The 72089-nt window shown below is 35.0% G+C and overlaps 1 protein-coding gene across 2 annotated transcripts; it reads left to right on the plus strand.

Moving 5' to 3' along the window:
- Positions 1-25210: 25210 nt before the first annotated feature.
- Positions 25211-54326, plus strand: LOC145256556 (uncharacterized). 2 transcript variants are annotated; one of them, XM_080115583.1, is made up of 4 exons: positions 25211-25712; positions 46845-47262; positions 47479-47604; positions 54230-54326. In XM_080115583.1, exons 1-4 carry the CDS (start codon positions 25212-25214, stop codon positions 54262-54264), a joined length of 1080 nt encoding a protein of 359 aa, XP_079971709.1. In that variant the 5' UTR covers position 25211; the 3' UTR covers positions 54265-54326. The 2 variants fall into 2 exon arrangements, with proteins under 2 accessions (XP_079971709.1, XP_079971710.1); XM_080115584.1 differs by lacking the exon at positions 54230-54326 and adding an exon at positions 49957-50111.
- The last annotated feature ends 17763 nt before the right edge of the window (positions 54327-72089 follow it).

Raw genomic sequence — 72089 nt, forward strand, 5'->3', positions numbered from 1 at the left:
ACACTGGTTAAAAATCAGTACCCCGAAGAAAATGGGGTTAACACCAACGCATAGGTGAAATATAGTCCGTTCAACTCGGATCACCGGAAAAGGGAAACCAACTCAAAGTTTGGATATACCTTGGCCGAATGTTCTTCTTGGAGATGAATATCCCTCCAATGGAGAATCTTATGCTAAAAATCACTCGTCAGGAATAATGTTAACAGAAGAAGAAAAAAAGAGAACGGTGACAAAGAAGAAAAGACATTTGTGTTAACGATGCTCGTCGGGATCGGACAATTATCAGGAAGCTAAGTATTTATCAATTTTCAGTCACTCCAATCCGCCCAACCCGCTCCCATGTCTCTATTCTAAAATATCATTCATGTTATGTATAAATTGACTTTTTGCCATGTGCAATGAAAGAAGAAATACGTGACTGTCTGATTCTGAATAATAACTGCGACTAAATTTTTCTTTTCATCCAAAAAGAAAAGGAGGGGGAAAGAGACAATACATCCACATGAACAAACTTTATTATCGCCCCCGCATCTCGACCCATAATGTTGTCTGCGCCCCCATTTGCATTATTGTTGTTTTATTTATTTATTTTTTGTATTCACCTGCATCACACTCATGTAAATAAATGAATGTATTTCTAGTATGTTCATACTCGATTGTGTCATCGCCGTTCTTATTGCCTTATTCTAATAATTAACCGTGAATGTCGTTAAGGTTTTTCATGACGATAATGCTGGTTCAAACCGTGGCAAGTGCCATTTGGTTGTAATATCGTCATAACCGACACGCTGCATTTTTTTAAATTTTATTTTACAACTTGCGTTTGGAAGGAGAATTTCACTTTGAAATTCCTAACCCCGGGCTATCGACACACGGGATTCCTATCCGAGATCAGTCACACGCCAAACCCCTGGGTTAGACCCAAAACCGTTACAATACATACATACATACATATATATATATATATATATATATATATATATTCATATATACATTCATATATATATATATATATATATATATATATATATATATATTCATATATACATTCATATATATACATATATATGCACATATATATACATATATATATATATATCTACATATATACATACATATATATACATACATATATCTACATATATACATACATATATATACATATATATATACATATATACATACGTATATATACATACAAATATATATGTGTACATATATACATATATATACATGTATATGCATATATATACATATATATATACATATGTATATACATATATATATCCATATATATACATGTATATACATATTTATATACACATATATATGCATATATATATACATATATGCACATATATAAATGCATATATATACATATACACATACATATATATATATATATATATATATATATATATATATATATATATATATATAAGGAACATACACAAAATTTTTTCAAACATCTTTACATTTGCAAAAACACTAACAGATTCATCAAAGTAAGCGTCTTGACAACAGTGAGGAACATTGGTAACATTCGTATCAAGAAAGCTGTGTTCATTTCTAACTTACGTCCATAACTCAATAACAGTGTGGAACTTGACTCATCTTTTATAATATACTATACACCATATCGGACTTTAAAATACAGTAGCACTATTATCTTTGCTCCAATGTTTGACCATACGAAGTTTGAGTCTTCAAACTACGGCACACGGACCAGACCGGCCTGCTAAAGCACTGCCCGCGAAATACGTAAAAATATTCATTAAAAATTGAAAACATGGAAATGTGTTAAAATAGTGTAGTGATTTCTTTTTTGTTGTTCAGAAAATGGTTAAAAGAATGAGGTTTTGAAGAACCAGAACATTTAATGAGTAAAAATTATAAAAAACGTCCAGATCATTTTTTTATTTTGGTTCGAGTAGCTTAAAAAAAGTCAGCAATATCGACTGTTCAAAAACTTTGGATAACCTCGATCTAGATCGTATGTAATGATAATAACAGCGAGCATAACACTTCTCTCCGCAGAAATATTGTAATAATAAATCAAAGTCTATAAATAAGTAATCAGAACTACAACTATATATAAAAAATAATAATATTATAAAATATATATTTCAAAACTCCGTGGATTAAGGAATATCCACTTGCCAAGTGTTTCCTTTTCAGATTAAATATGTTTTTAACTCTTTTTCAAAGTGTTTTAACATGTTTTATTAACTGTTTGCTCTTATGGTGCTCGGTAAAAATGGCACCGGTAGAAATGGCACCGGTAAAATTGGCACCGCTAAAAATGGCACAAGTGAATAACTAGGTAAAAATGGCACCAAAAGGTGCTACTGAAGCTATGGGGTCCCAAATTCTAACCTCATTTTGGGTTTTGTAAAAGTTCCTATTTTCTTGCCGTCAACGAGGGCAGAGTTAGACACAAGGTCGATTTTTAATATCCAGCCCCCCCCCCAAAAAAAGGGGGCAGTTTTCATCGGAACAAAAGATTACAATTACCTCTGTTTAGAAGCATTGTTTATCTAAAGGTTCTTATTTAATTGCACCCCTCTAGGGCAAAGTTAGACACAAGGTTGGTTTTAAATCTGGGGAATATCCAGCTCCCCAAAAAGGGGCATTTTCGATCGGAACAAAAAATTACAATTACCTCAGTCTAGAAGCATTGTTTATTTAAAGGTTCTTATTTAATTGCACCCCGCGAGGGCAAAGTTAGACACAATGTCGGTTTTTAATCTGGTGACTATCTAGCTCCCCAAAATGGGGTACTTAGGACTAATGAATCGCAACTTATCAAGGATAAAACACACTCGAGGATAAGGGTTAATGTGGAAGTTTTCAATTACACTAAACAAAATGCATCTTTTCTGGACAAGTTGTAGTTGTATTTTTGGGTTCTTTTTCATAATGAATCGCTAGTTATCAAGGATAAAACACACACGGGGATAAGTTTTTTTCCCCTAAAACAAAACAAAATAAAAATGATCCAGAAAAGTTGCACTTTGTTTAGTGTAATTAAAAGCTCCCTGGTTGACACTTATCCTCGACTGGCTTTTATCTTTGATAAAAGAAAAAACTAATTTTGGTGCACTCTAAATTTATTTTATCATTGAATGTATTTTATCGTTGATAAGTTGGGCTTTATTTTTTCTTATTTATCCAAAACTGCTATTATTGAATAAATATTGAACTCTGGAATGTTTCTGTTGAACTCGAGAATCTGCACAGAATTTCTGTCGGAGGTTGCATCGACTGATACGTTAACAAAGTGTAGTATCACTTCTGATGCTACACTCCACCTATTATCTCCCCGTTCAATGAAGAATTAATAAATCCTTTCAGACTGAGACAATTTTTATTTTTGTTCTGATCCAGAGTTCCTATAGTAGGAGAGCTGGATATTGCCCACATAAAAAAACGACCTTGTGTCTAACTTTGCCCTCTTGGGGAAGCAAGTAAATAGGAATACTCAAGATGAGAATAGTAGTCCAAAGCTGGAATGGGAACAGTAACACAAAATTCTCAAAGCTAAACTGTATCAATGTTGTTAATTAGCAAAATAGTTTTATTGCCTTATTAACAAATTCAATAGACACATAAACTAAAGTGAAAGATAACACGTGTTGTCGCGTATACGTGCGAAAAGGTTTTATGACCAATTCATCTCACAGTTTCATGCTCACAGTTGAGTATGAAACCGTTCTGGGAACATTTCTGGGGTCAATCGGTCACTGAGTATATTTCTGACATAAAATTATAAACTGATTCCAATATAAATAACAGTAAAATAGGTACTTATACATGTTTGACACCCCGAGAGTACAAACAACGTTGAAATGATAACTATTTAGAAAGACATTCTTAACATGGAGGTGGGGTGAACTATTTTTCACTTTCACCTAACAATTTAATGAAATAAAAGTAACATTATTTTTTTTTAAGTTCATATTTCTTTCGGTATCAAACATCCATAAGTACAATACGTTCGTTTGTTTACAAAATAAAAAAAAGTTTATTTCCGCACCAAGGGGGAGAGGTCATTGAATATTTAGGCTGTGAGCTATAAGACTCAACGCACAAGGAGTACTTAATTTTAAAGTATAAAAATGTATCGAACTATAATTTTAAAGTTTTAATATTTCTTTTTAATGAGTGATTCATAATTGAAAAAAAAATATGCTAAAAACATTTATAGATTGTTTTTAGTATATTTTTTTTGTTTTTGTTTTTTACATTAAGGTTGTATAAAATGTATCAAAATATAATTTTAATTCATCAATGTAGTAATTTAAAAAACATGAAATATTTATGAAGAAATTTCTTTATATTTGAGTTTCATAAAGGGGTCGATAACTCGTCTCCATTGCCGACATGTTGCAATGCAGGAGTTCCATAAAAAAGAAACAACACTAAGTGTACATAAATTACAAGGAACGAATAACATAATGTTGATTTCTGATTTCAATATCAGAAGCCGTCATCAAATGGACTGTTCCTCGCTATAATTGTTTATGCCTAAGTTATTTTGTTTGTATTTTTGAAAAATATATTAACTGCTTATTTTTATTTTATTTTTACTTTTAGCATATCTTGCGTTTGGTAGCATTTATTTGTTGTATATTTTACTTTTTCATTTTGTTGTCTATAGTAATAAATGTTCGATAATTCTTATTTTTAAGGCATTTATTAGTATAGACATCGAATCGAATATATGGTAAAGAAACAAATAAATAGAAGTAACTAATTAAAATAAAAGGAACTTGTTTGTACCTATTTACTATGCCTCCCCACGGGACAGAGTTAGACACCAGGGTCGTTTTTTAACGTGGAGAAAAGGTACAAAAATAAAAATTGTCTCAGTCGTGAAGGATTTCTCCTCCACCGAAAGAGAACAATAAATGGAAGTGCAGCATCTGAAGAACAGATGGTATTTATTTGCTCCCCCACCGAGCAAATTAGGCACAAGGCCAATTTTTAATGTGAGGAGTGAAGGGAGGGGGAAGGGAAAAGGGGACCAGCTCCCGAGAGGTGGGAAATGGGAGCTGGTTAAAGGTCAGGCATGTGGGGTTGCCCCCATATCTGGTCTTTGCTAGTCATAGCTAGTCATAGCTTGCAGCATCTGAAGAACAGATACTACACTTTGAGATATTAAATCTTTTATTCATATCTTGACCAAAAGGAACTTGTTTGTAAATAAGGGAGATTTTTTTTATTTATTTCTGCCCAGTGTTCAACTTATAATAGGGGAGAAGAGGTGAATGAATTACCACACAGATGAAAAAAGTTATTTCTGACACCTGTGACGTAATCGCACTTTGAGAAATCTCAAAAACGAGATTCGCATTTAGGATCTATTTAAATTTGACAACCTTCTCATTATTTTCTGTAACACCGGTGACGTCGCAGTACATGACCTAACTTTTGGAAAACTCAAAACGAGGGTAAAATTTGAGACCAGATCGGTCGTCTAGCACCCTTTTTAATTCGACAAATTTCGCACGTTTTCCCATTTTAATATACTGTATGCATGTTCTCGTTTTGTCATTTTTCTCATTAATCCATTACGTGCCATTTTTACCGGTGCCATTTTTACCTATTTATTCACTTGTGCCATTTTTACCGGTGCCATTTTTACCGGTGCCATTTTTACCGGTGCCATTTTTACCTAAATATATATATTAGCATTGCCTGGTGGTAGAATGCACCCCACCCCCCGCGTTAAAATGTAAAATACGCTTGTTGTTGTTGTTGTTGTTGTTGTTGTTGGCGGCGGCGGCGGCGGCGGCGGCGGCCAACCCCCAACCTCCTCATGTTAAAAATGGCTTTCGGAGTAGATACCATATTTTGTGCCTGGAGGTGGGGGTTGTTAAAAAAGTTGCTGGAATGTTCAGGGTATGGTTCAGGGTGAAGTTCAGGGCAATGTATTTTAGTTGGCAAGATTGGAGTTATGGTGACAAAAATCTATTGAACCATGTGTCCCTTAAAGGGAACTAAATTCCTGTCGTCACCTGTATGTTACCAAATATAAATATAAACGCGATTGAAGAAAATGACCGTTTTACTTAAGCTGTAAAAGTAAACCTTATAAACAGAACGGTTTATTTAAATAACAAACAATGGTGAATCTGCTTCTTAAACTTTAATTGGTTAAATTCAATCACGTTATTATTGAAAATGTAATCATGTGAAAAGCTGAAATAATAATGTTATTATTCTGAAGCCATTATTTACATGGGAAGGCTGTCTTACAAAGTAAGAAAAAATATCGTAAAACATAAATCTAACCTGTAAAAACTATTTAATAATTGCACGTTGGTATCAAAACGAGATACTATTGCGGTATCTTTATTAATAAAATAAAAGGTTAATTTAAAGTAATTGTTAAACCACATCTAAACATGTGAAATAATAGCATAATTTAATTTTAGCCATTTATAGTTTGTGAAGCATTTATAATATAAACAGAATTGTAAACTAAAAAACCAAATCGACAATGCGTAAACAAAATGAGACGAAATGTTTTTCTAAAGCATCCCTAATGTTTAGTGAAATCGAATTACTGTCTCCTTATCGTTTACAACTAAAATAAAATGTGATAAATAATTATTTGTCACTGTAACGTTATCTCTTCTTCTTCTCTATATAAATAAAATGAACTCATTTTTCCCGTGTGAGTTTGACCTTAATAGGATTAAAAATTGCGACATTACATTCAAATGTAATGTCCCCACACTTCAGCACAGGACCTGAGGTGTGCTATAGGCCTACTACCCTTACAGTTCCTTGTTATTCGTACATTTCTATATTTTTTCCGGTGTGAGTTCACTGCCATAATCGGTTAGAATCAATGGAAGTTGTAAAATATTTTCTCTCTATTCGATTCATACTCCACCCACGAACACCGCTGCGGATACATCCACAGGAGAATATACGAGGAACACTGATTTGAGTTCTTAGTTGCTTAAAAAATATGGAATGGCATTTTTCCGTCGGGTGAAACGCGACTTTACATTCCAGTTCTTCTGTGGGTTACCGTCGGCCTGTCATACACTACAAAGATCCACTTGCAGAAGTCTGGATTAAAACCGGCGGCCTCCAGCACAGATCCTAGAAACCGAGGGTCCACCATATCGAAAGCCTTGGACTGATCCAAACTGATCAGCCTGGCCTCGGCATCGTCTTCTGTCCCCTCTATTATCGTGCAGATCAAATGAAGATTGTCCTAAATCGATCCCCCCTTCACAACATAGCTCTGGTCTGGTTCGATCAAGTCAGTGATAACAACCTGCAAACGATTCACAAGAATCTTGCCCAAAATCTTTAACTCTGTGTTTAGCAGAGTCAAGGGCCTAAAGTCGTCAAAATTTTCCACTCCACCATGCCGTTGACCTTTCCTCAGCAATGTGATCACTCCCTTGGTCACCTGCCCAGGGATGGAACCCTGGACAAACCAATGGTTGAACATATCCTTCAGAATAGGGACCAACATGGGCAACAGTCTCAAGTAGAATTCGTTGAGTAGACCATCAAGCCCCAGGGACTTGTTGCAGCCGACTTGCTTCAACGCAGTAATGATCTCATGTTCCGTGACAAGACCATCACAGCTAGCCGATCAAGCTGTCATGAGGCGGAACGAGTCGGCCAAATAGCTGGCAAACTCTTTGACCCTGAGTCTGGGTGGTTGGGTGAAGCCCTCCGATAGATGCTCCCGATACCCCTCGCAGATCTCACGCATCAAAACAAGGGCGTGCCCTTCCAGGTTGTTTACTTTTCGAATGTACCCGTACGAGCCGTGTCTTAGAGCAGCTTACACTCAACAGCGTCAACGTTAACAGCCTCGTTGGAGACTTTCATTAACCTAGCCCTAACTATCTGGCCCTCATACCGCTCACTAACCAAGCGGTTGAGGTGTGGTTTAGCTAGCGCTATCTCTAGGTGGTCCTCCCTCCACCGCCTGGGTTAGCCTATTCTCTATATGCTTCTTGGCCTCAACCTTATCTAGCATGAGGCGTTGGCTGTACTGGGCCGAGAAGCGTCTGATCTTAGCTTGGAGACTAACCCACCACTTACTCCTAGTAACCGCTCCACTAATGCCCGCTGTAACCTTCAACCTGTAGTCCTCCAGCTCCAACAAGGTGCTGTTGAACTTCCAGTATCTGGCCAGTTTAGGCCTAGAGCTCAAGTTCAAATGGGTCATACAAGTTTATGGTCCGAGTGTCCTAAAAAGTGGAACATGGGGCAAGATATGAAGTCTACATCGCCTCTTCTGACAAACATCCGATCCAAGTAAGTACTTGAATGGGAAGACACATTCGGATGCCACATCCACATATCCCGCCCCGAGTGATCCATGTAGAATCTGTCAACTAGATCGCACAAAGCCATCAGGTCTGACAGACTGCTGTCACACCACACCGACCCATTAGTCCCCCCGACCTTATCTATCTTGGGATCAAGGATGGCATTCCAATCATCCATTAAGACTACCCTCTCCGGATCATCTATAAAGCCCTCCACCCGTCAAAAGAAGGAAGCCCTCTTCACAGCGGAATTAGGTGCATAAACTAGGACTATCTAAAACACACTGCTATTAACGGCAACATCGCCAACAATCGCCCGCCTGTCCTCGTCCGCATGAATAACATTCACTAACGTTGATAGGGTGCAATTTACTAGCAAGGAGATTCCACGACTGTAGGTATTGCCATATTCTGAATAAACATCGTAGTTGTTCACCAGCACCTGACAATCCCCGTCACAAATAAAGTGGGTCTCTTGGATAGCAGCAATATCTACTTTGAGGGACACCAGATCTTTCAGCATGCGCGCAGCCTTGCTTCGACATCAGAGGCCCCTCACATTAAAAGTAGCCAAGTTTAAAGACATGGTCACCTACCTTACTCAGTGTCGCACACAGGCCTGAAGTCCTCGGGGGTGAGGATGTGGTAGGCCTGACCAAGACTGCCGGTGAGGAGTTCTGTTGAGGGATGTCCGTCTTTCGTCACACCTCCCACGTCCAGGGGAAAAGTTAACTTTAATGCCCTGTAAAAGGAAGGGTGGGCGTAGATTGGGGTTCTTCCCTCATATTTGTAGAACAGCTGGTTGAGCGAAGGATGTTCCGTATCCACCAGCTGCTGGCCTGGAATTGCATCCTTCGTGGCTTCTAGCATAGCCCATAGGGCTTCAGTCCTAGAGTCCTTGATGACCCTGACAAATGTGGTCAACAAGAGAACGTCTTTAAATTTGGTGGGGTCGGTGACGTTGTCGCCACCAACATACACAAAGTTCCTTAGTTGATTGTAACGGACCTTCTGCTAGCCTTTCAGTTCTGGTGTTGCCTGCAGAGGGCCCGTCTCACATATCCTTCCTCCTGGAAGGAAGGGTAGTCTTTTTGTCTTATCCGTGCAGATTGGTGGGGTGGGTTTTTTCTTGACTGGAGGAGGAGTGGATGCAGGCGGAGTAGGGAGGGGGTGTCGAGTGTTGGGGTGTCTGGTGACGGGGGAGGTGGGTTTTGGGGTCGTTGCTCGACCTTTCTGGGGATGGATTGCGTGGTAGTGTTCTTGGGGGTTTGGCGAGGGAGGCGGAAGGTTGCTTTGGCTGTTTGGGGGAGTGTGATTAGAGGGGTTCAGCCTCTGCTGGATTGTTATTGTCTTTGCGGGAGGGGGTGTCTCCCTTGGTTCTCCTGCTTTTCCTCCTCTTGGTCTTGCTGACTGCTGCTGTCGCTGTTGTGTCTGTGGCTGTCTCTAATCCCTCTGACGCAATCTCTTAGAGTCCTGGAGCTTCCTCTTGTTTGAGGAAGAGGGCGCCTGAGTGTCCATCGGGGTGATTTAGGGGTTTTTTTGTGACCGTTGCCCAGCCTGCTTCTGCTACCAGGCTGGAATTGCCTGCAGTTGGGGCTGCGGCTTGTACCTCTGCTGGGGTTTTGACTGGTGTTTTGGTGGGGACTTTCCCTGGGGATTGGCTTGTTGCCTTTTAGAACAGTCTTTGGCCATGTGTCCCCTTAGCTGGCAGTGCAAGCAGTGAGGTTTTCTCCCATCCACGATCAGCGTCATAGTCTGCTCTCCAAACTTGAGCATGGCTGGAAGGTTGTCGAAACTGGCCTTGTCCAGGACCATCCGCACTCTGTAGTCCCCGGTCAACACGTTGCATCGACCGCGGGCTGGGATGACTGCCTCCACCTCACCGTACTGGCTCAGTATGGCCCCAACTTGTTTTCCCGTCATATAGCACGGACATTCAGTACTGAGACAGTGGTGTTCCTCCCGCCGAGGTATACTGGGTGGAGCCAAACATTCCTGCTTCTGTGTTTGGTCCTGGCTAGTCTTTTTGCATCCTCTTGGCTGGGGAGCAGAATGTCCCACATGGCGAAACTCCTCCTGCATATGTAGCTTGCTGGAATGTTCAGGTCAATGAGGATTGACACCCGTTATGCTCCTGGTCTTGAGGTCGGAAGTGATCAGGGAGAGAACTCTCTTCTCCAATTTTTCGATTTATCCCAGAAGGGGTATGATGTTTGTTCCCTTCATGATATCCTTATAAGTGGAGTTGAAGAGCTCCCTATAATCATCAGGTGTCATCTACTCTAGCTCCTGTGGGCCCCATGCCGCTGTCTCATCCTGTTTGGTGTTAGATAGACCGGGGAGGGGATCATCTGCCGCTGCCTTCTCTTTCTGTTGCTGAATCTGTTGCTGCTGTTGTAGCTGCTGCTTTGTTCTTTTGCTTTGAACTAACTCTGGCCAGTCCTCCCATGGTGTCGTAAACTGGTTTTGGCCCGTCTTCTGGCCCCTTTCCTTCCTTTTGCCTGGAGGTTGCATCATGAGATTTCTCCCATCGGGCTTTATTGTCAGTGGGTTGGTTTTCGGGGCTTTCGGTGGTGTCGGAGTGTTTTGGGGAGCTTTGGTTGGTGGAGGTGCCTTATATTCCGCCCGAGAACCTTTAGCGATTCCAAAGTGTCCCTGAAAAGTGCTCTGGTTCTACGGGCAACCCCGTCTTCATCATCTTCCCCTTCAGGCGTCGGGGAGCGGCCCTCATGGGGAGTAGGTGCTGGGTGACCGGATGGGGACTGGGAGACCAGGGGTGCCACAAGCTGTGGACCATTATTGTCGCCTTTGGTCTTCTCATCTCCAACTTCTCTCTGTTTTTCTGCCGGGAGGCTGTCCTCGCAGGGAGCAGGAGTGGTGGGGTCTTCTCCGGCCAACGAGGGTTGAGGTGGAGGGGGGTTCGTTGGGAGTGGTCCCCCGGAAACGTGCCTCTTTCCCTCATCAGCCGCCTTTCTAGTCCCTTTCCTCTTGGAGTGGTACTCTTGGGGAGCCTGAGCGGGAGTGCTTTCTCCGACCAACGAGGATTGAGGTGGAAAGGGTGTCGCAGGATGTGTTACACCCAAATCGCACCTCATTCCTTCGTCAGCCGCTTCTGTCTGGGGAGTGATCCTCTTGGGGAGCCGGGGGGCTGGATTGGTTGCCCTCCTGTAGTTGGACCTGCCTGGGTCGCTGCGGGCTGCAGCCCTACACTGGCCTTCTCCTCCTCTTCATTCTTCGTGCGAGGTACTCCCTCTGATGGGGAGTACTCGAGGGGGGGGGGGGGGCGATGTGGCGCATCTGGGGCGGTATACCCCTTTTTCCCGGCATCGTGGAAAAAACTGCACCAGCCGCTGATGTGGACCAAAGTGTAGCGGGGGAGAAAAGAAAATGCAGGGAAATGGGGTGGAGGGGAGTGGGTGAGATCAGAGCAGAGATTTTCATCTAAATTTTTCACTTGCATCCAAAGAGAAGTGCCGTTCGATTCCAAAACGACGAGGTTTTAAGGTACTCAATTTTCTGAGTAATTTTTTATCGTTTAACCATTTCTTATAGTTGACGTTAAATACATCTTCATATTGTCTGTAGAATACATAAAAGGTTTTATCACAAGTTTCTATAAACTAACTTTTTGTTTCACAGTGCCCACTTCTTAAAACGTTAATTCGTGTAACTTTTGAATAACACTTTTTCACCACAAGCTGTAATGCTTTTTTATGAAGGTTGACAGTCTTTTTAAATCTTGCTTGTCTCAAAAGAGTTTATTAGACACCGATCTTATTTTCCTTGCAACCATAGTTTCTGTGGGCTTAAGTGTATTTGAGTTAGGCGTTATTCTGTACATCTGCAGAAATTGTTGTAGCGCCTGAATATATGCGAAAAGAAGACATTTGAAATTGTCTGCGATTAAATTTGCTAATTTGAAATCGTACAGTATTTATTTACTCTCGCTGCAAACGTCAAATAATTTTGCTAATCTTTATTTATGGAAAAGACCCAAATAGGTCACTTAACTATCTAAGAACTCCAGGTCCATTGTTTTCTTGAGATGATAAAATCAACAGACCTATTGTGTTCGGTTGTACCCAATTTCATGAGTAATAAGCATATCATTTTTTATCGTTTGATAATTCCTTATAGTCGACGTTACATACGTCTTCATATCGTCTGTAGAATACTTCAAAGGTTTTATCATTTTCTGGTACATACTCAAAAATTTCTATAGTACTATAAATAGTACCCTGAGAAAAATTAGTATCATTCTTAACAGTTTTGGCACCATTTAACGATTTGAAGACTAACTCTTCCATTTTGTTCTGTCATCTCTCACTTTTCATTAATGTTTGTAGAATTTTTTGTTATTTCATTTGTTATTTTTGTTGTTCCATTAGTTGTTTTGTTTTTTTCTGTTTTTGTTCTATCTGTTTTTTGTTGTTGGTTGTATATCTGAACTCTTAACATTTGCTGATTATTCCTTGGGAGTCCTCCATTGTTGGTTACAGAACTTTTCTTTTCTTTTTTATAAAATCCAGACAACAAAAAATAACGAATTTTCAAGTGGAAATGAAGGAAAATGTAGTAGGCAAAAAAAATAATATTAATAATCAGGAACACAGATAGGAAATAGTCAGTATCACCCACCTCTAGAAGAGAGGGAATTTCTTGGCTGTAATAGTCGTAAAGAAAAAAGGAGCAGAAAAAAAAACAAACAAAAAAAAACTCGCTTCTCACAGACACGTGGTTCGTCACAAAGAACAATCCAATCAGCAGAACCACCTACACACAATCTGCCGGACACCCTTCATTGCTTTCCAGCGTCCTACCTTTATAGCGGCTAGGAATTGCCCATTTGCATAATCACATGAGAGTAGACCCGATTCTTCGAGAATTGCATGAGGTCAACCCATGGACGCCATCTTGGAACTCTCTCTTCCACTCAGGCCGAAACACAACACAGATGTATCCGAGGTAAGCTCTCTATTTCCCCTCATTTCGGTTATTGCTAATTCTGCTACACTCCTCCCTGATCTCATGATCACAAATAGGGCAGGGGGGGGAGGGAAGTCGTCTTTGTCGGGTGGTTCTTCGAAGAACCAGAGACAGCACTTCCTCCTTGCCATCTTCCTCATTACCACCGTTATTGCCACCAGTCTGTTCCATAGGCGGTGTTTCACAATCAGGGCAGAGGGGCAGTATCCATCTTTGTCAGGTACTCCTTTGTAAAGGCAAGAGAGGTGGTCCCTCTTCCGCCTCTTCAGTATGTGCATTATATGGCTCAAAATCCTCGTCGTCGTCCTGCATCATTTCAGAAAACATTGTACTGTCTGAGTCTTCCTCCGATGTAACAACATAATGGCGAGGGCACAGATCTTTCACACACTGTCCACCAAAATCGATTGAGGGCTGATTACCTTGGTCACCTCAAACTTGCCGAACCTCGTGGTACCTCGATTTTGCAGTCTTGCAGTTTTTTTTTGCAGTTTTGACCCACACACGGTCTCCAACCTGGTAAGAGCTGTTCTTGGGACCTGGGGATGCAGTTGCGAGATTGGTCTCCTTTACTCGAACTTTGTATCGATAAATCCTGTTGGCAGGTGCAGTGAAGGGAGATGTGTCGTCTCTTGGTGTGATGTTATACCAATAGACAGCCTCCTGTACGGGATAGTGCATTCTAGCCGCTATTCGTTTCACTATACGGTGACATTGCTCTGCTATGCCATTCCCGGCTCGAGTGTATCACAACGGAATCGCAAGTGAACTCCCCATTTATGTGCAAATGCTTGGAACGTGTTGCTGCAGAAAGCCAATGTCATTGCCTAAAAGGATTTCATGCGGCGAGCCATGCTCAAGGAACACTGCCTCCAACTAATGAATCACACTTGCCAAGTCCTCCCTCACCAATTTCCTCCAAATGAAGAAACGCGATGGACCACAGTCTGTTAGAGTTAAAAAATGGAAGGTGCCATAATACGTGATATCCATTCCAATTCTCTGCCAATTCTCATTCACTTTCAGCTTTCCCTTTTCCCACTTGACTGGCGCTGGGTCAATGGACTGACATTCCTCACATTTCCGTATGACCATTTTAACGGTTGCTTTTATCATGGTTGGGCAACTTTTCCTGACAAAGTAGGTAGTGCGTCGCACCCCCGGATGTCCACTACCTTTGTTAATAGCCATGATTTGACTCTCATCCAGCTCATCTGTGTGAACCACGCCTATCACCGGGTCAAGTCCGTTTATCTTTTTCATTGCCTCAAACCACTGCTGTGGTACTCGTGTCAATCGGTCAGCAATGTTTCGTGCCAATGGAACCAGTGTCCACTGTCAGCCTGTACTCTTTCACGAGCTCCTTGAGAGTGCTTAGTCACCTCCTAATAAGCATCCCACGTGCTGCTTTGGTGCGTACTCGCGCCTTTCCAGTTAGCGTGTTTCCAATGGTATACACAGACAGAATCTGTCTTTATGTGTAGCACCTTGCTCTACCACTGAAGAGCCAAATTGATGCCTTTCAATACGGCGTTCAGTTCGGTTAAGTTGATATGTTGAGAGTCATCTTCAGGTCACAGCCAATATGCATCTTCCAACACAGTTCCACGCGTCTCCAAGGCTGCACCTATTGCTAGACAGCTAGCATCAACACATACATTCAGCTCTTTGCCGTCCACACACCAATTTCCCCGGGCCGGATCATTCTGCTGCACAGATTCTAAGGTCTTGAACATCATACGATGCGGTACGGCGTCCCTCGCTTCATCATCCCAGCTCTTTGTTACTGAACTTACTCTCCTTCTTCTGAGTATTCTACAAGCCACATGAAGCCAACCGCACACCGGAAAATGCCCGACAAGTCGACCACACAGGGAAAACATTGTTTGTCGTGTAACAATGCTGGTAGCCTCTAGAATTGCATTTCCTCGCTTCCACCGCAGTTCACTGCATTCCATCCTGACCGCCAATCCCAACACCTGTGCACCGTTGTTCCACCGCTCTGGGTTCTTGCACTCCAACCCAAACCGCGCTAGGTGTTCTCTTACACAGGTCGCGGGCACCACATCTTCATTGACAAAAATGTCATCAATGTAAGCAGATGCTGCACGGCTTACAACTTCTTCCTGGGATAATACTTCGCTGACAATTGCTCTCATTATCAGGAGAGCCACATTCAAACCGAACTCCAGACAGGTCAGACAGTATTTTTTCCCGTTGATTTCCACAGTCTGGTATGGCCATAGTGTCTCATGGACCCGGACTTGTAGGAATGCTCTTCTGAGGTCCAGTAGAGATACGTTAGCACCTTTTTGTCTCCATTCGCGCAGCTTAGCCGCACAAACATTTGCGTTGGCCGTAAACGCGATTTATCTCCCCATCACCGGGCACACTTTGATTTTGTTCTGCTGTATCACAGCCATCAGGGGAATTAGGTCTTTGGGGTGTCCCAATTTATCATCTGGGTATGGCACGAGCCAACCATTATCTATCCAGGTGCGGAGCTCTTGTGTGTATTCTTCACGGATTTCTGCCAGCACTGGGTATTCTGACACTCGATTGTGTAGCTTCTTAGGGGGGTGGTCCTTAGACCACTTCCGCGATGCGGTCCACGTTAGGTTTTGATGATCAAAGGTGGCGGTGAAATTCAGTTCATTAATAGAAATGGCTGTGCATTTAATATTTTTCCTGCCGTCCAGCCGCACTGGTCCTGTAGGCTCAACACCGACACCTCCCAGAGCTTTTATGGCGTCCATCCCTAGAAGTAAGTTAAACCCCAGCAGTTTGCCACGCACCACCAACACATCGATTCTGGCAGACATACCTTCATCATTGGATACACATTGGATACGACAGTCCTTTGCAAGGTGGCCTTTAACATTGCATTTAAAACAGGTCACACCAACAGGAATATTCTTGACCCTGTTGTTGTTGGGTGAGCGTGTGTCCGCAACCAAATCCTGATTTTGTTCCCCAGTTGTCATCAAAATTCTTGCTCTCGACATTAGCGCAGCCATGGTCAGGGCTTTGATGTTCGGCACCTGTTGAAGAACAATTGAGATGACGTCAGGGAACCCAGTGACGAAAGTCAATTTTGTGAATCTCTCTAGGCCATCTCCTGTGAACCCAGCCTATACTGGCCACATTTTTGTTGTTACTGGGTTATTTTACTAAAATAACTAGCACAAATATTATTTCTAAATGTCTGCTTAAAAGGGATAATACTTGCCTCCAAGACCCCTGTATGTCTCTGCTTTGCATGAAAACGTTACAAACCCTTATACCCCAAAAACCTCTCCTAATCCCTGCATATCTATATTTTATATTAATACTGTATTCTTGTAAGTATATCATCTCTTCTGTTCCAAGTGGACGAAAACCGGTATTTTTAAATCCTTTTTTGTCAAATATACTATTATTAACCAATACGGTTTTGTTATAGTTAAAACGAAAAAAAAAAATTTCCAAATTAAAACTGCACTATTATCTAAACTCGGAAAACGCTGCTTTTACTCTGCAGTATCCATTATTTTTTAACTAGTCTAAACTTGATATGTAACCCAAACTGTATTACTCTTAACCAGTTTTTAAATGAGTTCTTCAAACCTAAATTAATACAAAATAACCCAACATCACAAATTGATGAAAGTTCCATTATCGTATTTTACTAAAAAGGTAAAGCTAGAACACTCGAACATTCTTACTCAACGTACATGATGCCAAAAATATCCACACAACAATATGGGAGGGGAGACTATTTTCAAATATCGTCCTAAACTGGGAATAGAGCAACGGACTTATAAGTAGATATTAATAAGTCCTTCTTACCTTTTCTTTTTTTTTTTTTTAATGGAGAGTAGATAATGTACTGTGGATGTGTTATCGGTATCTCCAGTAACTCTCGCTTCTTCTTATTTGTCCTTCAGTCCTCATTTCCAATGAGTGATTTTTCTGACAAAGGGTGAAGAAAAAGCTGCTTTCCAGGTCGGTAGTACTTCGTGAACTGAGATGTCGGAAATTTTTCTGTTTCTATGTCTATACTTGTGGTCATGTTACTAGTAAGGGTGCTGGGGGTAAACGTTACATCTGGGCTGATGTTATCTGGTATCAATTGAAATGGATGGCTCTCGTCTTGGGGTGGCTCCATGTTTTGACAAGCTTCTGGGTTTGACCTTTACTCCTGATCTGAAATGGAATACGTACATTAAGTCTGTTGCCCAGGTCGCAGGGAAAATGGTAGGATCCTTCTACCACTCCAGAAGATATCTCACTACTGATGCAATTCTCTATCTGTATAAAAGCCAAGTACGTCCAAGGATGGAGTACTGCTGCCATATGGGCAGGAGCTGCTAAAAACAGCCTATCCTGCCTTGACAGAGTACAAAATAGACTTTGTGGCTTAGTGGGGGATACCCTTTTCTTTTCCCTGCAACCTCTCTCCCGCAGAAGAGAGGTTGCAAGCCTATCTTTGTTTTATCATTATTTCCATGGCAAGTGCTCATCTGAGCTCCAATCTCTGGTCCCCCTTCGCCAATCTTTCACGAAAAACACCCATTTAGCTGAAGCCACTGTCAGTAAGTTTCCCCACTCTTTATCTGTGCCTAAATCAAAGCGTAGATTCCATGACCAAAGCTTCTTTCTTAGAACTGCACGCCTGTGGAACTCTCTTATCCTCGAGTGGCTTCCAGGCCTTGATAAGTAGTAACCTCCATGTAAAGAAAAATTTTTTTAAAAACTCTCATGCACCTTGCTCCTTCGGTCTGCAACTTCACCTGCACCTGGCTCCCTACCAACTGTCCGTTCCTTACCACTGACCCTACGTTCTCAGTGTCGTTCGTTCCTTAACACTGAACCCCGCGTTCTCAGTGTCCACCGTCCGTTCCAGATCGCCTTGACGGTCAGCCGATCGTCCAGACCCAGCGAGCAACCCTAAACCACGCTACATCTAACGTACCTGTTCCAGCCCTCCAGACCTTAACGTGCAATCTTTCGGACAACCATAGGCACCGCCAAAACTGTCAGGTAAGTACTTTTTGACGGACCGTCTTTTTAAAAATATACCAAAAATCATGTAATTATCCAATCAATACGAAATTTTCAGCGATTATTAAGAGAAGAATGAACTTAATAACAGTGTACTTATTTTTCATAAACAATATTTATATATATATATTTTTTTTTTGCTTACATTTTTGCTTGTTTTGAGGGGGTTCCAAATATGCTTAAAATAATCATCTGAAACTGAACAAAATATATTGTGTTGTTGTAAGGGACGAGATTATAGATTAAAAAAAAGAACAAAACTTGTTTGCATACCTTATTTTGATGTGTGCATATCAGAACTTCGATTGTGTTTAATTATCCCGCTTTTGAGTTTTGAAGTGTGAAATTCGGTGAATATGTTAAGTAAAATAATTAATTTAAGTTAAGCAACAAAAAAAAAAAAATTTTTTTAATATTTATACGAAAAAAGCCATTTTAAAATCTTTGATAAATAAATTAACAATTTCTTTTTGGCGAGCCGAATAATGCATGACCATTATTAAACAGGGCATGCTTTGAAGAATCGATACAAAAAAAAAATTCAATAAATATTGTGCCCTTTGTGTTAAAAATATCATTATTTTTTCAATCAAGTTTGGAAACGTTTGCCGCCTTTCAACTACGGTGGACCAAACGCGCTAAAATAATTTTTTTATTCTGCTTTAAATTGCCCCCTCCCCATTTTGGAGAGCCTGGCCCCCACACACATACACATTAAAAACCAAACTCATACAAATGGTCACCCATCTGGTACTGGCCAGCCTCAGCGTTAATAATACATTGAAATTTTCGTCACTGAAAAATAAGTTTTTGTATTTGTTATTGTTGACTGAAAAATAAGTTTTTGTTGTTTGGTCTCCCATAGTTTGCTTTTTATCAAGTACAAATGTAAACAGTAATCAAATCGACTCGAAGTAACTGGTTGCCTATATGAATAAGTAGAATTATTTGAAATCCAGGTACTTATATAATATTTTTGCATATTCTCATAGAAAATCACCCTAAATCTTAGTTAGACAAGAAATAGACAAATTAATTCTTTCAAAAACCTTCTTTTTTTTTTTTAACTATTTATATACGTTTTTTGTACAAAACAAAAAACACCAATTGTTAAGTTTTGGGGAAAATTTAACATTTAAAATTTAATTAAAAATAGTAGAAAAAGTTTTACATTATTCTGTTTTCTTTATAATAAAATTCAGGGTTTTATCTTTCTGGAAAAAAAAAGTTACTCAGAAATAATCGATTTTAATAAATGTAATTTCGTTTTAAAAAACAACAACAACTTGATTTTTCGGCCATTTTTGGCGGTGCCTACTGAACCAGCATCCAAATCACACGATTTCACGCTTCATTTACAAGTAAAAGAGGTACCCTCGTCTTTAACCAAACAACCTGTTCTGTCATTCTTCTTTGCCTTTTTGCTGTTTACTTTTTGCCCGTGTCTACCTTGTTAGTTGTCGGGTCGATTGTCCACGGACGACCGGCCCCGCAACAAATACACGTGAAACTTATAAAGGAAATTTGGGTTTGTATTACTGTACACATTATGACCTTCACCTTCACCGAGGTGAACGATTTATATGACCTTCACCGAGGTGCGCAACTTGACACACAAAAATAAACCGCCTCTTAATCACCTGCTAACGCACGCGTCACTGTAACGTCCAATGACAACAACAACAACAACCTTCTCACTCGACCTGCCTTTATACCACTATCTCAATCCCTTCTCTTGTGCATGCGCCTGTAGATTCCTGACAACCTCGAGACTTCCGCTTATAAAAACCTAAGTTTTGTTGTCGCGCATGCCTATACAAGGCACAAACACGAGGGCGTTTGTTGTGTTGGTAAGTACTACACTCCCCCCTGATCTGATGATCACATAGAGTGCACTCCGGGGGTGGCCTTTTAGTTCGTTGGCTTCTGCGAAGGGTGGTATTTACACTCTCGGATTCAGGTTCTGGTTCTGGTTCTGGGTGTGGTTCTGGTTCTGGTTCTGATCCTGCCTGATCAGACGAACTACAACTACCACTCTCTTGCTCGGTGACCTCACTCATTAGCAGCTCATCATCTGATGATTCATCGCTCTCTGTATTTGTGGGATGTACTTCACTAGCCAGGCGAAGATCGCGCACATGGTGTGGGGTTTCATCAACAAGGACCGACTGCTGGCTGACCACCCCATATATTCGTCCTCGCTTGAACTTGGTGGTGCACCGGTTTCCAGGGGGTCTAACCCAAACTGGATCCCCTACCTTGTATTTGTTATGACTCTCCTCGTCGATTGGTTGGACAGTGTCAATGCCCTTTATCCTAACACGGTATTTGTGTATGGCATTGGCCGGTGCTGTTGTTAGTGTCTTCCCATCCTTTGGTGTGATGTTATACCAATACGTGGCCTCCGTAATAGTGCATTGCTTTCTGGCAGCAATTCTCTTGATGCTGCGATGGCTCCTCTCAGCAATGCCGTTCCTTGATGGCACATAAGGACATCGCGGTCGTAGTCGGACACCCCACTCATTCAACAACTGCCGAACTTGGTGGCTACAAAAAGCAGCATCGTTGTCCGTCAATATCTCTTCTGGCGCACCTCGCTCAGAAAAGATAGATGACAGTTGGCGGACAACATTCGCTGAGTCCTGCCTGGTCATTTGCCGCCACACCGCAAAACGAGTGGGTCCACAGTCGATAAGGGTTAGAAAGGGCTTACCACTGTAATGGGTAATATCCATCGCTAATCGTTGCCACACATGCTCAACTTCCAATCGCCCCTTCTGCCATTGCTCAGGTGCAGGATCGATAGACTGGCATGCCTCACAGTGCTTGATGATCTGCCTGACATCCGCCTTTGTCACTGCCGGGTCCACATGCCTCGCAAAATACAAAGTTCTTTTGATACCTGGATGTCCACTCTGCACATGAATTCTTTGTATTTGGCATGAGCTAATCGCGCCAACTGCGCAAGATCGAGCAGTGAACTCCACGCCTGTCTTCACAGCTTCATACCATTTGTGAGGCACACGGGTTAGTTGGTCTGCATGATTACAGTGTGATGCCACAAGCGTTACACTCACCGACAGGTCATATTCTGATACCAGACTCTTCAGGGTGTTTAGCTTCCGCCGGATTAACATCTCACTGGCTGCCTTAGTACGGACTCTTGTTCGTCCCGAGAGAGTGTCGGACACCCAGTGGTAGACGCAGAGAGAATCCGTGTACAAGTGTAACTTCTTCGACTGCCATTGCAGTGCCAGATTTAAACCCTTCACAACAGCATCCAGTTGCGCCAGGTTGATGCGTTGAGCATCATTCATGGGTCGCAGCCAGCATGCGTCTTCAATTATATTTCCACGTTGCTCCAATAACACTCCCAATGCCAAAGAACTAGGCTCAACCCACACATTCACAGTGTCCCCATCGACACACCATTCTCCACAGGCAGGATCCTCCTTGTTAACTCTCTCTAGGGTTTCTGTCGTCATCAGAGTTAGAAGAGCATCATCAGATACATCATCCCAACCTGTAGTTACTAAACTTGCCCTGCGTTTGATGACGCCCACAGCTGCTCGGAGCCAGCCACATGCTGGTAAGTGACCAATAAGTTTCCCACACAAGGAAAAAATAGTCCACAACGTAATAACATCAGGGATGGTTGGACTCTCACTACCACGCCTCCATCGTAAGGTACTGTCTTTCCCGCAAACGTCCAATCCTAATACCCGTGCTCCATCCCTCAGACGTTCGGGATCATTGCACTCCAACTCAAATTGAGCTAACTTTTCTCTGACGTGCAACGCAGATTGTACGTCTTCATTGATGTACACATCATCAATATAGGCCGATGTTGCGTCCTCAGTGGTCTTTTCCTGGGACAACACTGCATTTACGATGGTCTTCATGATTTGCGGTGCCACATTCAGCCCAAAACCAAGCCGAGTAAGGCAGTATCTCTGACCCCGGAACCACACTGTCTGGAACGGCCACAATGTCTCATCCACTCGCACCTGCAAATAAGCCTTCCGCAAGTCTACTATAGACACATTGGAGCTCTTCTGGCGCCATTCTCTCAGCTTGCTGGCACACACGTCAGCATCGGCAGTGTACGTCTCAATGTATCTATTGAGTTCACGATAGTCCAGCACCGGACAAACTTTTGATTTGTTATACTGGACTACCGCCATTAAGGAAATCAGACCCTTGGGTGGTCCCAGCTTGTTATGGTAGGGGATCAGCATCCATCCTGGATCCATGCCTCAAGTTCCTTCTCGTATTCATTACGGGCCTCGTCGGGTATCGAGTACTCTGCAATGCTATTCTTGAGTTCAGTTGGCGCCCTTCCTTCTGTCCACTTCCACGATGCAGTCCATGCTTTTTGGTGAGGGTCGTAGTCCACCTTAAAATCAGGCCGATCAATGTGAACTGCAGCACACACTGGGGTTTCCAAAAATCGCACAGTCCCATCTCTTCCGATAACCACTCCCCCCATTGGCTTAATAGCATCAACAGTACATCGAATCCCAGCAATTAATATTTGCGGCCACACCAGAGTCTGTGTGGACTTTGACAGTTCCAGCTCCACAGCAAGCTTGCGTATTGCCACCTATTGTGGTTACTTTGATGTTCTGCTTTGTCCAGTTTCGACACAACTTGGCACTCATGATGGTGTGTGAGCACCCGGAGTTGAGAAGAGCTGAACAAAGCACTTGGTCCACGTACACATTTATTGTCAGTTGCGCCTCAATTAAATCTTGTCCGGGGAACAGGGCGGCGCTGACGTCCTGCCCCCTGATGCATTTCCCGCACAATTTTGGGATAAATGTCCATAGCTACCACATTGGAAACAGCGCGGGCGCCCCCGCCCCTTGTTAATACAATTTCTTGCGATATGGCCTCGCTGGCCACAGCAGAAACATCTCCCATTGGTCGTGGGTCTCAAACTGGGACTCTTTTCAGCATTAGTCTTGGCTGCCTGCACCATCATTACAACCGGTTCCCTTAGGTCCTCCTCATCTCTGATAATGGCTCGAGCACGTTCTAACAAATGTTCCATGGGCGTTACAGATACACTGGTGGAAGCCCTCAACAGTTGCTTAACATGGGTGGGAAGGCCGGCCACAAACGCATACGCCAGTGTTCGCTCTGACACTCCATTGCCAAATAGAACTGCAAGTTTCTTCAGCTCCGCGAAGAAGACGTCCACGGTTTCTCCTGGCATGAGCTTCCTAGTGGCAAATGTTTCGTAGGCCGTACAGGGATCCATGGCAAATGCCTTGTATAAAGCATTTTTTATACAGGTAATATCAGCCTTCTCCACAGCACTCAGTTGTTGATATATACTTAGGGCGCCTCCAGCCAATCTCAGGGGAATCACGGTATGCACCCCCTTTACTTCACAGAGGTTGCAGGTTAGCTCAACCCTTTCGACCCAGTCGACAACAGAAGTGGATCCGTCGAATTCGGGTATCAGTTTTAAATCAAACTTTGCCCCAGCCATAGTTGTCCAGGAAAAGAGACAAAATGAAATCGCCGAAATAGCTTATGACCTTCACCTTCACCGAGGTGAACGATTTATATGACTTTCACCGAGGTGCGCAACTTGACACACAAAAATAAACCGCCTCCTTATCACCTGCTAACGCACACGTCACTGTAACGTCCAATGACAACAACAACAACAACAACCTTCTCACTCGAACTGCCTTTATACCACTATCTCAATCCCTTCTCTTGCGCATGCGCCTGTAGATTCCTGACAACCTCGAGACTTCCGCTTATAAAAACCCAAGTTTTGTTGTCGCGCATGCCTATACAAGGCACAAACACGAGGGCGTTTGTTGTGCTGGTAAGTACTACACACATAGATTCGAAAAAGTTGTCAAAAAACAAATATATAACAAATAAATGTTATCAAAGGCAAGATAAATTACTTTTCTACCAAACTGGATATAATTTTCGTGTTTTTATTCAATTTAACATGTTTATTCAGCTCGAAAAGCATACAGTGTTTACCGATGTATTGGAAAATTCAAAATGGCGGCCAATTCTCTCTTTAACACGGTAAGTTCGGAAAAAGGTGTAATAAATAATAAACTCGACAAAATACTGTTAGAAATTCGCTCAATATATGTTACCGTGACATAACTTGACATATATTCGGTGGTTTTTTAATAGTATTTTGTCTAGTTTATTATTTATAACACTTTTTCCCGAACTTACCGTGTTAAAGAGAGAGTTGGCCGCCATTTTGAATTTTCCAATACATCGGTAAACACTGTATGCTTTTCGAGCTGAATAAACATGTTAAATTGAATAAAAACACGAAAATTATATCCAGTTTGGTAGAAAAGTAATTTATCTTGCCTTTGATAACATTTATTTGTTATATATTTGTTTTTTGACAACTTTTTCGAATCTATGTGTACAGTAATACAAACCCGGAAATTTATTTGCGTTTGGTAGAAGATATTTGTTGTCTACTTTTTTACCCTCCCCCTTTTTCTTGTTTCAATGTTGCAGTTTATTATTTACTATTTTTAATTATTCATTAACAGCCAAGAAGTGGAAAAATATATGCAACAAATAACTTTTACTGAGTGCTTTAAAATTTCCGAAAATAAAATTTTAAAGCACTCAGTAAAAGTTATTTGTTGCATATATTTTTCCACTTCTTGGCTGCTAATGAATAATTAAAAATAGCAAATAATAAATTGCAACATAGAAGTAAAATGTATTGTTTAATGATTACTTTCTCTCATTGTCTAAAATATCTCCGTAAACATATATTTTGCGGGAATTCATGTTAAAAAATCATGAATTATCTCCCCTTAGTCCCTCCTCTATTTTTTTTTTTAAGGAAGGGAATTTTTTATGAAACACCCAAACTCTCTTTTCACTACGAAAATCAATATAGGCAAAATGAGTAGATTCGTTACTCAGTTCACCTGTGAGTATAGTATCTCTGATATGACCATGACACCAGACAATCACTTATGCGTCGCTGAAGAAGAAAGTTGTGTCTCTAAATACACTTTGACTGGCTCGTGTGTTGGACGTCTGAAGTTATCTAATTGTTATTTAGGTGGGATTTGCTGTCTGCAGACAGATCGTTCTGATAATCTTCGGGATGCAGCTGACGATGTTGGTTTCAACAATCCAGGAATGTTAGCAGTACCCACATCACGGTCTGACCTTTCGGGCAGGGTTCTTATTTTGGATGGAAGCAGCGGTGACCAATTTGGAATGATCAGAGACGAAATAGATACCGCGGAAAATACATATTGGTCACTTTGTGATCTTGGTATTGACAGGGGTTTGGTTCTCGCTCGACAGGGACATGTAGCTACAACAACGGCTAATAGTCGAGCGAAGGTAAAGCAAAATAATTTTACTTATTAAAAAATGTCAAAAAGTAAATGAAGTGTAGGTATTTCGATGCTTTTATAGATCGGTTTCCATGGTGGATGATTCGCTAAAAGTTTGCTGAAATCCGGGTAGATTTTTACTTTTTTTCCACCTTAACAATCATCTTTAAAATGACAGCTTTAAGAGGTTTTGGGTATGCTAAAAACGAATATTGCATTTAAATTTGGCACAAACAAGTAGTTTTCCGGACATTAAGCAATGTAGTTATTTGTTATCACTGGTAGTCATTTTGTACGCGTAAGCGCGCATATTTTTTTGCCGCTAACATTTGTCTCACGTGACTCAAATTAACCACTCGTTTATAACCATTAAAAAATGGCATCCTCTACCTATAATATATGTTTTGAGCCATGCTTACCCCCCCCCCGATTATTTATCGACGGTACAATTTTTGGTACTCCTTCGGCGTTGAGTTCCATGGCGGCAGCATATTTATTTAATAGCTGCTCCCTTACAAAAGCTAGCGCATGCGCGAATAACATTTTAAATTTATTTATTTACATACGTTGGCTTATCAACACTTTTAAAGACTATTAAAAAGAAAAGTAACTGAACCATTTTATTGATAATTTCTCACTTTTGCAAACAGGCATATTTGCCGTTTAGTTGTACAAATATCCTCGAACCATGTAATCAGTAAAAGGGACTCATTGGGTCGGCACCGGTATCGCGATTAACGTACACAAAAGTTTTTTCTACTGTAAAATTAAACCAAAATTTTATTTTTATTGTTCAAAAATAATATTATATTATAAAAGCAAGCACATTTAATCATTTTAAAACTTCATCTTTCATTATTTATTTTCGAGAATAACATTTACTGTAAAATTAAACCTCAATTTTTTTTCCTAGGTGGGGGCAAATTTAACTAAGATTTTCTTATTCGAAAATTGGTAAATGTGTATTTCAACGGCATAAATTATTTGACAGACAAAAATTTATAAAAATTATGGTGCTAATGCATGATCCGCGCTATTTTTTTAAATCGTATTTCCACGTTTAATTAAAGTTTTATTATATTTTTTATTCAGTTGTAAGGTTAAAGTACAGAATAGGTACAAAACACTCCTCATGTTAAGAATGTTTTTTGTTTTTTTTAAATAATAACGTTATTATTTCAGCACGGATCAATAAGTTTTTGGGGGGGTTTTTTGTTTTGTTTTTTACATAGGCATCACCACATTATCAAGGCCAAGAGGCCACTCAAGGATAAGGGTTAAAGAGTGTACAGTAGAAATTGGACAATATAGTAATCATTAGTAATGAAAATTTGGTAAATTTGATAACTTATATAGAACTTATTTATGTTAGACTTGAACACAACCATATTGTAGTCAGCAGGAAAACGGAACAGGCGTGCAGTTCTAAGAAAGAAGCTTTGTTCATGGAATCTACGTTTAGGCTTAGGCACAGATAAAGAGTGGGGGGAATTATTGATAGTGTTTACAGCTAGACGAGTGTTTCTTGTGAAAGTTTGGCGAGGGGGGACCATAGATTGAAGCTCAGTCGGACACTTTCCATGAAAATAACGATACATTAGAGACAAACTCGCAACATCTCTTCTGTGAGATAGAGGTTGCAAGGAAGAGAAAAGGACATCTCCTACGAGGCTATGAAGTCTATTTTGAACTCTATCAAGGCAGGACAAGTCCTTTCTAGCAGCTCCTGCCCAGATGTGGCAACAGTATTCCATCCTTGGACCTACCTGGCTCTTATATAGATAGAGAATAGCATCAGCAGTGAGATATCCACCGGATCGATAGAAAGATCCCACCATTTTTCCAGCGGCCTTGGCAACAGATTTGATGTACGTGTTCCATTTAAGATCAGGAGTAATGGTCAAGCCCAGAAGCTTGTCAAAACTTGAGGCCTCCTGAAGACGAGAGCCATTCATTTCAATTGATGCCAGATGTGGATCAGAATGTTGATGATGTAAAGAGAGAAGCTTGGTTTTAGATGTATTAAAAGTAACCAGCCACTCCTTACCCCATTGTACTACGTGCTCAAGATCAGAGGAGAGAGAAAGTGCATGAGTACCAAAATTATTTTATATAAAACACATTATTAGACCCTAAGGCTGAAATAAAAACCGAAAAAATTTAGTTTTTATTATTTTTTTCAACATTTTTTATTAGACTAAATTTACAACAATCGAGGCCGCCAACTTTTTGAAAATTTGGCCTTTGTACGGATTGCCAGATTGGCCTTTTTGAGGCCAAATTTGACGTGACACCATGGGCCATGCAAGAGCGTAAAAAAGGCAAAATTTGGCCTCAAAAAGGCCAATTTGGTAAGCCAAAATTTCAAAACAATATGGCGGCCTCCGTTGTTGTACAAATAAATAATAAAAAATGTTGAAAAAATAATAAAAATTAATTTTTTTCGTGATTTATTTTTGGCTGACCTGTACGAGAGTGCCCCCCTAAAAATGCGTTTTTTTGGGGGGAGGGGTCACTTTTTTTAAAAATTTTTCCAACGATTATCGTAGATTACAGACTTAACTAGTATATCATCATAAACAAAATGATATAAAAATAAGTTTAATGACTTTCTCGTTATAAGTATACTTATTTGCTCCCTGACTTACTGTACATCTCTTTACCGACCTGTCACGTGATTGGTCACGGTGAAATTTCTTTAAATTACCTTACAACAAAGGGCACAAGAGAAAGAGCAATGAAAAAAAAATAAAACTGTCCTCTACTGATCCCGAAATATATTTTGTTACGGGACAGTAGGTCGTCTTTTTGTTTTAATTTTTATTTATTTTTATTAATTTATCAAAGTTACATATACATGAGAAAATCTTACTGGTGACGTAACATACATTGTATGGGTTTCTAACAGTATTTTGTGTAATTTTTTAGTTTTAACTCATTTTCCAAACTTCACATATGTAGGGGGTCATCGTTCCATTATTTTTCTTGTTTGCAGCTATCGATAAACACTGTATGATTTTCGAAAAAACCACTGACTACTTTTCCGGATAAGTAGAAGTGTAATTTATCTTCGATAACATTATTACATTTTTTTAATTTTTCACTTTTTCGTACCTCTGTTGATTGTAATACAAACTCAGGAAAAGACCATTCTAACTTTTTAGGGCAATTGACAAAATTTTTATCATCAACCTTAAGTAAAATAATGAGGTAAGACATTAATAAAAGTGGAATTTTACACCACCATAGCAAATAATAAGAGTAAAAACTTATAATTTTAGCAGTATTCTCAAGAAGAAAAAAAAACATTTTTTACGCCCCCGTAAAACCAGTGAGATTTCAAAATATTCCGCAAAAACCAAACGGAAAAAATGGAACCGCCCCAGTCCAGCAATACCACCGCTCATATAAGTGTTTTTATGTTCCACTTTTGTTCATATAAGTGTCTTTATGTTACACTTCGTTCATATAGGTGTTAAGTGTTTTTATGTTACACTTTTATTCATATAAGTGTTTTTATGTTACACTTTTGTTCATATAAGTGTTTTTATGCTACACTTTTGTTCATATAAGTGTTTTTAAGTTACACTTTTGTTCATATAAGTGTTTTTATGTTACACTTTTGTTCATATAAGTGTTTTTATGTTACACTTTTGTTCATATAAGTGTTTTTATGTTCCACTTTTGTTCATATAAGTGTTATGTTACACTTTTGTTCATATAAGTGTCTTTATGTTACACCTTTGTTCATATAAGTGTTTTAATGTTACACTTTTGTTCATATAAGTGTTTTTATGTTACACTTTTGTTCATATAAGTGTTTTTATATTCCACTTTTGTTCATATAAGTGTTTTTATGTTACACTTTTGTTCATACAAGTGTTTTTATGTTACACTTTTGTTCACATAAATGTTTTTATGTTACACTTTTGTTCATATAAGTGTTTTTATGTTACACTTTTGTTCATATAAATGTTTTTATGTTACACTTTTGTTCATATAAGTGTTTTTATGTTACACTTTTGTTCATATAAGTGTCTTTATGTTACACTTTTGTTCATATAAGTGTCTTTATGTTACACTTTTGTTCATATAAGTGTTTTTATGTTACACTTTTGTTCATATAAGTGTTTTTATGTTCCACTTTTGTTCATATAAGTGTTATATTACACTTTTGTTCATATAAGTGTCTTTATGTTACACTTTTGTTCATATAAGTGTCTTTATATTACACTTTTGTTCATATAAGTGTTTTTATGTTCCACTTTTGTTCATATAAGTGTTTTAATGTTACACTTTTGTTCATATAAGTGTTTTTATGTTACACTTTTGTTCATATAAATGTTTTTATGTTACACTTTTGTTCATATAAATGTTTTTATGTTACACTTTTGTTCATATAAGTGTTTTTATGTTACACTTTTGTTCATATAAGTGTCTTTATGTTACACTTTTGTTCATATAAGTGTCTTTATGTTACACTTTTGTTCATATAAGTGTTTTTATGTTACACTTTTGTTCATATAAGTGTTTTTATGTTACACTTTTGTTCATATAAGTGTTTTTATGTTACACTTTTGTTCATACAAGTGTTATTGTATTTGTAGTTATGTTAGTTTTGTTCATATAAGTGTTTTAATGTTACACTTTTCTCCATATAAGTGTTTTTATGCTACACTTATGTTCATATAAGTGTTATTATGTTACACTTTTGTTCATATAAGTGTTTTTATGTTCCACTTTTGTTCATATAAGTGTTTTTATGTTACACTTTTTTCATATAAGTGTCTTTATGTTCCACTTTTGTTCATATAAGTGTCTTTATGTTACACTTTTGTTGATATAAGTGTCTTTATGTTACACTTTTGTTTATATAAGTGTTTTTATGTTACACTTTTGTTCATATAAGTGTTTTTATGTTACACTTTTGTTCATATAAGTGTTTTTATGTTACACTTTTGTTCATATAAGTGTTTTTATGTTACACTTTTGTTCATACAAGTGTTATTGTATTTGTAGTTATGTTAGTTTTGTTCATATAAGTGTTATTATGTTACACTTTTGTTCATATAAGTGTTTTTATGTTACACTTTTGTTCATATAAATGTTTTTATGTTCCACTTTTGTTCATATAAGTGTTTTTATGTTACACTTTTGTTCATATAAGTGTTTTTATGCTACACTTATGTTCATATAAGTGTTATTATGTTACACTTTTTTTCATATAAGTGTTTTTATGTTCCACTTTTGTTCATATAAGTGTTTTTATGTTACACTTTTGTTCATATAAGTGTCTTTATGTTCCACTTTTGTTCATATAAGTGTCTTTATGTTCCACTTTTGTTCATATAAGTGTCTTTATGTTACACTTTTGTTCATATAAGTGTTTTTATGTTACACTTTTGTTCATATAAGTGTTTTTATGTTATTTTATCTTACACTTTTGTTCATATAAGTGTTTTTATGTTACACTTTGTTCATATAAATGTTTTTATGTTAAACTTTTGTTCATATAAGTGTTTTTATGTTACACTTTTGTTCATATAAGTGTTTTTATGTTACACTTTTGTTCATATAAGTGTTTTTATGTTACACTTTTGTTCATATAAGTGTTTTTATGTTACACTTTTGTTCATATAAGTGTTTTTATGTTCCACTTTTGTTCATATAAGTGTTTTTATGTTCCACTTTTGTTCATATAAGTGTTTTTATGTTCCACTTTTGTTCATATAAGTGTTTTTATGTTACACTTTTGTTCATATAAGTGTTTTTATGTTCCACTTTTGTTCAGATAAGTGTTTTTATGTTCCACTTTTGTTCATAAAAGTGTTTTTATACTGCACTTTTGTTCATATAAGTGTTATTGTATTTGTAGTTATGTTAGTTATGTTCATATAAGTGTTTTTATGTTACACTTTTGTTCATATAAGTGTTTTTATGTTACACTTTTGTTCATATAAGTGTTTTTATGCTACACTTTTGTTCATATAAGTGTTATTATGTTACACTTTTGTTCATACAAGTGTTTTTATGTTACACTTTTATTCATATAAGTGTTTTTATGTTACACTTTTGTTCATATAAGTGTTTTTATGTTCCACTTTTGTCCATATAAGTGTTTTTATGTTCCACTTTTGTTCATATAAGTGTTTTTGTGTTACACTTTTGTTCATATAAGTGTTTTTATGTTACACTTTTGTTCATATAAGTGTTTTTAAGTTACACTTTTGTTCATATAAGTGTTTTTATGTTACACTTTTGTTCATATAAGTGTTTTTATGTTACACTTTTGTTCATATAAGTGTTTTTATGTTCCACTTTTGTTCATATACGTGTTATGTTACACATTTGTTCATATAAGTGTCTTTATGTTACACTTTTGTTCATATAAGTGTTTTAATCTTACACTTTTGTTCATATAAGTGTTTTTATGTTACACTTTTGTTTATATAAGTGTTTTTATTTTACACTTTTGTTCATATAAGTGTTTTTATGTTACACTTTTGTTCATACAAGTGTTATTGTATGTGTAGTTATGTTAGTTTTGTTCATATAAGTGTTTTTATGTTACACTTTTCTCCATATAAGTGTTTTTATTCTACACTTATGTTCATATAAGTGTTATTATGTTACACTTTTGTTCATATAAGTGTTTTTATGTTCCACTTTTGTTCATATAAGTGTTTTTATGTTACACTTTTGTTCATATAAGTGTCTTTATGTTCCACTTTTGTTCATATAAGTGTCTTTATGTTACACTTTTTTTGATATAAGTGTCTTTATGTTACACTTTTGTTTATATAAGTGTTTTTATGTTACACTTTTGTTCATATAAGTGTTTTTATGTTACACTTTTGTTCATATAAGTGTTTTTATGTTACACTTTTGTTCATATAAGTGTTTTTATGTTACACTTTTGTTCATACAAGTGTTATTGTATTTGTAGTTATGTTAGTTTTGTTCATATAAGTGTTTTTATGTTACACTTTTGTTCATATAAGTGTTTTTATGTTACACTTTTGTTCATATAAGTGTTTTTATGCTACACTTATGTTCATATAAGTGTTATTATGTTACACTTTTTTTCATATAAGTGTTTTTATGTTCCACTTTTGTTCATATAAGTGTTTTTATGTTACACTTTTGTTCATATAAGTGTTTTTATGTTACAGTTTTGTGCATATAAGTGTTTTTATGTTCCACTTTTGTTCATATAAGTGTTTTTATGTTACACTTTTGTTCATATAAATGTTTTTATCTTACACTTTTGTTCATATAAGTGTTTTTATGTTACACTTTGTTCATATAAATGTTTTTATGTTAAACTTTTGTTCATATAAGTGTTTTTATGTTACACTTTTGTTCATATAAGTGTTTTTATGTTACACTTTTGTTCATATAAGTGTTTTTATGTTACACTTTTGTTCATATAAGTGTTTTTATGTTCCACTTTTGTTCATATAAGTGTTTTTATGTTACACTTTTGAGCATATAAGTGTTTTTATGTTACACTTTTGTTCATATAAGTGTTTTTATGTTACACTTTTGTTCATATAAGTGTTTTTATGTTCCACTTTTGTTCATATAAGTGTTTTTATGTTCCACTTTTGTTCATATAAGTGTTTTTATGTTACACTTTTGTTCATATAAGTGTTTTTATGCTACACTTTTGTTCATATAAGTGTTTTTATGTTCCACTTTTGTTCAGATAAGTGTTTTTATGTTCCACTTTTGTTCATAAAAGTGTTTTTATACTGCACTTTTGTTCATATAAGTGTTATTGTATTTGTAGTTATGTTAGTTATGTTCATATAATTGTTTTTATGTTACACTTGTGTTCATATAAGTGTTTTTATGTTACACTTTTGTTCATATAAGTGTTTTTATGCTACACTTTTGTTCATATAAGTGTTATTATGTTACACTTTTGTTCATACAAGTGTTTTTATGTTACACTTTTATTCATATAAGTGTTTTTATGTTACACTTTTGTTCATATAAGTGTTTTTATGTTCCACTTTTGTCCATATAAGTGTTTTTATGTTACACTTTTGTTCATATAAGTGTTTTATGCTACACTTTTGTTCATATAAGTGTATTTATGTTACACTTTTGTTCATATAAGTGTTTTTATGTTCCACTTTTGTTCATATAAGTGTTTTCATGTTACACTTTTGATCATATAAGTGTTTTTCTGTTACACTTTTGTTCATATAAGTGTTTTTATGTTACACTTTTGTTCATATAAGTGTTTTTATGTTACACTTTGGTTCATATAAGTGTTTTTATGTGCCACTTTTGTTCATATAAGTGTTTTTCTGTTTCACCTTTGTTCATATAAGTGTTTTTATGTGCCACTTTTGTTCATATAAGTGTTTTTATGTTACACTTTTGTTCATATAAGTGTTTTTATGTTACACTTTTGTTCATATAAATGTTTTTATGTTCCACTTTTGTTCATATAAGTGTTTTTATGTTACACTTTTGTTCATATAAGTGTTTTTATGTTACACTTTTTTTCATATAAGTATTGTTATGTTACACTTTTGTCATATAAGTGTTTTTATGTTACACTTTTGTTCATATAAATGTTTTTATGTTACACTTTTGTTCATATAAGTGTTTTTATGTTACACTTTTGTTCATATAAGTGTTTTTATGATCCACTTTTGTTCATATAAGTGTTTTTATGTTACACTTTTGTTCATATAAGTGTCTTTATGTTACACTTTTGTTCATATAAGTGTTTTTATGTTCCACTTTTGTTCATATAAGTGTTTTTATGTTACACTTTTGTTCATATACATGTTTTTATGTTACACTTTTGTTCATATAAGTGTTTTTATGTTCCACTTTTGTTCAGATAAGTGTTTTTATGTTCCACTTTTGTTCATATAAGTGTCTTTATGTTACACTTTTGTTCATATAAGTGATTTTATGTTCCACTTTTGTTCATATAAGTGTTTTTATGTTACACTTTTGTCCATATAAATGTTTTTATGTTACACTTTTGTTCATATAAGTGTTTTTATGTTCCACTTTTGTTCAGATAAGTGTTTTTATGTTACACTTTTGTTCATATAAGTGTTTTTATGTTCCACTTTTGTTCATATAAGTGTTTTTATGTTACACTTTTGATCATATAAGTGTTTTTATGTTACACTTTTGTTCATCTAAGTGTCTTTATGTTACACTTTTGTTCATATAAGTGTTTTTATGTTACACTTTTGTTCATATAAGTGTTTTTATGTTACACTTTTGTTCATATAAGTGTTTTTATGCTACACTTTTGTTCATATAAGTGTTTTTATGCTACACTTTTGTTCATATAAGTGTTTTTATGTTACACTTTTGTTCATATAAGTGTTTTTATGTTAAACTTTTGTTCATAAGTGTTTTATGTTACACTTTTGTTCATATAAGTTTTTTTATGCCACATTTTTTTTCATATAAATGTTTTTATGTTACACTTTTGTTGATATAAGTGTCTTTATGTTACACTTTTATTCATATAAGTGTTTTTATGTTACACTTTTGTTCATATAAGTGTTTTTATGTTACACTTTTGTTCATATAAGTGTTTTTATGTTACACTTTTGTTCATATAAGTGTTTTTATGCTACACTTTTGTTCATATAAGTGTTTTTATGTTCCACTTTTGTTCAGATAAGTGTTTTTATGTTCCACTTTTGTTCATAAAAGTGTTTTTATACTGCACTTTTGTTCATATAAGTGTTATTGTATTTGTAGTTATGTTAGTTATGTTCATATAAGTGTTTTTATGTTACACTTTTGTTCATATAAGTGTTTTTATGTTCCACTTTTGTCCATATAAGTGTTTTTATGTTACACTTTTGTTCATATAAGTGTTTTATGCTACACTTTTGTTCATATAAGTGTATTTATGTTACACTTTTGTTCATATAAGTGTTTTTATGTTACACTTTGGTTCATATAAGTGTTTTTATGTGCCACTTTTGTTCATATAAGTGTTTTTCTGTTACACCTTTGTTCATATAAGTGTTTTTATGTTCCACTTTTGTTCATATAAGTGTTTTTATGTTACACTTTTGTTCATATAAGTGTTTTTATGTTACACTTTTGTTCATATAAATGTTTTTATGTTCCACTTTTGTTCATATAAGTGTTTTTATGTTATACTTTTGTTCATATAAGTGTTTTTATGTTACACTTTTTTTCATATAAGTATTGTTATGTTACACTTTTGTCATATAAGTGTTTTTATGTTACACTTTTGTTCATATAAATGTTTTTATGTTACACTTTTGTTCATATAAGTGTTTTTATGTTACACTTTTGTTCATATAAGTGTTTTTATGATCCACTTTTGTTCATATAAGTGTTTTTATGTTACACTTTTGTTCATATAAGTGTCTTTATGTTACACTTTTGTTCATGTAAGTGTTTTTATGTTCCACTTTTGTTCATATAAGTGTTTTTATGTTACACTTTTGTTCATATAAGTGTTTTTATGTTCCACTTTTGTTCAGATAAGTGTTTTTATGTTCCACTTTTGTTCATAAAAGTGTCTTTATGTTAAACTTTTGTTCATATAAGTGATTTTATGTTCCACTTTTGTTCATATAAGTGTTTTTATGTTACACTTTTGTTCATATAAATGTTTTTATGTTACACTTTTTTTCATATAAGTGTTTTTATGTTCCACTTTTGTTCAGATAAGTGTTTTTATGTTACACTTTTGTTCATATAAGTGTTTTTATGTTCCACTTTTGTTCATATAAGTGTTTTTATGTTACACTTTTGATCATATAAGTGTTTTTATGTTACACTTTTGTTCATCTAAGTGTCTTTATGTTACACTTTTGTTCATATAAGTGTTTTTATGTTACACTTTTGTTCATATAAGTGTTTTTATGTTACACCTTTTTTCATATAAGTGTTTTTATGCTACACTTTTGTTCATATAAGTGTTTTTATGCTACACTTTTGTTCATATAAGTGTTTTTATGTTACACTTTTGTTCATATAAGTGTTTTTATGTTAAACTTTTGTTCATAAATGTTTTTATGTTACACTTTTGTTCATATAAGTGTTTTTATGCCACATTTTTTTTCATATAAATGTTTTTATGTTACACTTTTGTTGATATAAGTGTTTTTATGTTACACTTTTGTTCATATAATTGTTTTTATGTTACACTTTTGTTCATATAAGTGTTTTTATGTTCCACTTTTGTTCATATAAGTGTTTTTATGTTCCACTTTTGTCCATATAAGTGTTTTTATGTTACACTTTTGTTCATATAACTGTTTTATGCTACACTTTTGTTCATATAAGTGTTTTTATGTTACACTTTTGTTCATATAAGTGTTTTGGTGTTACACTTTTGTTCATATAAGTGTTTTTATGTTACACTTTTGTTCATATAAGTGTTTTTATGTTCCACTTTTGTTCATATAAGTGTTTTTATGTTACACTTTTGAGCATATAAGTGTTTTTATGTTACACTTTTGTTCATATAAGTGTTTTTATGTTACACTTTTGTTCATATAAGTGTTTTTATGTTCCACTTTTGTTCATATAAGTGTTTTTATGTTCCACTTTTGTTCATGTTAGTGTTTTATGTTCCACTTTTGTTCATATAAGTGTTATGTTACACTTTTGTTCATATAAGTGTTTTTATATTACACTTTTGTTCATAGAAGTGTTTTAATGTTACACTTTTGTTCATATAAGTGTTTTTATGTTACACTTTTGTTCATATAAGTGTTTTTATGCTACACTTGTGTTCATATAAGTGTTTTTATGTTACACTTTTGTTCATATAAGTGTTTTTATGTTACACTTTTGTTCATATATGTGTTTTTATGTTACACTTTCGTTCATATAAGTGTTTTTATGTTACACTTTTGTTCATATAAATGTATTTATGTTCCACTTTTGTTCATATAAGTGTTTTTATGTTACACTTTTGTTCATATAAGTGTTTTTATGTTACACTTTTGTTCAAAGAAGTATTGTTATGTTACACTTTTGTTCATATAAGTGTTTTTATGTTACACTTTTGTTCATATAAATGTTTTTATGTTCCACTTTTGTTCATATAAGTGTTTTCATGTTACACTTTTGATCATATAAGTGTTTTTATGTTACACTTTTGTTCATATAAGTGTTTTTATGTTACACTTTTGTTCATATAAGTGTTTTTATGTTACAATTTGGTTCATATAAGTGTTTTTATGTGCCACTTTTGTTCATATAAGTGTTTTTATGTTACACCTTTGTTCATATAAGTGTTTTTATGTTATACTTTTGTTCATATAAGTGTTTTTATGTTACACTTTTGTTCATATAAGTGTTTTTATGTTACACTTTTGTGCATATAAATGTTTTTATGTTCCACTTTTGTTTATATAAGTGTTTTTATGTTACACTTTTGTTCATATAAGTGTTTTTATGTTACACTTTTGTTCATATAAGTGTTTTTATGTTACACTTTTGTTCATATAAGTGTTTTTATGCTACACTTTTGTTCATATAAGTGTTTTTATGTTACACTTTTGTTCATATAAGTGTTTTTATGTGCCACTTTTGTTCATATAAGTGTTTTTATGTTACACCTTTGTTCATATAAGTGTTTTTATGTTACACTTTTGTTCATATAAGTTTTTTTATGTTACACTTTTGTTCATATAAGTGTTTTTATGTTACACTTTTGTTCATATAAGTGTTTTTATGTTACACTTTTGTTCATATAAGTGTTTTTATGCTAAACTTTTTTCATATAAGTGTTTTTATGTTACACTTTTGTTCATATAAGTGATTTTATGCTACACTTTTGTTCATATAAGTGTTTTTATGTTACACCTTTGTTCATATAAGTGTTTTTATGTTACACTTTTGTTCATATAAGTTTTTTTATGTTACACTTTTGTTCATATAAGTGTTTTTATGTTACACTTTTGTTCATATAAATGTTTTTATGTTCCACTTTTGTTCATATAAGTGTTTTTATGTTACACTTTTGTTCATATAAGTAATTTTATGTTACACTTTAGTTCATATAAGTATTGTTATGTTACACTTTTGTCATATAAGTGTTGTTATGTTACACTTTTGTTCATATAAATATTTTTATGTTACACTTTTGTTCATATAAGTGTTTTTATGTTACACTTTTGTTCATATAAGTGTTTTTATGCTACACTTTTGTTCATATAAGTGTTTTTATGTTACACTTTTGTTCATATAAGTGTTTTTATGTTACACTTTTGTTCATATAAGTGTTTTTATGTTACACTTTTGTTCGTATAAGTGTTTTTATGTAACACTTTTGTTCATATAAATGTATTTATGTTCCACTTTGGTTCATATAAGTGTTTTTATGTTACACTTTTGTTCATATAAGTGTTTTTATGTTACACTTTTGTTCATAGAAGTATTGTTATGTTACACTTTTGTTCATATAAGTGTTTTTATGTTACACTTTTGTTCATATAAATGTTTTTATGTTCCACTTTTGTTCATATAAGTGTTTTCATGTTACACTTTTGATCATATAAGTGTTTTTATGTTACACTTTTGTTCATATAAGTGTTTTTATGTTACACTTTTGTTCATATAAGTGTTTTTATGTTACAATTTGGTTCATATAAGTGTTTTTATGTGCCACTTTTGTTCATATAAGTGTTTTTATGTTACACCTTTGTTCATATTAGTGTTTTTATGCCACATTTTTTTTCATATAAATGTTTTTATGTTACACCTTTGTTGATATAAGTGTCTTTATGTTCCACTTTTGTTCATCTAAGGTTCTTTATGTTACACTTTTGTTCATATAAGTGTTTTTATGTTACACTTTTGTTCATATAAGTGTTTTTATGTTACACTTTTGTTCATATAAGTGTTTTTATGCTACACTTTTGTTCCTATAAGTGTTTTTATGCTACACTTTTGTTCATATAAGTGTTTTTATGTTACACTTTTGTTCATATAAGTGTTGGTCTGTTACACTTTTGTTCATAAGTGTTTTTATGTTACACTTTTGTTCATATAAGTGTTTTTATGCTACACTTTTTTTCATATAAATGTTTTTATGTTACACTTTTGTTCATATAAGTGTTTTTATGCCACATTTTTTTTCATATAAATGTTTTTATGTTACACTTTTGTTGATATAAGTGTTTTTATGTTACACTTTTGTTCATATAATTGTTTTTATGTTACACTTTTGTTCATATAAGTGTTTTTATGTTCCACTTTTGTTCATATAAGTGTTTTTATGTTCCACTTTTGTCCATATAAGTGTTTTTATGTTACACTTTTGTTCATATAACTGTTTTATGCTACACTTTTGTTCATATAAGTGTTTTTATGTTACACTTTTGTTCATATAAGTGTTTTGGTGTTACACTTTTGTTCATATAAGTGTTTTTATGTTACACTTTTGTTCATATAAGTGTTTTTATGTTCCACTTTTGTTCATATAAGTGTTTTTATGTTACACTTTTGAGCATATAAGTGTTTTTATGTTACACTTTTGTTCATATAAGTGTTTTTATGTTACACTTTTGTTCATATAAGTGTTTTTATGTTCCACTTTTGTTCATATAAGTGTTTTTATGTTCCACTTTTGTTCATATTAGTGTTTTATGTTCCACTTTTGTTCATATAAGTGTTATGTTACACTTTTGTTCATATAAGTGTTTTTATATTACACTTTTGTTCATAGAAGTGTTTTAATGTTACACTTTTGTTCATATAAGTGTTTTTATGTTACACTTTTGTTCATATAAGTGTTTTTATGCTACACTTGTGTTCATATAAGTGTTTTTATGTTACACTTTTGTTCATATAAGTGTTTTTATGTTACACTTTTGTTCATATATGTGTTTTTATGTTACACTTTCGTTCATATAAGTGTTTTTATGTTACACTTTTGTTCATATAAATGTATTTATGTTCCACTTTTGTTCATATAAGTGTTTTTATGTTACACTTTTGTTCATATAAGTGTTTTTATGTTACACTTTTGTTCATAGAAGTATTGTTATGTTACACTTTTGTTCATATAAGTGTTTTTATGTTACACTTTTGTTCATATAAATGTTTTTATGTTCCACTTTTGTTCATATAAGTGTTTTCATGTTACACTTTTGATCATATAAGTGTTTTTATGTTACACTTTTGTTCATATAAGTGTTTTTATGTTACACTTTTGTTCATATAAGTGTTTTTATGTTACAATTTGGTTCATATAAGTGTTTTTATGTGCCACTTTTGTTCATATAAGTGTTTTTATGTTACACCTTTGTTCATATAAGTGTTTTTATGTTATACTTTTGTTCATATAAGTGTTTTTATGTTACACTTTTGTTCATATAAGTGTTTTTATGTTACACTTTTGTGCATATAAATGTTTTTATGTTCCACTTTTGTTTATATAAGTGTTTTTATGTTACACTTTTGTTCATATAAGTGTTTTTATGTTACACTTTTGTTCATATAAGTGTTTTTATGTTACACTTTTGTTCATATAAGTGTTTTTATGCTACACTTTTGTTCATATAAGTGTTTTTATGTTACACTTTTGTTCATATAAGTGTTTTTATGTGCCACTTTTGTTCATATAAGTGTTTTTATGTTACACCTTTGTTCATATAAGTGTTTTTATGTTACACTTTTGTTCATATAAGTTTTTTTATGTTACACTTTTGTTCATATAAGTGTTTTTATGTTACACTTTTGTTCATATAAGTGTTTTTATGTTACACTTTTGTTCATATAAGTGTTTTTATGCTAAACTTTTTTCATATAAGTGTTTTTATGTTACACTTTTGTTCATATAAGTGATTTTATGCTACACTTTTGTTCATATAAGTGTTTTTATGTTACACCTTTGTTCATATAAGTGTTTTTATGTTACACTTTTGTTCATATAAGTTTTTTTATGTTACACTTTTGTTCATATAAGTGTTTTTATGTTACACTTTTGTTCATATAAATGTTTTTATGTTCCACTTTTGTTCATATAAGTGTTTTTATGTTACACTTTTGTTCATATAAGTAATTTTATGTTACACTTTAGTTCATATAAGTATTGTTATGTTACACTTTTGTCATATAAGTGTTGTTATGTTACACTTTTGTTCATATAAATATTTTTATGTTACACTTTTGTTCATATAAGTGTTTTTATGTTACACTTTTGTTCATATAAGTGTTTTTATGCTACACTTTTGTTCATATAAGTGTTTTTATGTTACACTTTTGTTCATATAAGTGTTTTTATGTTACACTTTTGTTCATATAAGTGTTTTTATGTTACACTTTTGTTCGTATAAGTGTTTTTATGTAACACTTTTGTTCATATAAATGTATTTATGTTCCACTTTGGTTCATATAAGTGTTTTTATGTTACACTTTTGTTCATATAAGTGTTTTTATGTTACACTTTTGTTCATAGAAGTATTGTTATGTTACACTTTTGTTCATATAAGTGTTTTTATGTTACACTTTTGTTCATATAAATGTTTTTATGTTCCACTTTTGTTCATATAAGTGTTTTCATGTTACACTTTTGATCATATAAGTGTTTTTATGTTACACTTTTGTTCATATAAGTGTTTTTATGTTACACTTTTGTTCATATAAGTGTTTTTATGTTACAATTTGGTTCATATAAGTGTTTTTATGTGCCACTTTTGTTCATATAAGTGTTTTTATGTTACACCTTTGTTCATATTAGTGTTTTTATGCCACATTTTTTTTCATATAAATGTTTTTATGTTACACCTTTGTTGATATAAGTGTCTTTATGTTCCACTTTTGTTCATCTAAGGTTCTTTATGTTACACTTTTGTTCATATAAGTGTTTTTATGTTACACTTTTGTTCATATAAGTGTTTTTATGTTACACTTTTGTTCATATAAGTGTTTTTATGCTACACTTTTGATCCTATAAGTGTTTTTATGCTACACTTTTGTTCATATAAGTGTTTTTATGTTACACTTTTGTTCATATAAGTGTTGGTCTGTTACACTTTTGTTCATAAGTGTTTTTATGTTACACTTTTGTTCATATAAGTGTTTTTATGCTACACTTTTTTTCATATAAATGTTTTTATGTTACACTTTTGTTGATATAAGCGTCTTTATGTTACACTTTTGTTCATATAATTGTTTTTATGTTAAACTTTTGTTCATATAAGTGTTTTTATGTTACACTTTTGTTCATATAAGTGTTTTTATGTTCCACTTTTGTTCATATAAGTGTTTTTAGGTTCCACTTTTGTCCATATAAGTGTTTTTATGTTACACTTTTGTTCATATAAGTGTTTTATGCTACACTTTTGTTCATATAAGTGTTTTTATGTTACACGTTTGTTCATATAAGTGTTTTTATGTTCCACTTTTGTTCATATAAGTGTTTTATGTTCCACTTTTGTTCATATAAGTGTTATGTTACACTTTTGGTCATATAAGTGTCTTTATGTTACACTTTTGTTCATAGAAGTGTTTTAATGTTACACTTTTGTTCATATAAGTGTTTTTATGTTACACTTTTGTTCATATAAGTGTTTTTATGTTACACTTTTGTTCATATAAGTGTTTTTATGTTACACTTTTGTTCATATAAGTGTTTTTATGTTACACTTTTGTTCATATAAGTGTTCTTATGTTACACTTTTGTTCATATAAATGTTTTTATGTTCCACTTTTGTTCATATAAGTGTTTTTATGTTACATTTTTGTTCATATAAGTGTTTTTATGTTACATTTTTGTTCATATAAATGTTTTTATGTTCCACTTTTGTTCATATAAGTGTTTTTATGTTACATCTTTGTTCATATAAGTGTTTTTATGTTACACTTTAGTTCATATAAGTGTTTTTATGTTACACTTTTGTTCATATAAGTGTTTTTATGCTACACTTTTGTTCATATAAGTGTTTTTATGTTACACTTTTGTTCATATATGTGTTTTTATGTTACACTTTTGTTCATATAAGTGTTTTTATGTTACACTTTTGTTCATATAAGTGTTTGTATGTTAGACTTTTGTTCATATAAGTGTTTTTATGTTACACTTTTGTTCATATAAGTGTTTTTATGTTACACTTTTTTTCATATAAGTGTTTTTATGTTCAACTTTTGTTCATATAAGTGTTTTTATGTTACACTTTTGTTCATATAAGTGTTTTTATGTTACACTTTTGTTCATATAAATGTTTTTATGTTACACTTTTGTTCATATAAATGTTTTTATGTTACACTTTTGTTCATATAAATGTTTTTATGTTAAACTTTTGTTCATATAAGTGTTTTTATGTTCCACTTTTGTTCATATAAGTGTTTTTATGTTACACTTTTGTTCATATAAGTGTTTTTATGTTACACTTTTGTTCATATAAGTGTTTTTATGCTACACTTTTGTTCATATAAGTGTTTTTATGCTACACTTTTGTTCATATAAGTGTTATTGTATTTGTAGTTATGTTAGTTATGTTCATATAAGTGTTTTTATGTTACACTTTTGTTCATATAAGTGTTTTTATGTTACACTTTTGTTCATATAAGTGTTTTTATGTTCCACTTTAGTTCATATAAGTGTTTTTATATTACACTTTTGATCATATAAGTGTTTTTATGTTACACTTTTGTTCATATAAGTGTCCTTTTGTTACACTTTTATTCATATAAGTGTTTTTATGTTACACTTTTGTTCATATAAGTGTTTTTATGTTCCACTATTGTTCATATAAGTGTTTTCATGTTACACTTTTATTCATATAAGTGTTTTTTGTTGCACTTTTGTTCATATAAGTGTTTTTATGTTACACTTTTTATCATATAAGTGTTTTTATGTTACACTTTTGTTCATATAAGTATTGTTATGTTACACTTTTGTTCATATAAGTGTTTTTATGTTACAATTTTGTTCATATAAGTATTGTTATGTTAAACTTTTGTTCATATAAGTGTTTTTATGTTACACTTTTGTTCATATAAGTGTTTTTATGTTACACTTTTGTTCATATAAATGTTTTTATGTTACACTTTTGTTCATATAAGTGTTTTTATGCTACACTTTTGTCCATATAAGTATTGTTATGTGACACGTTTGTTCATATAAGTGTTTTTATGTTCCACTTTTGTTCATATAAGTGTTTTTATGTTACACTTCGTTCATATAAGTCTTAAGTGTTTTTATGTTACAATTTTGTTCATATAAGTTTTTTTATGTTCCACTTTTGTTTCATATAAGTGTTTTTATGTTACACTTTTCTTCACATAAGTGTTTTATGTTACACTTTTGTTCATATAAGTGTTTTCATGTTACACTTCGTTCGTATAAGTGGTAAGTGTGTTTATGTTACACTTTTGTTCATATAAGTGTTATTGTATTTTTAGTTGTTATGATTTAATTTGTTGTTGAGAGTTATCCCCCTTGGGATTGACATTCATAATAAAAGCGCCCTCTGTTTCATTTTCCCGCTCGATCCTTTCAAGAGCGTACGTGTATTTTACAGTTAATAAAACCTTTCTAAAAGGCAATTCTTTACTTACTGATACTATTCACTTCAATTTTATTAACTGTAAAATACACGTACGCTCTTGAAAGGATCGAGCGGGAAAATGAAACAGAGGGCGCTTTTATTATGAATGTCAATCCCAAGGGGGATAACTTGTAACAACCAATTAAATCATAACATTTTCCCCGTCCTAAAGTATTCAAGTAAGGGGTAATTAATTATACACAAATTTTTTTTTCAATTCCTTCTTGGGTTAAACCAGGCCCAATATATATTAGAAACCACACTAAAACAAGTAAACATGACCCTCCTGTAACGCCTGCCACCCTAATAGATGTCAACCCCCACTACGCTTATGTTCAACTACCTTCTGGTACTGAAACCACTGTCAACGTTCGAGACTTAGCTCCAAACTCATCAAATGAAGAAAACTCTAATAATAATCCTAATACTTCAGAGACTTTATTTGAACCTTCTACTAATGAAAACATTGGTCATGAGGAAGACAAAAATCAATCGTCTGATCTTGAAGAAAATCAGATTTCACTAAAAAATAATACTGAAAATCAGCATTCCTGCCAATCTGTGCGGAGGTCGTCCCGAGTTCGACAATTCCCTAGTAAATATAAGGATTTTGTGACTAAATACTGAAAAAACTGCAGTTTGGGTTCATATGTTATTTGTAAATAAAATGATTCTTATGTGATTGTAAAAAAAAAAAAAATTTGTCTATAATTAATTACCCCTTACTTGAATACTTTAGGACGGGGAAAATGTTATGATTTAATTTGTTGTTAAGAGTTATCCCCCTTGGGATTGACATTCATAATAAAAGCGCCCTCTGTTTCATTTTCCCGCTCGATCCTTTCAAGAGCGTACGTGTATTTTACAGTTAATAAAACCTTTCTAAAAGGCAATTCTTTACTTACTGATACTATTCACTTCAGTAGTTATGTTACTTTTGGTCATATAAGATTTTTATGTTACACCTTTGTTCATATAAGTGTTTTTATGTTACACTTTTGTTCATATAAATTTTTTTATGTTACACTTCGTTCATATAAGTGTTTTTGTGTTACACTTTTGTTCATATAAGTGTTTTTATGTTACACTTTTGTTCATATAAGTGTTTTTATGTTACACTTTTGTTCATATAAGTGTTATTGTATTTGTGGTTATGTTACTTTTGTTCATATAAGTGTTTTTATGTTACACTTTTGTTCATATAAATGTTTTTTATGTTACACTTTAGTTCATATAAGTGTTATTGTATTTGTAGTTATGTTAGTTTTGTTCATATAAGTGTTTTTATGTTACACTTTTGTTCATATAAGTGTTTTTATGTTACACTTTTGTTCATATAAGTGTTTTTATGTTACACTTTTGTTCATAAAAGTTTTTATGTTACACTTTAGTTCATATAAGTGTTATTGTATTTGTAGTTATGTTTCTTTTGTTCATATAAGTGTTTTTATGTTACACTTTTGTTCATATAAATGTTTTTATGTTACACTTTTGTTCATATAAGTGTTATTGTATTTGTGGGTATGTTACACTTTGAATTCTAAGTTCATTCGTCAATCCTCACTCTTAAATGAAATCTTTTCTTCCAAAAAAATTAGGTTTCATTTGTTAACTACAAGATGGAAGATAAAGAAAAACCTGTGGGTCTTGTTTGGTATATTAGTGCAATTAGTCCTGATGTGATAATTGTGAGTGATGAAAATCTCTGTGGCCTTGTGCTCTGTAAGCTTGATGGGGAAGTCCTTTCTCTCTTTACCAAGTGTGGTTTTAGCCCGAGTGGTATTTGTCCTGATCCCTACCGTGGTTGTATTTATGCTGCAAATGGTCAGGGTAATTGCATTTTCCGTTTAACCCCTGACCTTCAGTTGGATGGTGAAGTTGTTGGTGCTGATCAAGGATTGCACAATCCATTTGTTGTCAGTCTTTCATATGATGGACGCTTTTTAGTGGTTGCTGAAGATACCTGGGACATTGGTGAAGATCTACCGACACCTATAAAAGTTTTCTCCCTAGCAGGTTGGCAGCTTTTTTATTCTTTCAATTTTAATTATAAACCTATAGGATGTCATATTTAAATGAATTTTTATCAACAAAATATAAATGTAACGCATTTCTATATGATATCTGAGTTAAATATTTAATGAATTTCCTGCAATGATTTCTTTATATGTTATTGTTGTTATCTGATGAAAAGTTTCAACCAAAAGTTGCTTAGTTTTCTTTTTACCTCAGACCAGATGATGCCTTTGCTGTCTATTTGTCGGTGGAAGATTCGAAAAATTCTTGGTCGGAAGCTACTCGCTGCAGTTTCCAACCTTGGACTGCCTAAAAGTCTTCAGAATTACTTGCTTCTTGCAGGTAGGCTCGTATCCATTCTCATCTTCTTTTTGTATGTTAATATTTACTAAGCTTTCATCAATGACTGGAGTTTTATATCTTTTACAGTGTTTTGCGTAGATTTTTATTGGGTTGACTTGGATAAGTATTTCATGTCATCAACTTCTCGGGTTTCAGAAAATTTTACTATTTCATTCCACACTTGTTGCATCTTATGGATATTTAGTATCTGCATCAAAAACTGTCATAAATGTGTGGAGAGACATAGCAATAAACACCCATGGTTGGCATATGTCTGCTGTAGAGAAGCACTAGAACTCGACCTTGGAACCCAAATAATACAAATATACAAATTTAGGCGCTGTTGGGAATCCAAGGTGGCAGCATAAAAAGACATATTTTTTTGTTTGACACAAGTTTTTTCACTTTTGGGTGTTGTCTCGTTTGCTTGTGAGTTTATCATTGAAAAAAGAAGAAAAAGACTGCGTAGGTGAAAATGAGAACATTTTAAGATGGGAGAAAGAAAACACAAAAATTGTTTGACTCAAGTGTGTGTTTTGTTCTCAACTCACAAAAGATTACCTGACTGAAAAAAAATATTGCTCTGTCACAAAAGAAAAAATTATAGACAATCTTTCAAAACCACAAATATATTCTCAAACTCCTTTATCACATCAAACCTAGTGGTTTGACTTGCACAAAGAATATCAATTTTAAGAGCATCCTTTTTTTTTTGTCTGGAAATGGTGACCACTCCCACACAAAGATGCACCTCTTGCTTTCTCCCAGGATCATAATTAATCTACATCCACTATTAACTACAAGCAGTCCATGTTAGTCAACATTGAACACTGCATCATGTCAATATAAATGATTGTCTCCAGAAGGTGCTAATGCCTTATCCACTGGCTTCTCTCCTGGACAATCCCATGCTCAGTGTTTGATTTTGACACATTGATAGCAATGTGTTTCTTTCAGTCTCTTGCTATGTGAAATTTACGATTGCACCTGCAACCACTTTTGGTAGAAACTGTAGCAGAAGATGGCTGCAATCACATTGTTGGTTTCTAAAAACAATCATCTTTGAGCATGGTTTATTGCAAAAATTCCTTATGGATGATGATAAATCCTTCTGCTTCAGAGAGTTCAGAACTTTTGCACATTTCACTCCATTTAAACCTAGTTATCTTGCATATATTTTCCAGCCAGGCATGGCATGATGAAACAGTGTCATCATACCATAAAAATGATTGCAGCTAGAATGCTCTGTTCTGTTTAAAAGGCTGACTACTGGCACAATATTACTGCAAAAGATGATTCATATTTAACCACAGCAGCTTTACTGGGACAAAGTTCAAGTGTAGGAGGTTGACGTGCCACCATCATCTAGTTCTGAATGCATTCCTTCTCAGATAGAGATTGTTTGGGAAATTCCCCGCCATATAGAGGACTTACATCCCTGCTACAGTGTCATGATAACAAAAGAGATTCAGAATCGACAGTTAATCCAAGGAGTAAAAAGTCAAAGCACAAGCCTCTAGAGAAACTCTACCTTTGTTGGGGAGCTCCCAACAAAAACAACCACCACAAGGATGCTACCTTTCCAATCATGATATAAGAATGTGGTGATGGTGAGGCTGTAGAATATGTGGACGTGGCTGGTCTGTACTTATTGCAAAGAAACTGTGACTGCGTACAGAGACAAAATTTGGACTGTAGTATTGCAAAAACAATCATTATGTGACTTGACAAACTTGATAAACAGGAGTGACACTGTGACATAATGTAGATGGAACCCATACAGCTAGTGTCATCATTCTTTGTGCCTGGTTGTTGTGTCACCAAGATTTATCTTTGTCATTTGCTATCATAATCTGAGGGTTGTGTTATTTTATATCTCTTGCATGTTTCTGGCTTTTACTGTTATTGTTTTCAAATGATTATTTTATGTAATTGATTCAACAGAGTATGTTGAATGTATGTAGCAGAATGTATCACTTGAAAAAAGGGGCCATTTTTTTCTCTCAATCTGAACTTAAATATGAAAAAATGTTTGTTTTAATATTGTGCAAAACAAATTTTCATTTAATCAAAATTATTCTAATAGTATATTTTGTAATGGGCCTGACAAATATTGATGAACCATAGTAGTCACTGGTGGCTGTGTGTGTGTGTGTGTATATATATATATATATATATATATATATATATATATATATATATATATATATATATACATTGTTTTAATGTAAATTGAATAGAATTCATTTGTTATTCATTAGCAATAAAACTAATACAATGTTCAATAAAACTAATACAGATAACTTTCTCAAATCTTCTTGAACTGAGTTGTCTTTGTTTTCTTTTCCCCAGTTTGATGTTTGAAGACATGCAATTGTTCAGATGTTGCTATTGCCAGCCTCCTGGCTTTTTTGTCACAAAATGAAAAAATATACCATTTGTCAAGTAAACATTTGCTTTTCATTGTATCTGTATATAATTTATTATATAAAGTATATACAAACAGATAAACAGAATTAATTTTCATTTTTTATGAAAATCATTTTTTTTTTAGATTTTGGCCTCTGGCTGTTTCTATGTAATTTTGAAAAACAAATTCTCAAAAACGGCATGAATTATTGAAAAAGAAATCAAATAAAAACAACAAACTATAATTTTGTTGTGTTTTTAATGTTCATCATAGAATGTAAAACTTGTGTTATTATATGCATTTTATTTTTATTTTATTTTTTTTATAGATAAAAGTGTTCAGAAAATGACTGTATTTTATTAATATACATTTTAATATAGGGTAGAGGATAACAAAATGATAAACAATCATTCATTACCCAAAACTGAAATATAAACTTCATTTGGAGCATTCAAATTTCTGACTATGCTCTTCTGTTTGTAAAACATAGCTACCTTCTAAAGTTTCATAGCTGAAGTAATGCAAGATCTTGATTTTTGGTTACAATTACATAGACAACATTCTTGTGGTAATGTTCCACATCTCACTCATCTCCACCTACTGAATAGTTTCATCAATATCAGATGAGAATTACTCTGGTAAATGTGTTTTCACTCATTTTTTTTGGACCACATTATCAGTCCTAAATATCTCTTTTATCTGAAAAGGTGAAGCTTGAGAAGACCTTCAACTACCATTTACTTAAATGATATTTATATTTAATCTCTTGTGCAAACTCTAATGAGTATTACATAACAGAATTCTCACAACTATTATCACCAACTGTGGGTGAACAATTCAAATCCAATCTCATTCAAGAACTTTCCAGAATTTTAGGGATTAAGCATAGCTAGCTATCATCCAGCTTCTAAGAGATGATAGAACCCTTCCATCATCAATTGAAAGCCACTTTTCATGATTATTTTAATCAACAGTGATAAAATATCGGTCATTATTCTTGGCTACCGTGCAGCTATCAAAGAGGATCTCAAATACTCTCCAGCATCTTTGCCAGGTTATATGCTGATAGATTTAATGGCAAAAGATCTAGCTCTGTAGATAAACAGATTACGGTTGTATTTTAATAAACCCCATTTATAAACCCTTACAGTAGACCACAAAATCTTTCTTCATGGACCCATGTCTTTCTCCCAGAGCTCCTCTTTTTCTACCATATCCCAGTACTTGCATGCATTCTAGACATTAGTAGTAGTAGTAGTAGTAGTAGGGAGAACGGATCTTTGACATTATAGTTCAAAAGCCATATACTCTGCTATACTTTACATAACCACCTATAACTACACTTGTAAAATTCCATAGTATACATATAATGGTCGGCGAGTACATTTGCCCATCCATCAAAAAAACTGTATAAGAGAGTAGATAATATTTTTATTGTAGAAATTCCCATCTGGACCAAAGTAGCGTAGGTTTTCACCAACACATGCCACATACAAATTCAATATATCTACCCTGACACTGGGGCCAATTCTACATTTTCTTACCCTTGTGATCTTGGACCGACATTAACTGGTTATTACATACATATGCATAACATAGTCTTTCCTTTACACTCTATTTATTTAATGAATTCTTCTCAGCATAATTCTGCTTACTTTGATTGGCTAAACTTTGACTATTCCCATATTCTGGATTAACAATTCTCCCCTTCATAAACGAACGTTCAGTATAAGTGTTAAATGGGGCCAGTTTCTCACATATATTGCCAAACACAATTACAGTATAGTATCCAGCTTTGGACACTTTAAGGGTTACATTATGTAGGGTTTCTTGAACATTTGTACTCCACTACGACTGCGAGCAAGAGTTTGTCAAAATTAGCTGATCAGGATTTCTTTAAGTCACTTGCTCAGTAAATGCGTACAATACAAACAAAAAAGGATTTTAAAACTAGATCACATATTTTATTTATTTTTCTCCGATTATTTTATAAAAGTCATTTTAGTTTCTGTACGCATAATTACTAATTCATTACCGTTCTTACTAAACGAACAATGGAATTTATTTTAGTGTGACTACAACGCTGATGACCACGCGTTCTCCTTACCACACATAAACAAACTACTTTTCTCAGGATTAGTACTTAATTACGATGTGCACTTCTCGGATTCTTCCTTTAAGGAATGCATAAAGTAGCAACAAAGAATTTATTCAGACACATTTGCATAGTGTTACAGATTTGTCCCTATCTAGGGGTAACGGAACACTGCAAACATATTAATGAAAAATAAAAGAGTAAAAAAAGATAATTTGAAAAGGAAAACAAATTTTTATTAACGAAGAAAAACAAAATCAAAATAGTAAAGAAAACGAAATGTCTAATAAGCTGTTTATAATTGATAGTTTAAGGGAGATAACGCTGTTTTCTAGTTATTTCCCTTTCATTAGGAGTTTTTATAGTAATTGTTGTTTTTATCTTTTAGACATAAATGTTTTAGTCAAATAGAATTCAGAACAAAATCTATATTTACCAGTTATTGATGAAAGAGATCTTTATCTGTATCTTGTTTGGTTCATCTGTTATTTTAACGACTCGAGTTTTCTTGTGTTTTCCTTCGGTCGGAGTGATCACCTCTCATTGCATTCCAACGTCGTGTTATCACTGAGTTAAAAATAGCGCTCGTTCATTATTTATAGCTATCGCTAAGGAAGGTTCGTGAACAAACGGTTTAGAATGTTTTTTGTTCCATGTTTTGAAAATCTCCCGAGACGCTAAAAAAAACGTTTTATATTCAAATTCTTGAGTAATACTTTTTATACTATTTTATATATATAATCTTTTATTGTTTTTCTCTTTTAATTAAGTAATTTATTATTTTGTTATAATTAATTTTTATTTTGTTATTGTTATTTTGTTATAATTAATAATAATATTAATTATTTTTATTATAATTTTTTTATTATATGTTATTATTTGGATAATTGATATTATAATAATTATTAATTATATTAATAATTATTTTTTTATTATATTTTATTTTTATTATATGTTAGTATTTGGAAATTAATAGTATCTTTTGTGTAATAAATCATAATTTCTTCATATCGTAAGAGGAAAATATATCATCCCATGACAATAGATTAAATTAATTTAAAACAAATGACAACAATAACAACAGACCCAATAGGCCACATATTCATTTATTTTTTTTCTTCTCTAATTTTTTTCCTTTTCTTTTTGGTTTTTTCTTTTTTTGCTTAGTTCTGGTACCCATTTACCTTATAAGAACTATTTAATATTTCATTATCCTTCTCAATAAACTAACAATGTTAATTCTTTTACTTTGCTACTGCCGACAACTACACTTTCACATAAACAAACCTCGGTTCTCAGAATTAGTACTTATTTACGATAACATTTTCATGCACTTTGCAGATTTTTTTGATGCAAGAAGCGACAAACACAAAATATTAGGACAGATTTGCATAGATTTAATAAATTTAAAAGGGAATTCCAACAGGAAGACTCTTATCCAACAAAACCAAAAAGGTCAAATATTTATTAGATTTTATTACTTTGAAATAAATGCCAACAAAAACAAAAATGCTATTCTAACAAAACAAATAATTTATGATTATTTTTTTTTCCTTCATTGTTCACTGGTTGTCCATCATGCAAACGGTATTTACTCCGAATGCCATTCTCAACATGCAGAGGTTGGGGGTGTTTCTTATTTTCCAACCACCCCATGTTAGGACCGCTATTCAGAATAAACACACTCTGCAAGTTCAACAACTACTGCACATTGATCAAAATAGTAATTCGTTCTTACTAAAATGATAACAAGGACATTTTTTCTGGTAACTGCGTACATGAAGTAGAATAAATGCTAAAATTATTGCAGCATGATCAATCCTACATATATATTTTTTTACAGCGATTTATATTTAATCTATTGTGTTATTATTTTATTTACTGTTTTAGTGTTGTTGTTTTTTATTTCGGTTCATTTACAGTGAATTATATTCGATCAACCATGGTAAAAATAACAGAATTAACAATTTTATTAAATTTTAGTAAGAACTATAACAACAAATATATGCAATTCACAAACTAAGTGTACCTTCTATGATTGTGAGCAGTGGATACAACTAATAACCATACTTAATTTTTTTTTTTTTTTTTTTTTTTTTTTTTTTTTTTTTTTTTTACAGTTGGGGGCAAGAGGCATACTTCCACTGGGCAATGACTGTACACTGCTAGTCTATATATATATATATATATATATATATATATATATATATATATATATATATATACACACACAGAATAAGCTTTTTGAGTTGTAGTCTACTTTACATAAAGATCACCAACATTGAACAATCTTTGTTCCTACCAAAAAACATACTTTTCACTTGAATGCAAAAACATTTTCACTGCAACAATGAGAATAATATGCACATCTTCATATGTGCATATTATTCTCATTGTTGCAGATTAATAAAAACAATACACACATATTCATGAGTGTGTATTGTTCTTCTTGGCTACCACACAACTATCAAGAAGGATCTAGAATATTCCCCCAGCAGAACTGGTTTGTGGAATACCATTTTTATTACTTGGCGAAATGTTTATATCATTCGATTTCTCTGTGATTGATATGGATCAATACATGGACTCAGATATTATTTTCATAGTCTTCCACAAATGAACTCTCAACAACAACAAAGACATTGTCTCATGGACTTATGCATTTCTACACCGATTCACCACCACCTTATACTTGTCATGAGGGCATGTGCATTGGTTTTCAAGTTGTCTTCAAAACAGACTCACACAATAAAAATACATACCCAGAAATATTCGTTGTTGAGTAATGAGCATATGTGTGTGTTTTGTTGGGGTCTCCTGATGCTTTTGGGATTATCAAAATTTGTGTTTTGGATAATCATGAATAAAATGTGAAAGCAACAAGCTCATAAAAAAGAGCAAATAATAAATTAGGTCAGAAATGTAATTCAATACAGTTTTATTAATATTTAACATTTTAGTGCTGCTTTTGTTTCCCAATGCACGGTTAACTTTGTAGCAATAAAAAACATAAAACAAAAATGATTAATCCATTTGAATACAAAGAAATTAAAAAGTTGAAGCAATTCTTTTAAAAATAATTATTGTTTAGAGCCATAAAATGTTTTAACAAATAGTTATATCAGTTAATATTATCACTCAAAAAGATGATAAAAATGGAAAAAAACGAGAACTAATTTTGCTTTTCCACCAAAATATAAGTGAAAAAAGAAGCAGCATGCAATAAACGTACAATAAAAAATGTTTTTCTTAAGATTTTTCAAATATCTCTTTCAGTTTTCATCACTTTGAATAACTTTATCCTTTAAATAGGTTACTGCGAACCAAATTCTATTTTTTTTTAACAATTTTCAAAAGATTAAAAGTTCTTGGGTTTTCTTGTCCAGAAGGTAAATATAAAAAATCTGTTTTATTATTTATCCTTTTGATTCTAAAATGAATTCTTTTCAAAAATATTTCTTATGGACAATACTTCACTTTCCTTTAAAATCACTTTTCTTAATCTAGTAATTTTCTTTGAAGAAAAACCTTTGCTTTTTAACATTTTGTTCATTTTTCAAAGTGATAAAACATTTTTGAATCCCAGCAAATGTCCTTCTTCAAAGTGCTATCTGTCAGGAACTCTTTTAGAGACTTTGTCCTTATCAATTAAAAAAAAAAAACTTGTTTTTTATAATCCTTTCTAAAGAAATATCTCTGAGACCTTCTAAAAAAAGACAAATATGTTATTTGAAGTAACGGAGAACCAAAATGCAACCATTAAACAAGCCAATTTGGAACTGTTTGAACAGAGTGTGAAAACTTAATTTTAGCTTTCCTCATCCCTCATAAACATCACTAATATGGTGATAAAGCGACAGGTAAAGCATTATGCAAATGACAATGTTGATGATGATAATAGGACAAACAACAAAGCTGTGCTGATATATAACAGACTGACCGATTCTCTAGCACTGCTTTATAGCAGAGAAAATAAAGATTCTAAAATGCCTTAGTTAAGCTGCAGTCTTTCAAATATAGAATCTAGCAGTTCTGGGGATGAAACTATTAGAGTAGAAGGCTTTCTTACATCTAGGAATCTCTACTATGTAGGGGTGGGACTTTGCTGCTTGTTGAGTTTGTCGGGGGTATTTTCGTCAAGGAGGTACAAGGGTTTGTAGTTCATCAGAGTGTCTACCATTAAAATACTTGTAAAACAGGCAGCGAGATGCAACATTTCATCGATGGGACAGGGGCTGAAGCTTACATGAAAGTTCAGGACCTATCGGTTGGCGACTCTCTTTTGAACCCTGTCCAGGAGCAAGAGACTCGTAGCAGATACACCAGCTCAAATGTGATAGGTGAATGGTGGCACAGGTACAGGACACTTTCAGGCGTAACTTTCTAGCATGGTAGAGAGAGCCTACCTTCTTTGCAGCAGCCTTGGCAACGATCTCGATGCATCTATTCCAACTCATGTTCCCTGTGAACGTTAAGGCGACGAGTTTGAAGGAAATACTTTCAGGTAATGTATCTTTAGCCATGACTATTGGTGGTTGATAAGGTTTCATGTAATTATTAAAGGAAACAAGTTTTGTCTTGGCAGCTTTGAACGTTACCATCCATTTTTGACTCCATTCCACTATAGACTGAAGGGTTTCTTCTTGATTTTCTGCCATTATCTTAGATATGTGCTCATTAGTTTTCCCCACATGCCTGCTATAGAGCGTGGTGTCGTCAGCAAATATACTCATGTGAAAGACAATTTTATCAGGTAAGTCATTTATGAATATCAGAAATAATAAATGACCAAGGATCAATCCCTGAGGTACACCCGCATTTATATCATATTGTTTGGACGTACGGCCATCGAGGACAACCTGGATTCTTCTCTCATTTAAGAAGGATTTAATTATGTTAAATATTCGTCCAGTAATACCATAGGATTTTATTTTCATTGACTATTGTGCCATCCCCTGTCAAAATCCTTAGATATATATAGGGATACTGCCCTCCCTTCCTCTGCCTTATCCAGTGCTTAGTATATACACTCAGAGATTACAGTTAGAATATCCAAAGTAGAATGGGCTTGTCTAAATTTATATTGAGTGTTAGATAGAAGTTTAGCAGCTGTAAAGTGGTGGACTAATTATGGACTCAAATATTTTGGCGAAAGAAGGGAAGAGGCTAATTGGGTGAGAATTTAATGGGTCAGTTCTTTTGCCAGAGTTTTTGTAAACTGGTACAACAGATGCAGTTTTTCAGCAATTAGGAAAGCAAGATTCGTTAAGGTATTTGTTAAAGAGTTTAGAGAGAACTGGAACAACCTCAGCAGAGCATTTTTTTTTTAATAGCACAGCCGGGATGAGATCAGGTCCACATGCTTTTGAGGTGTCTAATGTACTTGAAGGGGCGATTTTCAGATCATCTAGTGTGGTTTCTGTCCACAGAGGAAGATCAGGGAGGGAATGGTTTGCTAGGTCCAAGGTAGAGTTTGAGGGAAAATAACGGGCAAACATGTTAGTTTTCTCAGTTGCTGTGCAAACAACTTCATGATTGTTGGATAGTGGAGGAATTATTGATTGCCCATTATTTACTACACTATTGTAGATTTTCCAGAAATCATGAGTTCCTAATTTCTGTGCTTCAATGCGTTTCCTGGTGGCTTCAGTATAATCACTCTTAGCTGTTGGTACTTCTTTCTTATGATTACTTCTAGCTTCTATATACTTTGTCTGTTTGTACAGGACTTATGCTGGATAAATCTATGGTATGCATGTTGCCTCTGAGCAATGGCAGTTGCGCAAGTAGAAGTAAACCATTGGGGAGAGTGGGGTTTGCTATAGAACTTCTGTGTAGGAACATGTGCTTCAATGGCTGCTTTGAACCATTCTCATTTGCGCACTATTCTGCAGGAAGAGAAAAGATATTTCCCCATGTGATGTGATCTCTAATGACATCCTAGTCAGCCTTATTGTAGTACTTCGGCATTTGGAGCAATGGCTCTTCAACTTGGGGTCAAGAGTTTAGAGTGATGTCAATCATTATCACAGCATGATCAGCATTCCCGAGTGGGCAATGAGTATTTGTTAAACAATCCTCAGGGACTGTTGTCAGAAATAAATCCAGAAGTGAGGCTTGCTGGTCCTAACGTCTGGAAGACATGTTGAGAATGTTACTGTCTGTGTCAAGGAATGGGATATAGAAAAGTTATGGATGATGTTACTAGCTGTGTCAGTGTAGTTAGAGAAGCCAATCCAATTTCTGTGGTGGGCGTTAAAGTCACCAAATACATGTATTTGGGCGCTAGTGTCAAGGGAGAGTGCTACAACTATGCCGGCTAAGACATAATTGATTATACTACAGTCCTGGGTTGATGGAGAGCGATAAAGAAAATACAGGTAGCTAACGCTATGTTGTAAAGTTTGTTTAAAGCATATGAAGGCCTTGTCACCTGATTCTAGTTTAGATTCCCTAGATATGAGGAGGGTGTTACGAATATAGACTCCAAGTCCATGCATGTGTCTGTCAGAGTTTTACGACAAAGTGGAAGATAACCAGACATGTTAAAGTGGTTAGATGGGATGGAGGAGTGCAAGTTAATTTCACTTAGTGCTAAGTTATCCAGGGAGTTTGCTAGGAGAAACGATTCGACATCATCTAAGTTAGTTCTAAGTCCACAGATATTTGTAAATGCAAGCCTCAAGGGAGGCAGGGATTTCTTTAAGTGTGTGTCTGGTTTGAACGTTTTTTTTTTGGATTGAGCTGTTATTTTATTTTATTTTGTAGTTTCAGATCAAGAGTGAGGTGCTATGAAAAACGGATGGGCATAGTCATCACCATGCAACACATGTAGACCATCAGCCGGTTCCTCAACGAAATGTGACTTCAGGAATGGTCACCATGCACGACATTACACTACAAACATCCTGACATTATACAACTGATGATAGAGCAACCGCTCTAAGCGCTACCAAAGAGTAAGGGCTCCTGTATTCTAAGTCAGAAACAGCAACCAGTAACTGTCAAACCGATACCCTCAAACCTGTCCGACAGCAGTCCAATCATGTTAGCATATATTGCGGGGAAGAGAAAAGGGAATCTCCCTCCACTAGGTTACGAAGTCTATTTTGATCTCTGTCAAGGCAAGATAAAGTTTTTCTAGCAGCTCCTGCCCAGATGTGGCAACAGTACTCCATCTTTGGATGTACCTGACTCTTATATAGGTAGAGAATTGCATCAGCAGTGATATATCTACCATTTTTCCAGCGACCTTAGCAACGGATTTGATGTATGTGTTCCATCTCAGATCAGGAGTAAAGGTCAAACCCAGAAGCTTATCAAAACATGGAGCCTCCCCAAGACGAGAGCCATCCATTTCAATTGATGCCAAATAGGGGATCAGAGCTTGATGATTGAAAGAAGCTTGGTTTTAGATGCATTAAAATTAACCAGCCACTTCTTTCCCCATTGCACCACATACTCAAGATCAGAGGAGAGAGAATCAGAGAGAACTTGGACATTTACAGCCTTTGATGTGCTGCCATAGATGGTAGTGTCATCAGCATAAATGTCTACAAATGATCTTAGGATGTGATTTGGAAGATCATTGATGTAGATCAGGAAGAGAGTTGGGCCCCAGATGGGCTTCTGAGGGACTCCGGAATTAATGCTGTGAGCTTCTGATTTCTGCCCATCAACCACTACTCTCATGAACCCATCAGAGAGAAATGATTTAATAATTGAGAAAACTTTCCAGCTATACCATAGCTGGAGATCTTTTGAAGTAGGCCTTTATACCATACCCTATAAAAGGTCTTTGACATGTCAAGAGCAATTGCCCTAGAAAAGAAGGCTCCATCAAGAGATTCACAGATTCAAAGAAGGCTCCTTCGATGAGATATAACCGTAAGCACATCTGCTGTAGATCTAGCAAAACGGAAACCATATTGCATGTCACTAAGGTTATTTTTGCTGAGGTGGTTAACTACTTCTCCATTTAACATGGATTCCAGCAACTTACTCATGATGCACAGAAGACTTATTGGTCTGTGCTGAGAGGAAGATGACCGATCACCTGAATTCTTAAATACAGGTCGTACTGGTGAGGTTGTCCAGGGTGTTGGGAAGCAATTCTCCTTAAGACAATGCTTAAACAGTTTTGTAAGTATGGGAACTTGTTCTAGTTGAAGCTTTTTCAGCACTATAATTGGAATGCTATCAGGGCCAGTTGCTTTACTGGAATCAGGGTTTTTCACACAAAGTTGCTTTACTGGAATCAAGGTTTTCACACACAGATGTTTGTATGTTGCATAGCGTGTTTTCTGACAGAAAAGGAAATATTGGGGATTGAAGGCCTTCGTCGCATAGGGTATAATTAGTTGCAAAGTTCTTAGCAAAAAGTTTGGCTTTGTCTGATGATGACGAGATTATCTCAGATGGTTGGGATTGAGCACATGCTTCTGTTCAGGATTCTGTTTGCTTGAAACTTTATTTTCTCAGATTTTTCTCACATATCATTTGTTTGTAATATATTAGTAATAGTTAGCAATATGCGTATATACACAATAAAAAAAGTGGAAATGCGCATCTCTTTTCTAGTATTCATCACCTTTGGTAAATGAGTTTGTATGTTTTAAATTATTAATACAGAAATCGAAAATTATACCCTTTCTATTTAATAAACAAAGGAAGTATTAAAATCAAAGCACACATTTGGCTCTTAAGGCAGATACTCCGTCCCTCCATCTTACTGCTCTCAAATAAACGCTAATCTTTGCACCTCAATTTCTTCCACATGGAGACACTGGTCTTTTAGCTAGACCAACATGGGTCGCTCGAGGAACACCAAATTAAGTGCATCTATCTATCCGTGTGGTGTAACCTCTTTATGTAGATCTAGTCCCACCATTTATTTTGTTTTCTTTGCTTTATATTATATTCCCTTACATATTCAAGTAATTATTATTAATATCCTATTCATTTATTTTAAAACAAATAAGTTGTTAGAGCAGATTGATTCTCTCACAGTACTTGAAAGATACAATCCTACGCTTATCTATGTAGAGTAGAGAAAAACTTTAAAGTAAGATACTCAATATCTCAATATTCATGTGGAAGTGTAAAAATACTTTGTGTAAAAACCAGGCGCATGGTTACCCCTCTTGATGTGATGGACCCGTAGATCTTGTAAGATCATCCATCTAAGAGAAAAAAAACTGATAATAAAATTGGTGAAGGGAGGCCTTCTCAGTCATGGTCGACAACCTTCCTGGAGCTGGTGACTCGAACAAATTCCTAGTTTGCTAACCTAACTTGCTTAAGGAGTAGATAGGCTCTGTCTAAGCCGGCTTTCACACTTTTTCTTTGTCTATTAGCCAGACCAGAGGTACAATACAAGGGACTCAGCAAAGCCACCTTATGCTTGGCCTTGTTTTCTGACTAGGATATTGAACGCCGTCCCTCTATTCCTGATTTTAAATTCCACTCTTTCTCTCAGAAACTGAGAAAATTGGGTTTGCTTGCATGCCACTTGCGCTCACATGACTTATTTGGGCCGGACTTGTCTGAGAGGTTGAGGGTAACTGATTGACAGTTTGTCTGGCTGCTGTTTCCGACTGACAATACAGGAGCCCTAACCTTTTGGTAATGCTCAGACTGACTGCTCTATCATCAGTTGTATAATATCAGGATAGTTGTAGTGCCATGTCGCACATAGAAAGGGACCCTGCTGCTATATCTGATGAGCTTTCACGAGACCACAACTTCTAGACAGAATTCAGCTAATTTGGCCACTGTATGTATACTTGGTGTCAAAACCGGTCCACTTTGCTGAACACTCTTCCCCTAACCTGACATTAAACAAAAACGTAATGAAATGACAACCCAAACAAATATCACGATAAAACCAGACAACCACCCAAACAAAACCAATTCACCTCCGCCCTTCAGGCTCGCTTTCTCAAATATCCGTGAGCTTCGAGGTAAAATAGATGATGTAGAGTCTTACTTTTTACTAAACTCCTCGGATATCTTAATATTAAGTGAAATAAACTTACACTCTTCAATCCCCTCTAACTACTTTTACATGACAGGATACCTCCCTCTTTGCTATAAGGAATTGGATAGATATATGCATATGCTTAGAGTCTATATCCGTAGCACCCTCCTTGAATTAGATGACTAGGCTTTTATGTGCTTTCGACGAACATTTCATCACTGCGTTAGTTACTTATATTTTCTCTACCATTTTTCTTCAAGTCAGGATTGTACCCTAATCGATCATGTCTGATAGTATAGATGCAGCACTCTCCTTGGATAGTAACGCCCAAATACATGCGTTTGGTGACTTTAATGTCCACCATAAAAATTGGCTTGATTTCTCAGGTTACACAGATGCAGCTGGATGCTCTACTAATAGCTTCTCTATAGCCCATTCCCTCACACAGACAGTAATGTTTCCAACTTGCCTACCAGATTGTAAACCTCAGCAGGTTTCACTTCTAGACCTATTCCTCACCACAGTACCTGAGGATTGTGTGACTAATGCCCACAGTTTACTTGGAAACACAGAGCACTTAGTGGTATCAGTTGACATCACATTTAAATCCCAACCTCAAGGTGAGGAACCATTGCTCAAAACAACAAGGTACTACAACAGGGCTGACTGGGAAACCATTAGAGAACATCCAAGATGCCCCATGGATCGATATCTTCTTGTTTCCTGCTGAACATTGTTCCAATGAGAAAAATGAATGGTGCAAAGTGGGCATTGAAGCACATGTTCCCACACGGAAGTAATATAGCAAGCCTCACTCACCCCCATGGTTCACTACAGATTCTGCAGCTGCCATTGCACAAAGACAGCATGCATTCCGTCAGTTTGTACGTCATAAATCAAACACAAATAGGCAAAATTCGTAGATGCTAGAAATCATTGTAAGAGAGAAATAGCGACAGTAAAAGAAAAGCATGCTGAAATAATCAGGGAATGCATAGAATTGCAAAAGATAAAAACTTGTGATTTCTGAAAAATCTATAATAGTGTAGTGAATAAAGAGCAATCAGTAATTCCTTCACTGAGCAACAACCAGAAGGTTGCATGCACGGCAATGGAGAAGGTGGAACTGCTTGCTTTTTTTATACAGATATATGTATGTGTATACGTATATATGTGTGTGTGTGTGTGTGTGTGTGTGTATATATATATTTCTATTTTACTTTACTTTATACGAGTTCACTCGCCCCTCACTCCTCAACCCCATTTCCTGCTATTCTACCCCCCCCCCTTCCCGCTTTCTGTATCCCTTTCTTTTACGCACCCCTAATAATTTAGTATTAACAGTATTTACATTATTATTATTGGTAATGGTGGTGGTGATGTTGGAGGTAGTGGTAGAAGCATTGTTACTACTGCCTTTATTATTATTATTACTGCACTGTTTTAACGCTATCTCCGACCGCCCCCTTGTCATCATACTTCCTATATCATTACAGTAGAAACATATAAATATATTGCCGTATATTACCTTTCAGTTTTACAACCTTACATAACTCTCCTCCTAAAAAAAAGAATTAATCAAAATTACCCACTCCATAGAAAATAGACACCCCATAAACCGTTAAAATAAATTACCACACAGCAACAATACACCCCCTATTTAACCATAATACATATACCCCTTAATCTCAATACTATGTTAAAGACCATATATATTCTTATAGATCATACTATATATAATAAGCTTCTCCTTATTTATTTAGAATTCATTAAAGCTTCCTCCAACATTCTATAATTCCTCTTAATCTTTTTCATCCCTAATGAACCTTACGCTAGACACCGCATCTCCCCCATGCTACCTAGCACCTTCTCTACTCATCTGATGAGAAGCAACAGGCTTCGAAATGCCCTGGTATAAAGAGTCCATTCTATCCTCCAAATTTTGCCTGTATTCCATTATTCAATAAATAATCCATTCTATATCTACCTATATATAGTTTTGTGTCTTCATTTCATACTCTTGTAGTCCTATTGTATGAGCTCAAATAATTATTGTTGAGCTTGGAATTATCCGTGTGGAATTGATCTTTCTCTTTTCCTTTTACATAAAGCTATATATATATATATATACATATGTATATATATATACATATGTATATATATATACATATATATGTATATATATATATACATGTATGTATATATATACATATATGTATGTATATATATACATATATATATATATGCATATATATATACATATATAAATATACATATATATGTATATATACATATATATATGTATACAGATATATATACATATATTTATACATATATATATGCATATATTTATACATATATATATATACATATATATATACACATATATATATATATCTCTCTATATATATACATATATATACATGCATGTATACATATATATACATATACATATATATACATATATACACACACATATATATACATATATATATATACCTATGTATATGCATATATATATACACACATACATATACATACATATATATATATATACATACATATACATATATACACATGATGATTGCAACGTCTTGTCAGACGAGTGCCACTCCCTCAGACATTTAAAATCCATGAGCCCAAATGTCTGAGGAAGTATCTATACAAATATGATGTTACAGAGTCTTAGCTTTGTACGACAGCTAAGTCTCTCTCTCGGTTCAAAATGTTGAGATCCAGCAACAAGCAAGAGCAAGATAGCCAGCAACAAATTAAACTGCAGACCAGCTTAATGCGGGTACTGGTCTTCCACTTTATGGTTTTTTAAATCAGAGATTTGCTTCTCCTAGAAAGGTTGCCTTCACCACGGCTTATGGGAGCCCTCTCTACCCCAATACACATATACACACACATAAATATGCACAGTGCTAGTTGGCCGTTGACCCAGAAAAAGAGTTCATTCGCCCTTTGGAAGGTCTTGTTTTTAATCCTTCAGAGAGACTAGCCGCCCTCCTCACCAAACAAGTCTGGTGGGGGAACCAGTTTAGTCGCCGGTGACTCGACCATGAGGCAGGTAGTACTGGGTTACATGGTACCAGTAGCATATGACATGACCTGACATAATATATACACATACATATATATATACATACATATATATACACACATATATACATATATATATATACATATACATACATATTTATATACATATATATATACATATATATATACACATATATATACACAAATATATACATATATATACACATATATATACATATATACATATATATATACATACATATATACATATATATATATACATATACATACATATATAGAGATATTACATATAAATAGATATATACATATATATAGATACCTACATATATATACGTATATATAGATATATAAATATATGTAGATATATACATATATATATATACATATATATATGCATATATATATACATATATATAGATATATACATATATATAGATATATACATATATATACATACACACATATATATACATATATATACACATATATATACATATTTATACACATATATATACATATATCTATACATATATATATATAAACATATATATACATATATATATATATATACATATATATACACATTTGCCCCTTGAGTATGAACTTGAAACTCGGGTTACACTTGTAAGCTGCTATGCACCAACAATGAGCAGACCGGATGAGGAGAGAGATGAATTCTACCAACAACTACGAGAAGTAATCGGTGGTATTCGCCATAAGGACAAACTCATTTTGATGAGCGACTTTAATGCTCGGGTCAGTTCTGACTTCCAATCATGGAAAGGGGTTCTGGGGCATCATGGCGTTGGTAGAATGAATGAAAATGGTTTTCATTTGCTCTCCCTCTGCAGAGAATTCAATATGACCATCACTAACACAGTTTTTCAACAGAAAAATTGTCGCAAAACCACATGGTGCACCCTCGTTTAAACAGCTGGCATATGATTGACTATGTCATCACTAAGAAACGTGATTTTCGTGACTTCAAAATAACGCGCTCCTTCCATACAAGTTGTTACCTATCAGATCATGCCCTGCTACGTAGCAAGGTGTCTCTGAGTCTTTGGCGCAGACAGGTAAAGAAGTCATCTATTCCAAAACGTATTAATGTATTGTCGCTTAAGAATACTGAAACTTGAACAATACTTTCTGACAAGTTGGATGAAAATTTAGATGGTGTAGAAATAACGGACAACATAGAAGCGTCCTGGGAAGCGCTACAAAATATCACCCATTCCACTGCCCTGGAAGTGCTGGGCTTACCCATACGGAAGCACCAGGATTGGTTTGATGACCAGGATATAGAAGCCCAGGATCAAATTCAGAAAATGCATCAAGCTCACAAAGCATGGATTGACGACCAAAACTCTACTGAAAAAAGATTGGCATACAAAACCTGCAAAGGGAAAGTGCAGAGGACACTACGACAGATGAAAGAGAAATGGTGGACCACACACGCAGAAGCTGTTCAGTCAGCATTCAACAGAAAGGACACAAAAGCCTTTTATGAAGGTATAAGGAAGGTTTTCGGTCCTTAAGAATCAGGAGTTTCGCCAATTTTAGCAGAAGACGGGACATTACTGACAGACAAGGACGGTATCTTGAGACGCTGGAAGGAATATTTTGAAACAGTGTTAAATTCTTCTTCGGTAACAGACGATGAGATTATAAACTCAATTGAGCAGGTTCCCGGGAGATCAGAACTATCCGTGTTACCAACTCTCCCAGAAGTCCTTGCAGCAGTTGAACAGATATCATTGGGTAAAGCACCAGGAAATGACGGTATACCACCGGAAGTCTACAGATATGGTGGCCATAAACTGGCCAGAAAGCTACATGCACTTTTCGTGTCCATTTGGACATCTGGAAAAGTCCCACAGGACTTTAAAGATGCATCAATTTACCATCTTTATAAAAATAAAGGCTTGAGGAATTCCTGTGACAATCATCATGGCATATCTCTGCTCTCAATTGCTGGAAAAATCATGGCCAGACTAATAATCAACAGATTAATCAGACATCTTGTAGATGAGATATATCCCGAATCGCAATGTGGTTTCCGCTCTCTTCGGGGTACAATAGATATGATCTTTTCTCTGCGACAGGTCTCTGAGAAAGTTTGAGAAAAGAACCAAGAGCTATACATAGTGTTCATTGATCTTACTAAAGCCTTTGACACTGTCAACCGAACTGCCCTATGGAAAATCCTTAAGAAAATTGGTATACCTGACAATATGCTCAAAGTTATAACATCCTTCCATGATGGCATGAAGGCTTCAGTGATGTCCAATGGGGACTCTTCTGAGCCTTTCAATGTGACCAATGGAACAAAACAAGGTTGTGTAATGGCTCCAGTACTATTCGCCCTTTACTTCTCTGTTATGCTGAAATATGCATTTGCAGATGTTGACACCGGCGTTCATTTCCAATTCCGTACAGATGGTGGGATTTTTAATCAACAACGCTTCAAAGCGAAAACACTTCTCCGAAGAACCATTATAAGAGATTTGCTGTTTGCAGATGATGCTGCCCTTGTCGCGACTTCTCGGGAGGAGGCTCAACATCTTGTAAATCGGTTTTCTACTGCATGTAAAACCTTTGGCTTGACAATCAGTATAAAGAAAACGGAAGTCATCTACCAGCCACCACCTACACCAAAACAAGTACAGGGTGTTAAACAGAAACAAACCGTGCACAATTTTCCTCAAATGTCGATTCAGATAGATGGGAAAAACCTGAAGTATGTTAACAAGTTTACATACTTGGGAAGTGTGGTTGATTCAAGTGCATCTCTTGACCATGAAGTTATCAACCGTATCTCCCGAGCAAGCAGCGCCTTTGGCAAGCTGCACACAAGATTATGGAATGTTCGGGGTTTAAGCCTGAAGACAAAAATTCATGTATATGAGGCTCTGGTACTGTCCACACTTTTGTATGCCTCGGAGACGTGGACCCCGTACCGAAAACAAATTTCGCAACTTGACGTCTTCCATAAGAGATTTCTACGTGCCATTTGCGGTTTTACTTTGAAAGACAAAATATCAAATGCGAAATTATTCACACTTTGTAAAATCAGCAACATCGAAAGCTTCTTAATCCAGTCGCAGCTTCAATGGGTGGGTCATGTGATGCGAATGGATGATGATAGGATACCGAAGTAACTCCTGTATGGCCAATTAGACAGAGGCCATCGAAACGTGGGACGACCATGGTTGCGTTACAAAGACAAAATAAAGTCTAATTTGCAGGTTCTAAATATTGAATATAGCAACATTGAGCTAACTGCAAAAGACAGAAGGAAGTGAATAGAAATGTGTGACAGAAAAATCAAGGAGTTCTCGGCGTTTTGCATCGAAAAACTAAAAGAAGCGAGAGTCAAGTCAAAAAATAATACTGAGCAGTTTGGAGCTAAATTCTCGCATTTATATGTCTGTCACCACTGTGGTCGCCATTGCAAGTCTCTAGCAGGACTAAAGTGCCACATACGCCTAAGTGAATGTTGACACGCTGAGTTCTAGACCTTCAGGTCAATTGTCGGAGTCTCATACGTCGAAAATCGACGGAGAGTCCATCATATATACACATATATATACATATATATATATACATACATATACATATATATATACATATATATACATATGTATACATATATCTACATATATATGCATATATATACTTACGTATACCTATATATACATATATATATACATATATATATAAATATATATATAAATATATATACATATATATATATATACATATATATATATAAATATATATACATATATATATATATGCATATATATACATATATATATACATATATATATGATGGACTCTCCCGTCGATTTCGACATATGAGGTTTGGATCACCCATATTTCTAAAACTCATTTATGCTTTTGCCTCTGATGACTTTTTAGTCCAGCAAGGGACTTGCAAACAAGGCCACAAATAGAACATGAATGTGGATTTAACGCTGCAGATATTGGTGCGGCTGCTAGTCGTTTTGCTCTTACTCTGTTTTCTTTCAGTTGCCTTAAGCTTTCAGAGTGAAACCTCTGGAGACCTTCAAAACACCTTGATCTCCATCCTTTTCGGTCATTCACCTCATCTTCAAGACTCCTGTATGGTACGTTCACTGCAGACAAGTTACTCTTCAACTTGTCCTTGTACCTAAGCCAAGGACGCCCGACAATTCTTTTACCACCCTCTAATTGACTGTACATCGCAATATTTGGAATTCTGTCATCGGGCATCCTCAATACATGACCAGCCCACTGCAACTGCGATTGAATAAGGAATGATTCAATGCCAGATATTTTGCATTTTGTGAATAATTCGGCATTTGATACCTTGTCGCGGAGACTAAGACCACATATGGAGCGTAGACAGCTTTTGTGGAAAACGTCCAGCTGATTAATGTGATGTCTGTATGGAGTCCATGACTCAGATCCATAAAGAAGAATGGAAAGAACAACAGCACGGTAGACAAGGATTTTTGTGTCTAGTCGAATACCCCTTTCATTCCACAAGCGATGGCGAAGATTTCCAAAGGCAGAAGTGGCCTTAGCAATCCTGTTGACAATTTCATCATCAAGAGAACCGCCCTGGTTCACCTTGCTACCAAGGTAAGGAAAGGACTTGACATAATTGATATCATGACCGTCGAATTTCAGCTTGCGCGCAGGAAATCTATACTCTGGTGGATTTTGCTTTACGCCTTCAACTTGTTTTGGAGTAGGGTGTGGCTGATGCACTACCTCAGTCTTCCTTATGCTAATTGTCAGGCCAAAGGCCTTGCACGCGGCTGAAAATCGATCAAGAAGAACCTGGGCTTCTTCAAAGGATGTGGCTACCAGTGTGGCATCGTCATCGAAGAGCAAGTCGTGAATAATTTTGGTGCGAAGAAGAGTCTTGGCCTTAAACCATTGATGGTTAAATAAGCCACCGGATGACCAAAATCAAAACTTGACACCAGTATCCAAATCATCAAATGCATGTTTCAGCATTAGTGAAAAGAAGAGCGCAAAAAGGACTGGCGCCATTACACATCCCTGTTTGGTCCCATTCGTAACATCAAATGGATCAGACATCATACCATCTGAGACAACATTGGCCTTCATCCCCTCATGAAAGAAAATGATCATGTTCAACATGTTTTCTGGAATACCAAGCCTTCTTAAAACTTGCCAAAGAGCATCGCGATTCACAGTGTCGAAGGCTTTCGTCAGGTCAACAAACACCATATACAATTCCTGATTTTTTTCACTGACCTTTTCTGCCACCTGATGTAAGGAAAATATCATGTCAATGGTGCCGTGACCCGACCGAAACCCACACTGGGACTCTGGATACACCTTATCAACGAGACAATTTATGATTCGGTTTAGAATGAGCCTAGCCAGAATCTTTCCTGCAATTGAAAGCAGAGATATCCCCCGATGGTTGTCACAGACATTCTTGACTCCCTTATTTTTGTAGAGATGTTTGATGCAGGCATCTTTGTAGTCCTGTGGAACTCGGCCTGCTTTCCATATCTTTACAAAGAGAGCATGGAGCTTTTTTACCAGCACATGCCCACCATACTTGTACACTTCAGGCGGAATTGGATCCTTTGGTGATGGGGACTTGCCAGAAGCAATTTGTTTGATGGATTCCCATACCTCCTGATAAGCAGTTTCCAATGACAATTCTGGAATATCTGGATTCTGAGGAATAGAGGACACGACATCACCGTCAATGACAGATGAGGTGTTTAAGACTCCTTCCAATGATTGAGAATATCAATCAATGACAGATGAGGTGTTTAAGTGCTCCTTCCAACGATTGAGAATATCTGATTTATCAGTCAGCAATACCTCTCCATCAGCTGTGCTTAATGGGGAAGCACCACTTTTCTGAGGACCAAATACCTCTTTCAGACCATCATAGAAGGCTTTTGTGTTCTTGCTGTCAGCAGCTCCCTGCAGTGCAATTGCCTTATTGTACCACCATTATTCTTTCATAGCTCGGAGAGCTCGTTGTACCTCACCTTTACACTTTTTGTAGGCTGTGTGCTTCACTGTTGAGTTTTTGTCCTCAATCCAACATTTGTGAGATGAGTGCATTTGGTACTTTAACTTCATCGTCACTTTCGTCAAACCAATCCTGGTGTTTTTTTTTTCTCGGTATTCCAAGGACTTTTACTGCTACAGCTTGATTTGCTTCTCGCAATGCTTTCCAAGAAGATTCAACATCATCAGTTACATCAACACCCTCAAGGTTTTCATCAAGCTTATTGGAGAGCTCAGTTCTCTTTTCCCTGGATTTAAGAAGCCGCACATCAATGCGTTTGGGGACTGTTGATCTTGTAACTCTGTGCCTTTGCACATGCAACGACAGTTTACTTCTGAGAAGGGTGTGATCTGAAAGATAGCAAGAAGTGTGGAAAGAGCGAGTGATTTTGAAGTCACTCATGTGCTTCTGCTTTGTTATGACGAAGTCAATAAGATGCCAGTCCTTTGAACGAGGATGCATCCATGTCGTCTTCCGATGCACAGGTTGTTGGAATATGGTATTGGTAATACAGAGGTCAAACTCCCTACAGATTGTAAAAAGTCGTAAACCATTTGCATTTACCTTGCCTATGCCATGCTTACCAAGTACACCGGTCCACGAGAGATGGTCACTACCAACACGAGCATTGAAATCGCCAGCAAGAACGAGTTTATCATGGTGTCGAACTCTGGAGAGGACATCACGGAGGGTATCGTAGAAATCATCCTTCTCTTGATCTGAACTGGCTAACGTTGGGGCGTAACAACTAACTAGCGTCACCCTGGTGTTTCTTTCTAACTCTAGGGAAAGAATTGCCACACGATCAGATATGCCTTTGGGCAAAGACAATAAGGACTTTGCCATCTTGGACTTAATGGCAAAACTAACGCCTGAT

The sequence above is a fragment of the Euprymna scolopes genome, chromosome 3 (genome assembly GCF_053919585.1).
Source record: "Euprymna scolopes isolate OS-2025 chromosome 3, ASM5391958v1, whole genome shotgun sequence".
NCBI classification, from domain to species: domain Eukaryota; kingdom Metazoa; phylum Mollusca; class Cephalopoda; order Sepiida; family Sepiolidae; genus Euprymna; species Euprymna scolopes.

Bases quoted from the DNA above. Each gene is read 5' to 3' on its own strand.
- LOC145256556 (XM_080115583.1), top strand. From the start codon at position 25,212: ATGAAACACCCAAACTCTCTTTTCACTACGAAAATCAATATAGGCAAA. The intron at 25,713-46,844 runs GTAAAGCAAAAT...CAAAAAAATTAG, and splicing joins CGGCTAATAGTCGAGCGAAG to GTTTCATTTGTTAACTACAA. The intron at 47,605-54,229 runs GTAGGCTCGTAT...TTTTTTTTACAG, and splicing joins GAATTACTTGCTTCTTGCAG to TTGGGGGCAAGAGGCATACT.